Source organism: Rhinopithecus roxellana, chromosome 4 (genome assembly GCF_007565055.1).
Source record: "Rhinopithecus roxellana isolate Shanxi Qingling chromosome 4, ASM756505v1, whole genome shotgun sequence".
NCBI lineage: Eukaryota > Metazoa > Chordata > Mammalia > Primates > Cercopithecidae > Rhinopithecus > Rhinopithecus roxellana.
The window spans coordinates 5670146-5742234 of NC_044552.1; the positions used below are offsets into that span (position 1 = coordinate 5670146).

Here is a 72089-nt window from a genome sequence, read left to right on the forward strand (position 1 = left end):
AGCCATAAAGGAGGCTTTTCTGGAGAAAATCTGCCTTTTAAAATCTCAATGCCCATTTTTTTCTAGTAACCATCTTCAGGCTCTCTATACAAAGTCCACGAAAGCATCACCTTTATCAGTTTCATTTATTGTTATATGTCCAACAGCCAGACTGGAGTAGGTACCCAAATATTTGACAATAGGTGGACGGATGGATGAATGAATGAATGAACTTTAAAATAAAATGTTTCCATTTTTTCTAACTTACCCATACTTTTGGTCACGATTCCCTTTTCCAAATTTGAGCAGCCATTTAATGGATTTGTTTGCTACCCTGTGGGTTAGTTTGTTTTCTTTTTCTCACCTGAATGCTGTACATCATCATGCTTTGATCACAGCGACTCAGGGTTCCAACAAAGGCAGATGCTTTCAGCACCTGTTCTTTAAGAAACAAGTTTAAATTGTTTCCTTCTTTGTCGATCTAAAACTATTCTACTCTAGGAAACAGAAAAGAGCACATCTTGAATCATATGGTAGTTTTTACAGGATGAGTCTTAGAATAGTGTGACCCGCAGGCCAAGACTGAATGCTACTCACAGTGTGGTCCATGGACCTGGCCTGGCCCATGAGTTAACTGCATCACTTCTCTGAATAAGTACAGAATGTTAGAACAAGCACTTACAAACTTGTATGTGCTACTGACACTGCCAGAGCATCCAAGCACTTTATTTTGTATTTTATAAAAGTATGTTCCATAACAGATATATCAGAAATAAAAATCACTGATTCTTCATCTACAAATAGTGTGGGGGTTGGGTCTCAGCTGGGTCAGATGTAGAGAAGGCTCAGCCAGTCTATAGAACAGACTCTGTGCCATGTGACTTGCAGAAAAACTGCCAACCTGGGGTAATGATTCTTGATGCCTGTGAGTCATAAGCCCTTTGCATATGCTTCAGGAGGAAAAAATATTCTGTTGATGGAATAATGGACATTTCCCTGAAGTTATGCAGTATGGTGCAGTTTCAAAACCAATTTATCATCTATCTTCGCAGCACACAAATGTAGTTGCTCTGTGAGGAAAACCTCATTCACTGATATAAAAAGCCAGCTGTGCCAGAGGAGGGAGTAACCAGGGGAGCCTATAAGGAGTCAGAATACACCTTGTTGACACTAAAGCTGATTGATGAGCAAGGAGCCTTCTGAGCCCAGAGGACAACAAAGTGGAAACGAGATAGACAAATGGTTCTGTGATGTATGAGAAACCGTAGGTGTGACACAGATGTGTGTTCTCTGTGCAAGAGAAGATTAGGGTCTTTCAAGGCTGACAGTTGTTGTCAGTGCAGTTGACATAAGTTTTGCTAATGTTAATGGAAATGTACTAGCACGATTTACCAAAGCCATTTACAGCTGTTGAGTTACAGTGAAATAGAAAGCAATTGTAAGAAGAAGAACCCAAGAGATTTCATACTTGTGTGTGCGAACAAATGCATATTTTAAAACTGCTATATACATAGAATTTCTTCCCTAATGTGGCAATTTTTATTTTTCTTTAAAGCTGTTCTTTCAGATGTTAAGAAACTATAGCAAATTCTGTGGTTCCAGAAAGTCTTCTCAAATTCTCCACCATCTCCATTTTGTTTGTTTGTTTGTTTGTTTTTGAGACGGAGTCTCACTGTGTTGCCCAGACTGGAGTGCAGTGGTGCGATCTTGGCTCACTGCAAACTAAGCCTCCTGGGCTCATGCCATTCTCCGGCCTCAGCCTCCCGAGTAGCTGGGACTACAGGTGCCCACCACCACACCTGGCTAATTTTTTTGTATTTTTAGTAGAGACAGGGTTTCACCGTGTTAGCCAGGATGGTCTCAATCTCCTGACCTCATGATCCGCCTGTCTTGGCCTCCCAAAGTGCTGGGATTACAAGCGTGAGCCACCGCGCCCGGCCCATCTCCATTTTAACACAAGACTGTGCTTCTTGTGTTAACGGGCTTTTCTTTCTAACAAACCCATTTCTTATTAAATTACATTCTTTCATCCTTCCTTATGATGCTAGAATTAGACAATCTTATCTGTGTTTAGTCACAGGAGACACAAAGTATTCTGGAATACCACGACACTGTTTTCAGCCACAGCGCAGCAATACCAAGGGCATATGAAGCTTCTACAGATAAGGCATCAAATGCAGAAAGCATCAGAAGCCAGCTTTGAAGGACACAAGGTATGGCTCATGACATTTCAATGCCACGAAATAGGGCAGCCAGTGTTTGCAAGGCAAGCCAAGTGAGTTAGTGGCATAAGGAAAATGACTTCAGAGCTGGAACCTCTCCTGGTGTGGAGAAAACAGCTGGCTGACCTTCCACCCAGAAACTCCTCCAAGTAGCAACACAGGCTGCCCATGAAGGCTGCATTTGGCAATAGGGGCAGTCAGCAGTTATGGTTGGGGCAACCAGAAGGATTCCAAAAAGGAGCAAATAGAGAATTTGAGCAAAGATGGAAAGTGGAAGGACAGCAAAGTGGTGTGGATAACTCCTTAAAGAATGAAGCTACGTTGATTTTATCTGAAAGATGAAGTGTGAAATCCTGGGCAGGCATCTTCCATGGAATGACTTAGGGTAAGCCAGAGAACAGATGAGGGAAGAAGACAGCTCTGATGACAACTAAAGTCTCTCTCTACCTTGGTTGCTAATGGTTTACCCTGAGGTCAGGAACAGGGTGGTTATGATGGCATAGAATACGGTCCTTTTTCCAGCGTTTGGGCCCCTCTGGCCCCCTTGCTGTCCATCATCACTACGCCCAGAGATGGGCATGGGAAAAATGGGAAGCTACATGGAGGGTTGTCTGAGTGGCTTTTACTAAGCAGGGCCTTGTACAGAGAAAATTGAAGCTTCTGTGCTGGAGGAGGTGAGTGTAACACTTGCTCCCTCCTTTGAGTGAGCCACACTCAAGTCATCCCATGCCAAGCCTGCGGTTTCACAGTAACAATGATTTTAGACTCCAGGGTCCCTGTGTAGACCAGCCACCAGGATTCCTTGTCCCCAAGCTCCACTGCCTTTTCTTTCTGGGCACTAGCAAGCTCACCCATTCACGGCAAAAACCTCCAAAGTTTTCCACCCACTTTTGTCATGACCTCTGAGACACCTCTGCTCTCCCTTACTGCCTCACCTCTCTTACTCCCCATCCTTCCTTGAAGTTTTGCTTTACTCTTTGGATCGAGACATGAGGTTGCTTCTTCAGAAGCTCCAGAGGCCCCTTTATGAAGTCCTCCCCACTAGTTACTTCTCTGTGTAGTCTATAAGCATATATGGAGCACCTAGTGCGTGTTAGGTCTTTAGCCAGGGGTCAGGCCCTGGTTTCTCCCTTGTGTCATGAATCTCAGTTCATTCATATGCCGAAAATCTAATGCCAACAGCCTAAAGTGTAGGTCAAGCCCCTGTAACGCCAACAGAGGTAAGAAAGTCACGAAGGTAGGGTTACCAGTGGTATCACTTGGCTACAGCTGCCGTAAAAAAAACACCATATACTGAATGGCTTAAAACAGTGACGCTCATTTCTTCACAGTTCTGGAGGCTGGAAATCCAAGATTAAAGTGTCAGTAGGTTTGGTTTCTCCTGATGCCTCTCTGCTTGGCTTGCAAATGATCCCCTTCTCCCTGTCCTCACATGACCTTTTTAATGTGTGTACACATCCTTGGGTCTCTTCCTCTTCTTATAAGGACACCAGTGCTATTGGATTAGGACCCAGCCTTGTGACCTCATTTAATTTTAATTACCTCTTTAAAGGCTTTATCTGCAAATACAGCCACACTGGGAATTAGGACTTCAACTTATGAATTTTGGGGAGAATAATTCAGTCCATCACACCAGTGAAGAAGCTTTTGTCTGCAAGTAGCAGAAATCTGACTCTCGTGTTGAGGTGTCCAGAGGAAGAGAGTATCCACTGTTAGTTCAGGGACCCAACAAGTTTATCAAGAACCAGACTCAAAAGAGACCACTGAAATTATGTTTGGCTATGTGTACAGATCCAAAGACAATGATTCTCCAGTCGAGAAATGGTTTTAAGATTTTGTCCATCTATTCTGCCCATGTCACTTATTATTTGTGAGAACCACCAGCAAAAAACATTAAACCAGGCCACATGATTGCAGGGTACGTAAGGGTGTTTTCACTTTATCATCACTGGAAATGACATTGACATCACTTTCTTAGTTCATTTATTCAGAACACAGTTAATAAACGGGTGCCCTGCATTTTCAAGGCCTTGAGTTACAGGCTTTCAAGGCCATCAGTATGAATCAGAAATTAGAGTGCCTCCACCTTGTTTTGTGAATTTCAGAGCAAGGTTTAGCCACGTATGTCCACAGTGAGAAGAGAATTCTGAAAATTCAGATGTTCAAGAAAATATATGGAAGCAATAAATAAATAAACTGTGACACTCCTTAGAGTCAGGCAGTAATCAACTGCACAATTACTTATAGTGAAGACTCACACTTCAGGGGACACCAGAAAAAGTAGCTTCTGGCCGGGCGTGATGGCTCACTCCTGTAATCCCAGCACTTTGGGAGGCCGAGGAGGGCGAATCATGAGGTCAGGAGATCGAGACCATCCTGCCAACATGGTGAAACCCCGTCTCTACTAAAAATACAAAAATTAGCTGGGCGTGGTGGCACACGCCTGTAGTCCCAACTACTCAGGAGGCTGAGGCAGGAGAATCGCTTGAACCCGGGAGGTAAAGGTTGCAGTGAGCCAAGATTGTGGCACTGCACTCCAGTCTGGTGACAGAGTGAGACTCTGTCTCAAAAGAAAAAAAAAAAAGTAGTTTCTACTCCTTTTTACTGTTATTGCTTTCTCTTTTTTTAAATTTTTTTATTTTTACTTTTATTTTTTGCCTCCCTATCTTGTTGATTTGTGCAGCTTCCAGCAGTTCTCTCTCCACCTCTCTCTAAGATTTTCCATCTTGCTTTTTATGAAGCTTGATGTCTCTCTCTCTTTCCCCTTTTTCCCCATTAGTCTTTGCTTTTAGTTCCTGGCCCCTGCATGTAATTCTCCCTCGTCCCCACCATGTCTCCACCTTTTCCCACTAAGGCCTTGAGAGACATAGATTTCTTCCAGAGACACTGGGTGGATGTTTTAAACTCGCTTTAGGAAGTTACTTCTTTCACATATAGCTGCTTCAAGTGAGAACCAAAAGCACTCTTTATAGCCTGGATCTGGGAGGCTGCAGAGCAGAAGGCTGCTCCTGAAAGTGGAGCAGGAGCGCTGGGCATTCTCTTTGAAGAAAGCAGAATTCTTTTATCTCAGAGCAGAGTCCCAATTTTATGAGCACATGGAAAGTTAGATTGAAGCAGGTCAAACCTCAGCCAATGCCTTTAATGACTGCATCTTCCCTCACAAGGGCCATATGCTTGGGATGGATCTGATTGTGTATATAATATACAACACAGACAAGGGTACACTCTTATACTCTCGCTGGCCAATTTCATGTTTTTGAACCATGAGATTCCTTGCTGTTGAAGTTGGGTCCCTGTGGACCCTGTAACACCTTCTACCCATAGAGGTAGAATTTGTGGAGTTCCATTGCAGAATTAAATTAACTCTGCCATCCATAAAAGCTGACAATCCAATGCATCCTCAAACCTCTGCAGTTTTTGAAGAGTATAAAATGTGAACACATGGAGGAGGATTTGAGACCAAATAGACAAAGAGATAAGTGGCTGGATAAGTTAAAGTTTTTCCCCAACAATGATTGTTGTGCTATTTTGACAAGGAGGTTTTTAATACATTCTGGCAATTAAATAAATTTAGTAGTCTTGGAACCAGAAGCCTTTGAGAATGAACATAGTCTTTACATAAGAAGCTCAGTGAACTAAGGGAAATACTTGGCAATATTGCTATCAGCAGAGTGAGGGATTTTTTTAATAGTAAATAACAATGGTTTATAAAATTTGCATATCAAGCAAACACACAATCACCTAGCCAAAAAGCTGTGCTTAAGTATGAGGCAGATACAGAGCTGCCCATAGCTGACAAGCAGTTTCCAGGAATTCTTTAAGAACAAATGCGACCTGGTAAACAAGTGTGGCTAATAGTCCCCATATCACAACAGTTTATAGGGCCTGGGTCCAGAACAAATCCATGAAGAGCTATAGTTCAGCCCAACCCAAAACCCAAGGAGTAGGATGTTGGGGACATTAAGCTGTTTTAGGGACATGCAGGGCACACACGTGTTTGCCTTCCTGTGGATTGGTTATGCTATAAATGCAAGCTATTTTGCTAGAGAGAAAAGCATGTTGGGGACAGTCTCCTAAATTCTGGTTGGCTAGAAAGGACAGAGTTCCTAGATGTAATGGCCAAGATGATTGCAGAAAGCAGCAGAAGGAAAAATAACTCTAAGAAGCTAGAATCACAAAGAATGTCAAGAAACCAGTGAATGGAAAATACAAGGCACAAGGAAGGAATGCACCCAAGGCCTAGCATCGTGTCTGGTACATAACACTTACTCGGCCAGGCGCAGTGGCTCATGCCTGTAATCCAAGCACTTTGGGAGGCCAAGGTGGGCAGATCACGAAGTCAGGCGTTCAAGACCAGTCTGGCCAACAGAGTGAAACCCTGTCTACTAAAAATACAAAAAATTACCCAGGCGTGGTGGTGTGCACCTGTAATCCCAGCTACTTGGGCGGCTGAGGCAGGAGAATTGCGTGAACCCGGGAGGCAGAGGTTGCAGTGAGCCAAGATAGCAAGATCATGCCATTGCACTCCACCCCAGGCGACAGTGTGAGACTCTGTCTCAAAAAAACAAACAAACAAACAAAAAGCCATTTACTCCATGCATGTTATTGAATAAATGAAAGAATAAAACACTAAATGAATAAATGGGAAAGGTTTAATCCACTGTATGTATTAGGAATAGCCTTTTTCCATAGATGGTGGATCTGGAGCTTTGAAAATAGACGGAAGCAAACATTTCATACTCCGTGGGCAACTAAAGCTTCATGCTGTCCCTAGAGGGAAGATTCTCATTATGGTGACTGATGTCTCCCCTCTCCAGGGGTAGAGGTGACTGTGAGTACACTTGGCATGGATAATTGGGAGGTAAAGGAAACAAGATGGACACATTTTCAGGTTTTTCCAGACTTACTGACAGCCACTTGGCTTATGTGATTCAAGTGTAAATAGATGCCATCCACATGAGAAGCAAACTTGAGTTGTGGGCAGAAGTAGTGTTTTCAGCTCTTCTTCCATTGAAACTCATGACTTTGAAAGTCAAGACACCTTTACAAAGTAGACAGGGAGTGAATTTTCTAGCACATACCCAGAGTTTTTCAGTCAAGGGTGGGCACTGCCTTTATTTTGGGAGGGACAATATTTTATTTTGTAGGCCAATAGTACAGCCCTGCCTGTTGCCCACCAAATGCCAGTTAACACACCCCAGTCATTGTGACAACCAAAAAATGCCCCAACACAGTTCCAGTTGCCCTCTTGGGGAATGTTTTCCAGGTGAGCAACATTGGATGCTTTCAAAGAACTGGATTTAGTCTTCTGAACCATAGCACACTATGCAAAAATAAATGGCTTAGGAAAGGATAAAGTTTGTCTTGTAAATATCTAACAGGCTTGGCAGAATGATGATGTGCCCAGGACAACGTTGAATGATATTCAAGTGTGGAACAGAGACAAACTCAAATATGCACTATACCCTTGCCTACCTCAGTAGGCCCCCTTCAAGTGTCTACTCTAGTATAGAACACATACTGGGTGTTCAGAGTTAAGCAATCTTAACTCCTGCTTGCTTATGCCCTGCTCCAGGCCTCATAGGCCTTGTTTTCAACCTTGCCTGCTCATCATTTCACCCTCTGGCTTGCTTTTCTACTTTCATCCAGTGATCAGCTACCTTCCAGCTTCTGGCCATGGCTCAGTTTCCTGGATGCTGCTTTTGTGGTGTTCCTACATCACGGCAATCCAGATACATGACTTTGTGATGACCATGTTGCCCAATCCAGCCCAGGGAGCACCCACCCTTGGGCAGAGTGCCTCCATGCAGCCCTCACCCAATCTTAGTTCATCTTCAGTGGCAGGGCCAAAACAAACACCACATAACATAAACAAACAACAGTAAGGGAGGTTTCCAGTCCCTCTCAGGAAAGAGTAATAGGGAAGAGGGTTAAAAACAATGCTGACATATTCACAATTTCACATGCAAATTCCCAGAGTATAAGTAACAAACCAAGTGAACTTGAAATTCTAAGAATAGAAAATAAATTGGCCTCATGGGTCCAAATGAGAGTTAGGAGCTCATGGAACTAAAAAGTCCAGAGGTAGAGCTAATTATAAACATAGGTAGTGTATTAGTACATCCACCCACTGTTATAAAGAAATACTCGGCACTGGGTAATTTATCAAGAAAAGAAGTTTCATTGCCTCCTGGTTCTGCAGGCTGTGCGGGAAGCATGGAAGTATCTACCTTTAGGAAGGTCTCGGTAAACAGGAAACAGTCATGGCGGAAGGTAAAGGAGGAGCAGGCACATCACATGGCCAGAGCAGGAGCAAGAGGGGCAGTGGGGGTGGGAGGTGGCACACATTTTTAGACAACCGGATGTCATGAGAACTCTATCACCAGAACAGCGTCAAAAGGGGAAATCTGCTCCCATGAGCCAGTCACCTCCCACCAGGCCCCACCTCAACACTGGGGATCACAATTTGACACGAGCCTTGGGCGAGGACACAAATCCAAACCGTATCAGGTAGATTGAGGAGCTCAAATTATGTCAACAAAATAGAAGTAAAATCTCTTGGTCTTGCTTTCTCTTGTGTTGACTTTATTCTCAATAAACTTTTTAAACTTGAACTATGTCTGAGATGGTCACTAGAGAGTATAGTTTACCTTCTATCAATCAGCTTAGTAAACCCAGTGTAAAAAACTCCTTTTCCTAAATTATTCCAGAAAAAGTCCTGGGGTCTTCTTCTGGTTTAATGAAGCACACAATTATTTTCCAATCACAAAGAGCAAGGGTGTGAAGTGCTATCACTGAGCTTCCTCATCCCCAGAGGTTGGAAAGATGGTTCCCCAAAGGAAAGTCAGAGGAAGAGGAAAGAATGTTGAGCAGCCAAGAAGGACAGATAACTACGATGCTGGCCTGGAGCTCTTGACTTGGCTTTGGCAAAGGAAGAGTGCAGCTTTATTTTTAAATACATATATACAAAATATATACACATAAAAATAATATAAATATATATATAACATATATCTGTGCATGCAAATGTGATATATATATATATTTTTTTTATAGCAAACTCTATCAGCTACCTAAAAAGTGAGTTCCACAAAGGCAGGGAATATTTTTTATCTGTTTTGTTTGCTATTGCATCACCATTATTTATAACAGTGCCTGGCACATAGTGGGTCCCCCCAAAGTAGCTGATGAATAAATGAGTATGGAAATCCATACATATGAAGAGGAAAGCCCGGGGGAGAGTGTGTGAGTGGAGACTGAGTATATACCATAGGCTGCCCCACCAGACGGAGGGTATTACTGATGCTCTCCTAACATCTGCCCATTACTAATGATGGATTTAAAGTCTCCAGACAGTGATAAAGACTGTGTACCCCAAATACATGGCTTCTTTGACTTATCATGCTAATAATTTCACCTTCAGGGAGTAACAGAAGTTGTATCCCTTAGAATTGTCTCTCAGCAACCAGTGAGAACCATTTAGGATTGAAGGTAAAAGAGATAAAAAACCTTTGGAAGAAAGTGGCCAGACCAGTCATGGTGGTTCGCACCTTGTAAATCCCAGCACTTTGGGAGGCTGAGTTGGGAGGATTGCTTGAGCCTAGGAGTTGTAGACAAGCCTGGACAACATCATGAGACCCTATTTCTACAAAAAATTAGCCAGGGATGGTGACATGCACCTGCGGTTCCGATTACTTGAGAGGCTGAAGTGGGAGGGTCACTTGAGCCCAGGTGACTGAGGCTGCAATGAGCCAAGGTTGCACCACTGCACTCCAGCTTGGGGGACAGAGTAAGATCCTTTCAGAAAGAAGAAAGAAGGAGAGAGAGAGAAGGAAGGAAGGAAGGAAGGAAGGGAGGGAGGGAGGGAGGGAGGGAGGGAAGGAAGAAAGGGAAAAGGGGCCATAGGATCCAAGCTTTAAAGGTATTGGTAAACATGCACCTCAGATGTGCATTTCTGAAAATGCAGACGTAGTGATTCAAAATTTCATATGGGCTAATAAACAAGATTTTTTTCAGCAAATGTGAATACGAAGAACAATGAATGGGGAATATATATACAAGATATTAAAATACAGCAGTCCCTCAGTGTCCATAGAGTATTGGTTCCAGGACTCCCATGGATATTAAAATGCTCAGGTCCTGATATAAAATGGTGCCATATTTACATATAATCTATGCACATCCTCCCATATACTTTAAATCATCTCTAGTTTACTTATAATACTAACACAATGTAAATGTTATGTAATTAGTTGTTAAAATTTGTACATTTTTCATCATCGTATTGTTATATTTATTGTTTTTTTTTTTTTTTCCTGAATGTTTTCAATTTGAGGTTGGCTTAATCTGCAGGTGCAGAATCTGTGGATACAGAGGGCCCACTGTACGTACTCTTTTTGAGGAGTAAGGATGGTATCCAGTGAAAACTGGAAACCCTGTTAGATAAATTCTAAAAGAATTGTCACACTCAACTCTGTATTCTACAATGGCAGTAACTAAACAGTATGGTACTGCCTCAGAACAGACAGACACATCTATGGAACAAAATAAAGAATCCAGAAATAAACTGAAACATATCTGGGAATGTAATACATTATATAGATGTCATCCCAAATGAGTAAAGAGAAAGTGGATTATTTGATCAGTGCTGTTGGATCAACGCAGAAAAAGCCATCTTGAAAAAATAAAGTTGGATCCATGCCTCACACCTTACACCTGGATAAATTCCAAATGTAAGAAATCAAAACCCCAAAGCAGTAGAAGAAAGCATGAGAGGATATGTAATAAGTTGAGATGGGAACAACTTATCCAACATAAGATTCAGATGTTATAAAAGAAAAGGTTAACAAAATTCTATCATGAAAACATGAAATGAAAATTCTCTATGCAATAAACATTACAAGCAAAGTAAAAAAGACAAATGACAAATCAGGGAAAATTCTACTTCCTTCATCACAGACAAAGACCTAAGTTCCCCACCATGCATGAACCATACAAATTAATTTTTTAAGATGGTCAATCCATTTAAAAATGAGTAAAGGATATAAACAGCTCATAGAAAAGTAAATATAATAAAGCTCTTTAAAACATGAAAAATGTTCACAGCACTCATAAAAAAACACAAGTTAAAACTACCCTGAAATACTATTTTTTTGCTGCTAAAATTGGCAAAGATCCAAAACTCCGATAACATACTCAGTTGGTGAGGCTTAGAGTAAAGGGAATTCATTTATCACTGGAGGGGAAATAAATTGGACGGCCGCAAAGGTCAATATGGCAATATCTATTAAAATTACAAATGTGCCTGCCCTTTGACCCGGCAATTCATTTCACAGCTGTTATCCTACAGTTGTACCCACACATATGCAAAATGATGTATGTACAAGATTATTTGTTGCAACAACATAAGAGGGAAAATTGGAAACTACTTAAATGTCCATTAAAAAGGGATCCGGACAAGGAAATATTATTAAGGTGTAAAAAAGAACAAAAGATCTCCAATATATGCTGCTAGCTGAAAAAACAAACAAAGAAAAAACAAGATATGAAACAATGAGTGGAAAGGAGAGAAAAGAATATGTATCTTTTTCAAGTGCATGAAACTCTCTGGAGGGATACTCAAAAAACTGGGTCCTGAGAGCAAGCCACATTCAGGGGGAGAGAAATTAGACTCCATCTTTGATGGGAAGAGTGTCAAAGAATTTGCAGACATATGTAAAACCAGTTTTTATACTCCTAAAATTCTGAACCCCATGAATATACCACCTATTCAATATTTAATCCATCATTTTTTTAAAAACAAGGGAATGAGTAGCACTGGGTTTCCAAGTTGTGGCGGTTTACTTCTATTAAAAGAAAAGAAAACACTCAACTTTCATCAGAACTTTTTGCAATTTAGACTTGATTTCAGCATTCCAGGAGGTCCTAGGAGAGATTCCTCCTGGTTTCTTGTGGGGATTCTAACCAAACCACAAAGAGAGGGATAGAGGCAGAGAGGGAGGAAGGAAGAGAGAGAGAGAGAGAGAGAGAGAGAGAGAGAAATATGTTGTATGTTACACCAGTGGTAGTTAGCAATATGGTAATTGTTATAACCCCCTTTATATTTTTGTGTGATTTCTAACATTTTTTCATTGAGCAGAAATTATTTTTGTAACCAAAAAAACTGTTATTTAAAAATTTATATGTTCTTTAAACTTCACTTATTCGTTAAAATTCACGTGTTATTTCAGATTCACCTTGCCTTCCAACAAAGACGCATCCCTAGAGAAATGTTGCTTCTGCTAATAGAGTGCTAAGCTGAAGGAAGCTGGTGGAAAAATTCAAAAGAAAACTGTATTTTTAAAAAGAAAAACTAGGGTGGACGAAGAGAAATACAAGAGAAGGGAAAGGCTGGACAGCATTGCTGACGAGGTTGCAGGGTACAGGTCACTGGAGCATAAAGGAGCCATGCAGAGACCATCAGACGAATGCTGGGGACCTTAGACAGTAAACACTAGATAAATTCCATAAATTGGTATCTTCAAAGGGGGTATGCTTGGCCATATGGTGTGTGTGTACAATTCTTCCTCATTTCTTTATGAAAGCATCAGTAACTTTGTATATATATATATAGTTTTCCAAAACACCCTCCCTCCAAAGAAATTTAGCTGAACAGGAACCTGTGAAAACTTCCACCTGGAGAAGGATGTCCCCAGCAGAGTCTTGGGACAGGAAATAGGATGGTCTGCACCGGAAGTGTGAGAAGGTCCGTTGGCTGGAGCCATAAAGCATCAGGCAGGGAGGGACAGGAGATGGGACCTGATGGACAATCAGCAGGAGACAGCTTGGAGGTCCCTATGTCTTGTAGGACTTGTGGACTTTATCTCATAGATTACTTGGAACTACCGAAGAACCTTAAATGGGAGGGTCTTCGATTTGTAACTTAAACTGAGCATGTGGCTGCAGCTGGAAGACAGATTGGAGTGGTCAAGACTGGAGACAGGGAGACAAATTAGGGTTTTATTTTGCAACAAACCTCATCCAGGTGATGGATGAGGATGGTGGAATAAGGATCGTGGGGTAGTGGAGAGAAAAGAAATACACAGGTATAAGAACTCTCCAAAGGACAGAATGGGCAAAATGGAGTGATTGATTGGACTGAGGTTAGGTGAGGGAAGGCTTTCTGTGATGTTTCTTAGGTTTCTTGGAATGGATACTATTGACAAAAAAAAAAAACATTAAACATATGTAGAGAAGACCCATTGTGTGAGCCTTTTTAAATTGCTGCTGTCTATTTCTTTTGTTGTCCATAAGGAAGCTACGAGTTCAGTTTCAAACATGTTGCATTTACATTATTTCTTGGACAACCAAGTAGAAATATTCAGCTGGTGGCTGGATACTTGAGTCTAAGGTTTGGGACGCATTCTGGGCTAGAGGCATAGAAATCATTAGGATATAGGCAAATAAATGATACAGAGGGATGGGTTCACCCCAGAATATCAGCACAGTAAGAAGGGTCATGCATCAAGCACAGAGCTTTGGAAAGTGAGGGCTAGAGTTAGAGATAGGACTCTAGGGTTTAGGACTCCAGTGACTGAGTAGATGTTGACCTGATTATTTCAGGCAGGCACCTTTAGTTGCAGGAACTGGGACCCATTCAATTTATCTCAAGAGAAGAGAGGTTTTGTGGAAGGGTCTGGACCAGACCTGGAGACTTCAGCAAATGAGGCAGGTCTGGGGGTGTCTACCTCCCTCCAACCCTATTTATTTCTGTATATCCTCTTCATTTTCACAGCATTGGCTTTCTTATCTCTTCTCTAGGGCCAATTTCTCCAAAATTTGGAAGGTCTATAAACATCTTAAAACTGTAAGCAAATTATTCATTTATGCATTTCTCTGCAAGGGGAGTCTGTAGCTTTTGTAGGCTTCTCAGGGTAATCTAAGATATAAAAGAAGCATAAAACCTCCTTATCCCCTCTCTCTCCAGAAAGAAGGAATCCTTGGCTTGCCTCAGCCCCACCTCAACCACACAATATCCATTCACTTCCTGATCAATTGCAAATTACAAAATTCTTTTTATTTTCCTAGTTCAGATTTTAAAATTAGAGGATACGATTGATCCAGTTTTTTTTTACATTAGGCCAAAGGTAATAGGATTATTGCTGCGGAGTCAGGGTGAGCTAGCAAGGGGGCATGATGACAGAATGTAAAGCCAGGCTGCCTGAGAAGGAGATTAGGTAAAGAAGCTTCCCTTGGAAGGGATGTGGTGCAGACACAATGGAAGGTAAAGGCTTGGCCTCCACAGCATGCCCATTACCATTAAAGAGGAGTAGATTGTACATCCCACATACTGCGTTAGATGATCAATAGCTGGTTGGTTGCAATTACCCAAAGAGACTGGATTACAAGATTGATATTAAACTGGAAGATATCTAATGGACTGCTACAGATTTTCTAGAAGATCCTAACCTTATCTTTTCAACATTTATGTCAATTAAAGTTCTTCAAACATGAATATCAAATTTGAGTTATTAGAAAGCTGGGGGTGACATAATATATTGGAAGACAGACTGAGTCTCAAAAAGATCTTGGCAAGTTGGAACAAGAGGCCAAAACAAACAAGATTAAATTTAGTGGGACTGAATATAAAACATTGTATTTAGAATTATTAAACTCAAACACACAACTAGCACATCAGGAAGAAGTGGCCAATTATATGCTCATATATAGCTTTAAATAATCTCTAATCAATTTGAGCCCTAAGGATAAGGCAATTGCTGAAGAAGAAGAAGAAACAGAAGAAAGAAGACCGAGAGAAGAAGCAGAAGCAGGAGGAAAAGGAGCAGGAAGAGGAAAAAGGAAGAGGAAGAAGGAAGGAGGAGGAGAAAGAAGAAGAAGGAGGAGGAGGAGAAGGAGGGGGAGGGGAGAAGGAGGGGAAGGGGGTATGTCCTGCATTAATAAATGTTTAAACGCCCAGATCCAAGTGTGGTGCTCCATTCTTCATTGCTCAGAGGGCATCTGCATCCAGTGTCTACCTGCTGGGGCCCTATTTGGAAAGATCCAGTAAACGCAATATACTCTGCTCCTTAAGAGAGCCTGTCTGGGCTGGGCACAGTGGCTCATGCCTGTAATCCCAGCACTTTGGGAGGCCGAGGTGGGTAGATCACCTGAGGTCAGGAGTTCAAGACCAGCCTGACCAATAGGGAGAAACCCCATCTCTACTAAAAATACAAAATTAGCCAGGCATGGTGGCACATGCCTATAACCCAGCTACTTCTAAGGCTCAGGCAGGAGAATCGCTTGAACCTGGGAGGTGAAGGTTGCGGTGAACCAAGATCATGCTGTTGCACTCCAGCCTGGGCAACAAGAGCAAAACTCCGTTTCACAAAAGAAAGAAAGAAAAAGAAGGAAGGAAGGAAGGAAGGAAGGAAGGAAGGAAGGAAGGAAGGAAGGAAGGAAGGAAGGAGGGAGGGAGGGAGGGAGGGAGGGAGGGAGGGAGGGAGGGAGGGAGGGAAGGAGGGAAGGAGGGAGGGAGGGAAGGAAGGAAGGAAGGAAAAGAAAGAAAAGAAAGAAAAAGATAGCTTGCCTGGCTTCGACTTGGATTTCCTCCTAGGTTATTTTCTCTCAAATTACTTGCTCATGTTCTATTCATTACAGTCCACAGGCACATGATGCCCTTCTGTGCCTCCTAAAGTCCTAGCATCTCACCTCCAGGGATGCCAGTGAGCTCAGACAACCCTGGACTCAAACTCTCGTCATCAGGATCTTGCAATTATTTCCACTCCACACCTTGAAACAGACTCCTAGAATCGCCAGTGAGCAAACGTGAGGATGGGTTGTTCAGTCTTCATGGTGGCAACAACAGAAGAAACCAGGTACAGAGTCATATCTCAAAATAAGTGACCAGCACAGTTAGGATTCAGACTCCACATATTTGACCCCAAAGGCACATCCACCCCTCATCCACTTTTTTCAGTTCCCCTTTGAGCTATGGCAACACAAAATCCAAGAAATCGATTTTTGAATAGTCTGTTTTGACTCTTTGGAATTCTCCCTTCTCCTTTCTTATCCCTCAGGCTGTCAGTCCCCATCTGCTCTGCCTCCAAGACCCTAGCATCTCCCCCTACTTCCCCCCTTCCCTCATACAGAGTCAACATTGTGACTGACATTTTTGTTTGCATGAACCCTCACTTGAGTCGATAACCTCTGCTCAAAGAACACCTCGAGATGCAGATAAGTTTTGGTCACAGTTTGGAAAGAGCAGGCGGTTGTGCCCCCAGTGGTTTGACTTACCAAGCAAACTTGCCACATAAATCTGAGTAACCCACACATCATCAGTGATATCAACATGCTCCCAAACCTAGCTATGGAGGTCCAAAAATCGGCACGTTTCTTTCCACGTGGGATGAAATTGAGCCACGTTGGAAATTAGGTTAACTGCATGCATGAGAGCTATGCAACAAATCAGATAAAATCCTCCAGGGTCCCAGGCTTGTGAAGGAGGGACTCACACAGAAAAAGAAACCACAGCTGTGTCCATGTTCAATGTCCTGGTGTTGATCGTGTAGGGGTAGTAAGAGTCAGAAGGGAGATCAAGGTCATGGGCAATGGGGCAGTCAGGTGGAGCTGGCACAGCCATGGGGGGAGCATGAACTGAATAGACTAAGTGTACCATCCAACAGAACATAATGCTCATGCTGGGCAAATAAAATACCACCAAGGAGGACCAGCCCTTCCCCTGACAACAAAACAATGGGGCAGGAACACCTGGTCCCAAGCAGAGATTCGGCCAGGCCTGGGCTCTACGGGACCCATGGGCCAGGAGGCTGGCCTCGTTGGGCGGAGCGTGCAAACCCTGCATAGTCTTGTTTCCTTTCCTACAACCTACCAGCCAGGCCAAGTGTACATTTTCAGGCTAAATGATCTATGAGGTTGCCAAACTAAACTTCATTTTCTGTTTGAAAGACTTTTCTAGTTTGGGACCAAGCACAAGGCTTGGCAATTTTACCCAGAGTTCTTCTTACACGTGCAGTAATAACAATTAACCAAAAGCAACCGTGTGCCTTAGGGTATCCAAGCCCCTAGAATGTGCAAACGAGTCCCAAGGCAGGCGGGGAGTCAGGCGGGGGCACATCTGCTCATTTTCCTTTCCAAAATCATTGCAGTGCTAAGATCCCTCCTATGCTTGCCAGGAAAGCGCTGCCGGGTAACTGGTTGCTGCCAGCAGTGGCCGCACATGGCTCCCTAAGTAGCAATTCAGGGTGATGTCCCATTTGCCAAAGAACAGTTACATACATTGACTAGTAGTACACTTCAGACTTCTGCGGTTTGTGTGTACTTAAATAAAAATTACAGCCCACTCTTGGAAAGCATAATGAAAACTTGGTCTTTTTTAAGGGTTCTAAGCTATTTAATTGGTCCAAATAACATCTGTCCCTGAACCTTATACCATTACCCACCGAGTCACGGAGGAGATGCAGGTAATGCGGTTACTGCCTCCACCAGAGGGTGACATCACTCACACCTTGCTAAGTGGGTCCTTCTGTTCTTCTCCAGTGTCAATCCCTAGTTGCTTCCTTTCACAAAGCTTCTTATCCAACACACTATCGTTGTCATTAGTCAACTAATTAAAATGCCTATTAACATGGAGAATCGTAAAAAAGATTAATACGTACAACCAACATTTGTCTTTAACCTAAAAACAAATGTACATTAATTTGCCAGGTTTTCCTTGTGCCAACAATCCCCAATCCTTCTCTGACCAAAGTCAACTAGAAAAGAGAGAGAAACTTAAAACACTTCCCCAAACCTAAGTTCCTTGACTGATTATAAAATAATCCTGGGCTTAAAAGTCAACTGAGAGATTAGCTCATTCCACTCCTTTAATAGAACTGAAAATAATGTAAAATTGTTATCATTTTACAGAAGAGAAAAATGAAGTCAGACCAAGTATGTTAGCAAACCTGAGAGAGCTGTGAGTGCTTGCAACAAAGGGGTTGCCGATGTTAAATAAGCTCATCTGCTCTCTGGAACTCCAGACAGATTCAGGAATTAGACGCCCCGCCGCTGGAGAGTCATTGAAGGTGGGAGGCAGGGAACTGAATCAATCAGGAAGATTGATTAGATGTCATAAAAGAGGCGGTCAGACTTCCCAACTTGTCCAGCGGGGTAAGTGGTCCCCATGCCCACTCCCACCAGGATATGCAGGGGTCTTATTTGGCAGATGACATGGACAAGAATGGCTCCAGGCTCAAGGCTACCAGGGAGGTTGGAGGGCAGGGGCTGATGCCCTGCTGACATCAGGGCAAGGAGTAAAAAGCCCAGATGCGGGACCCAAAGACCCCACCACCATGCTTGGGCAGAGCTCAGGCAGTCACCCCCAGGCAGGAGACTGGAGCGAGACCGGAGGTATAATGTGTGCAAAGCCGCAGAGGCTGAGACCGACCGAACTGCAAACAACCAGGCAGGGAGAGCATGAGCCCTGAGCAGGGTGGTGGGCAGAGTCCCAGTGGCGGTGGGAGACCAGAAAGCTCTAAAAAATGTAAATGGCATGCCATACCAGCACTGGAACAGGGTCGCTCTGGCAGCAGAGGAGCTCTCAATAATGAAGGAGGTAACACTGGGAATGAATGGTTGGGTCCAGGTGAGGGTGACAGCTCCTGAAGAAAGGCATATGCAGGAGGGAGAATAGGTTTGAGATGGAGAGGATGCACAGGAAAAGTTAAAATTAACAGAGTCAGACTGTCTCTCCCTGACCTCTTGGTTCAAAAGGTAGGAGCCCAAGTTCCCAATGTTACCGCTTTAACCTCGCCAATTAATAGACCCAGAAAGACCTGGCTAAGTGAATGGAAAGAAATATTGCAAGTTGAGCCATGTGGTTGCTGTGAGATTTTAAACCAGTTGCCCATTTCTTGCCAGGAAATGTAATCTCATTTTGGGTTAGATGGATCTGCCAGGAAATACTCCAGTGTGCAGTGAAGCTGTGGAGTAGAGGTCAATTTTACAATTATGAAATAGTTAGTTTTCCAGAAACACCAGCAGTCACCCGTCTACATCCTCAAAGGGCAGCTATGAATATCACACCTGTGCAGCCTGTCGCTGGGGGACACACTGGGGATGATAATTCACGAATGTTGGGAATGCGGGGGTACGTCGGGTACACAGCCAAGTGTGTGCTGTGAGCTGGACAAGATGGGAGACGAAGTTGAGGCTCCTCTACAAGCCTCGTCAGCTAGGGCTGGGCATCAAAATTACATTTGTGCCTCTACCACAGCCCTCATTGGATTTTCTCATGGCCTGGGCAGTTCTTGGACCATCATGGTCTACAAAACTGGCACTCTCCCCAAAAGAACTAAGTCTCCTTTACTTCTTCTACTTGGCACTGACGATGACTTTAGCTGTGACAGAGCAAATGCCAAAATATGAATGCCATCTGGGCTTTAACAGTTACTAACTAGAGCAATAGTTCAACAACGCCTTTCGACTAGGGGGAAATAATGGAGCTAGTGTCTTTAGCCAGTCTCAAATCAGTCCTACCCCTGACTCAGGCAAGGCTTAAAGGGGGCTGGGACTAGGAAGAGGCAATTCACCTGGGATGCAAACCATGAGGGGATCCCAGAAAACTCAGTGATCAAGATATAGAATATTTCCAATATTTCTAAATATTTAGAATATTTCCAATCTTGCAAAAATTAAAATGAACATAGAAAAATCCATGATGAATAAAATATCAAAATTGTATACACAAAGATGCCCTGCCAAGCCATTCTGGAGCCTGAAGCAAAGGAAAAAAATCAGTAATGCTGGTTGTTTACTTACTTAAAATTTGCAGATTTTGCTCATCATTGCATTCATTTGGATTTTTTAAAAATATAACATTAAAACATTTTAATTTTGAATACTGACTCTTTGGACACCTTCTTAAATCTCGTGCCAGAGACAAACAACCCACTCTTGGCCCAGCTTCGCGGGAAGGAATTTGGATAGTTTTACACGTGTTCACTTACAGCTTCGGACACCCCACCTCACCCCAACACACACACACACATACGTGCGCACACACACACACGCACGTATGGACATATACACGAAGGGGTTCGGAGAAATTAAAAGCCAGTCTTTTGGAAATTGAAGCAGACATCCCGTCCATGCAAACAACTTTTCTCACTTCTTTTTTCAAGAGTGTTGCTGTTCACCTTTAAATACACACCTGAGATCAGCATTCGTAACAGAGCTGTGCACTCGGGTTGTGCTCACACACAGAAAGGAGGAAAATCAATTTCAATCCCCGAAGGACAGAATTACTGGTGCAGAAGGTCACTAAATGCTAGCACTTGCTCAGTGGGCTTGGAACAAGATCCTTGTTCTCATTGCTTCGCTGCACTTCTAGCAGAGTGGGGGAGGGAGGCCTGGAGACTGGCTCTCACCAGGGAAGAGAGCGATGTCGCTTGTACAAGCCACAGGATAAACACTTAAAACAGCGAAGGGGACACGGCAAACACATGCATGAGCAATGTGGAGTCCCAGACTGACGCTCGCGCTCGCACCTAACACTCTGGAGAAATTGGCCAAGATTGGCCCAACCAACTGAAAATATTATTGCTGTAATTCTTTCGAGGTCACTTGTCAGACTGGGTTGTCTACTCCCGAAGGGCTTGCTGCACAAATCGGCCTTCCCACAGAGACAGAACTCAGGGCTGTGTCTCGGGGGAACCTCTCAGGCCCGGTTGCCATTTTGCTCACGCTCTTCCCTGCCAAGAGCATCTGATTCAGGCCATGTGAGGTCTGCAGTGGACATGGGCCGAGCCCGGATCCTGTGCCAGTGGTCACGTAGCCTGAGTCCTTCCAGATGTCGGCACACTGGTGCCATCTCTGCCACCTCAGAGATGACTGCAAATATTTGATTGGAAAGCACAACAACGGTAACATGATCAGAGGCACGGAGGGGCAGTAGTCAGGAGAAGGTGGCCAGGCTTCTTCTGCACACATGTTCCCAGGAGCACACGCATTCTTCGCCCGGTACGAGGAGGAGGGTTCAGCGGTAAAAGCCAGAGCATGGAAATCAAACAGATCTGCAGATGTGAGTCCGGATCCTGGCTCCACACATTCGCCATGGGGCCTTGGGACATTATCTGACCTCTCTGAGGTTCAGTTACCTAATCTATAAAGTGAGGAAAAGCTAACGGATGCAAAGTGCCTGGTGCGAAGCCCACGCTCCCCAAGTGTGTACTGCGCCCTTTCCCCAGCAAAGACCTGCCACATAGGACCTCTTCTCCCCTTCTCTGCACCAATCCCTTTTCTGTGCCCAGAACCGCCAGGCTGCTCTTTCTTCCTGTTCATTATGGTTGAGGCTTGACCTAGCCTTCTCTTTACTAAGCATCTGGCATGGGGGACAACGGGATTTTTATGAGAATAAAGGAGCCAGGTGAGAGCATCCCATTCCCAGCTTGCATGATTTAGGCAAGGAGGCAGGGAGAAGAAGAGGAAACTAAGGCACATCTCTTCCTCTCCTCTCTCCTCTGCTCCTACCCAGTCCTGAGGACCAGAGCAACCAGCCCTACTGGGCTGCATCCCAGTCGACCTGATGCTATTCTGAACTAGCTCTCAGGAGGGCCATGAAGGACACGCAGAGACTGAAGCTGAAGGAGGTGGCTGGACACTTTCTCCCACATCCTTGTGGGGAAGGGAGGTTATAGGAGCCCGAAGGAATGAAAACACTGCCCCAAGCGACAGGCTCATCAGGAACTCTAGTGCACATGAGCAGAACATAGGCTGACCTTGTTATATGAACAAAAAGATTCATGCGGTGGGAAAAGAAATTTGAAATTACAGACGCCCCCCGCCACCCCAAATCTAAGCTATAGGGCCACCAACCTCCACAGGCTTCCTAGGGAAGATTACCGGGAGACTGAACCCGATGGGTCAGGCCCATCCTGGGATTAAGAGTCACAAAGACGACAGAGAAAGGCTGTACAACCTGCGAAGTCTCATATGGGCAGGGCATCTTCCTGTAGTGACAACAGTTGTGTCTGGCCCCTGCTGTGGTTTTTGGCTAATGTTGGGGGCAAGATGTTTTTGAATAGGGCACTGGGGTGGTGGAAAATGCCCCAATTCCAGGAACTGAAAGCAACAACAAGAAGTTATTATGTAGGGAGGTTTTATTGGCAAGAGGGGCCTTTATGACTCCCAGGGGCCCAGCGGCTGCAGTCTTGGGAGCAGCAAGTCAGCTTCTTGCGGCCTGAGCAGGAGGGATGGGGGAAGCAGTTGCTTACCCAGTCCACCAGGTGGCAGCACAGAGAGCAGCAGTGGCCGGACCAAGAAGACAACATTGAGGGCGGCCAAGGGCCAAGGAGAGCCTCGGAGGCCCACAGGAACCGGGCCCGTGCGCGGGATACCAGCCCTACTTGGTGGGGAAATGCAGTGTCAAGGATAATTTTATTTTTAACAGGGTTGTTACTCATTCCTTGGTCATGAAGAGCCTGGAGAAATAAAATTATACTCAAAACTTGTTAGGATTTGTTCAAAAAAAATGAAAACATAATGAGTTATTTGGCAAAGATCATTTCTGTCTGGGTAAATTCGGGTTAAAAAATATAATGGGGGTTCAGAGGTCACTTTTTTCTTGAGACAGGGGTCTCACTCTGCCACCCAGGCTGGAGTGCAGTGGTATGATCATAGTTCATTACGACTGTTACTTACAGCTCACTGCAGCCCCAACCTCCCGGGCTCAAGGGATCCTCCTGCCTCAGCCTCTCAAGTAGCTGGGACAACAGGCACATGCCACCCTGCCTGGCTAATTTATTATTGTTATTATTTGTAGAGACGGGATCTTGCCATGGTGCCAGGCTGGTCTTGAACTCCTGGCCCCAAGTGATCCTCCCACTTCAACCTCCCAAAGTGCTGGGATTACAGGCATGAGCCACCATGCCCAGCCCAGAAATCACTTTCAAAGAAAGTAAGGTTGCTGATTTCACCTCCTTTGGGTTCAGCTGAGGCTGATGTTTGGCCTTGTCTGAGAGGAGTGACTTCTTGCTTTCTTTATATTGCTTTGCTCTTAGCCTGTGAAGAGGATCCATCCACAGCTCGAGCTGCCTCCCTGTTGCTCCCCATTTCTGGTTCCCCAGGAGATGAACCCTACCTTGGAGAGAAGAGGCAGAGAAGGAAGAAGCCCCACTGCATACGGTGGGCCCACTGTGGCCAGGCTGCTGCTGCTGCCAGGAGCTCTCGGGGGTGACCCTAGACAAGGAAAATCTTCCCAGGGAAATCCTGGGAGGGGCTAACTAAAGCCATGTAGAGTAGGAAGCAACTTCTCTCCAAGCCACAGTCCAATGGCAGGCTCAATTATGCAGCCTCCTTCAATGGAGCCATCTCCCCCAGCCTCGCCTTCTGCCCCTACTCCAGCTTGCCGGGCCTATGTTATTCGCTTCCATGCTCCAAAAGAACAAAACTACTTATTGAGCAGAAGCAAATGCTACTGATAATTTAACACGTACTGCACACCACACCTCTACACAAATATCAACGCATTTAGTTCTCACAACAAATCTATGAGAATATCGTACCCACTTACCAGATGAGTAAATTGAGTCACCTGGATTCTAATTCACATTGAGTGACTCCAAAGACTATTTTTTTCACACCAGTGTGTAAGCCATCATCTTTCTATCGTTTTATGTGTTACCCCCTCTGGGGACCATTTGCATTTTTTTTAAAAGGAGCCTGAAAGGGGTAAGACTAAAGATGAATAACACATATAATCTCCTGCCACGAATGTCTGCAACCTCACCCATGCCAGATGAATGGTATTTCCAGACTTTGGGTCTTAATGTCTATAGATTTTTTTCCTTTTGCTACACTTGATCTAGCACCATTGGCTTCTGGGTGCATTCTTTGATTTTCTGATTTATTGCAGGGATCAAGAAATGGAATGTGTTAAATACATTTGCACAAGTGCAATTCAACATGTTAAGACAGGATTGACCTGCCAAAACATCTAAGTGTCTGAGAACCATCAACACCTGCAATGCCAGAGGACCGCTGTGATGTCCCTGTCACCACCATTGCACTCTGACCTCATCTCCAGCTGGAGCACACCACAGCCACAGCCCAATCCCTCCAGGAAATCTTCCTTCAGTTATCAAGATGGTAGTATGTGTTTTTAAATGAATGATCATTTTAACAATCCTGCATTTGAAAGCTTTCCAATATTCAGACCATTATATTAGTTTCTAGGGCTGCCATGACAAAGTACCTGAAACTGGATGGCTTAGAACAACAGGAATATATTCTCCCTTAGTGCTAGAGGCCAGAAGTCTGAAATCAAGGAGTCAGCAAAGGCCATGCTCCCTCTGAATCTGTTCCAGGCCCCTCTCTTAGCTTCTCGTGGTTGCCAACAATCCTCGACATTTCTTGGCTTGCAGATGTATCATTCCAATCTCTGCCTCTGTCTTCACCAGGCCTCCTCTTCTCTGTGTGTCTGTCTCCACATTTCACTCTTGTTATAAAGACACCCATCCCAATCCAGAATGATCTCATCCTAACTTGACTACATTTGCAAAGACGCTGTTTCTAAATAAGGTCACATTCACAGGTACCAGGGATTAGGACTTCCTCACATCTTTTCTGGAGACACAATTTAATCTACAACAACTACCTTTTCCAGGCATCAATAATCAATCACGACCTATTCTGGTGGGCACACTAGAAACAGCGATCCTCCAGGCAGCCGGCCTGGCTCTACCTACCAGCAATCAGAGCTGACGCCTGCGGTGAAGCCGATTTGCCATCACAATTCTCACTAAAAGAATGAGTGTGAAACGACAGGAATCTAACATGTGACGAGCCTGTTGGGGAGATTGTGCCAGCATCCTTCAAGCCTGGGTGCGGGTGGCCAGTCCATTGTATGCATAAGGTGAGTCCTGCTGGGGAGGGAGTCATCACACCGTCTCTTTGGTCTGGCAGGGGCTATGTAGGCCTGACCACAGCCCTGGGTTCACAAGGGAGACATTCCTGCTGCCTTTTCTGAGTTCTCAATCCACATGCATTGTAGTATGGCCTGGTTCCAACTTCACTCCATGCATACATTTCTCCTTCCTATACTCCCTGCAAATTGGAAATAGTGATACACAGCCATCTCACAAGGCTGTTGGGCAATTTAATTAATGTTTATAAAGCACTCTGAGGTCTTCAGATAAAAACTGCTGTGTAAGTGCAAAATTGTTATTAGTTCTCAGCCTCCTGTCCCTTGACTTCTGACATGGGCTTTTGTTGTTCCTGAATGGGAGCCGTTTATGGGCTGTCCAGCTGGCTCTTTTGGGTACATAGGCAAGTACATACACATTTGCAGATTTTTTTTCCCCTTTGAAAAAAGCATTCCAACTCTGTGGAACGTCTCAAAGCTTTTCAATGTCTGAATTTATCTCTACTTGTCTCTACTAAGTACTGTAATCTGCAAGAGTAGATTGTAAACAGGCTACTTTTGCAGAGTGGGGGAGGTGGGGGGAAATGGTCAATTTGAAGAAATAGCTCCTCTTATAATGAAGAATAAAACAATATCTCCTTCTCATGCAGAATCTAAATGAACCACTAAGTGGGGTCTCCCTCCCTTGCCCAGAGGGATACTGTACGTGTTTATGCATTGAAAAGAAGAAAAGAATAGAAGATGTGCTTCCAGTGCCCACGTTTTGCCTCTTTCCTTCACCCTAACTTCTCAGGAACCATGGAAACAAATACACCCCACCTAGATGATGTTTTCCTGATAGTCCTTTGTTACCTCACTGTGCGCTGCCTGGGATCCCATGGGGAGAATGAAATAAAAAAGTGGAAAAGAAGAAAGATATGCCTGCAAGTGAAATGTCTTGTCTCTGAAGGACAGAGTGGGGCTCGTGTGTGATTTATCAAGCTCCGGGTCAATAAACAATGTTATATTCCTTTTCCTTTTCCCTAAGACATATTCATACCCATCCCACGTCACTCAGGCACAACCCGTCACGTTCCCTTGAAGGTATCTTTTGGTTGATCATTATGCTGTTAGCAGTGTTTGTTAGCCAATTGCTGGAAGATTTTATTTTATTTTATTTTATTTTATTTTATTTTATTTATTTATTTATTTATTTATTTATTTATTTATTTATTTGAGATGGAGTCTTGCTCTGTTGCCCAGGCTGGAGTGCAGTGGCAATCTCACTGCAAGCTCCGCCTCCTGGGTTCACGCCATTCTCCTGCCTCAGCCTCCCAAGTAGCTGGGACTACAGGCGCCGCCACCTCGCCCGGCTAATTTTTTTGTATTTTTAGTAGAGACAGGGTTTCACCGGTTAGCCAGGATGGTCTCGATCTCCTGACTTCGTGATCCGCCTGCCTCAGCCTCCCAAAGTGCTGAGTTTTAAAAAATAATAACAAAAACATATAAGCAGCAGCTAGCATCATAAGAAAACCCAAGGCTGGCAATTGAAAAGACAGGTGCAGGAGTCAGCTGGGGCCCAGCCCTCCTCTTCTCTTCCATTGATGCGGTGCTTCTTCAGGCTTCCCCTCAGTCTCCTACGTGGTCCTCCTGCCTCCCATCTCTTCCAGCTCTTTCATCCTTTACTTTGTTTTCCTGGTTATTATCCTAAAATTGGATCTGACAATGTGGCTCCCAAACTCAGAATCCTTTGACACTACCAGTGTACAAACTCTACAATATCCATCTTCCCTTACTGCCCTCTCCCTCCTCCACCTGAGCGGAAGCCACTCCATGCCCACCTAAACTCCCATACGACCCTTTGTTCAGCCTGCTCTCTCTTTTCTTGCCTTAGAGACTATGCCCTCACCATTCTCACTGCTCTTTCCATTGCTACCATTCAAAATTAAGTCCAAGCTCACATGGAATCAGCTCTGCAAGGCCTCCTAAGGTGCTCCCCAAAGAATCCGGACATTGCCACCGCTCTTTTTCTGTGTTCCCAGTAATCTTCATATTTCATATATCACTCTCATATTTAGTAAAACAAGTAACCATGCACATGGCTCTGAGCTCACTTCTCTTTCCAGTTGGTTGTAAGCTCCTTGAAAGAAAGTGTCCCACTAGGTTAAGTATTGCACAGTGTCTACAACAGTATTGTATCTGAAGTACATACTCAGCCAACATAACTTGTGTTTAATTTTACCCATTCAACACACACACACCACAGAATGCCAGGTGGTAGAATCTTAATTTCGTACATACTTTAAATGTACTTTAAAGGTGAACATTAAAAACTGCACACATCTAGTCTTGAGAAGACAATAAATAACAATAGTAGACCGCGACCAAATAACCGACTGCATTTAACCAACCAATTGATCCCATCTGCCTCTGCAGACAATCAGTTACAAAATTATGGGGGGCAATAGCTGGTGAATTAAGCACATAGCTCGTATCCTAAGATTTTTAGGCCTTTGGCTATTTTGACATAGGAAAGATGAGGTATTAAACAATGATCCAGTTAATGCCACCAAATAAAGTTGCCAGTGAGGAAAGAGCTGGGAACCAGATTGAATTATTCCAGACTCTCGACTCTCACTGTGCTGTGAGGTTGAATACATGGCCCTTGCTTTGCTGTCTCTACATCCAGAAGTCGCTGTTATATCTCTTCCCTTGCAACCCCAGCAAATAATCGGGCTCTGCTGGATTCCATGAGTGTGGCTCAGTATTTTCTATGAGGAAATCTCCTAAGTATTATTATAAATATGAAAAAAAAACACAGGCTTTGTTTTTGGAAGAATGTGGAGCTGATAGCCACATCTGTATCTGTGTCCTGGGACATCCCAAGGCAGAATTACTATAACTGTAGAACTCATTTCATAGACAAGGGATAACCTTGAATACAAAGCTTTCCCTGGCAGTGGAGATGAAGAATAAATAGAGTCCATGATCATCTGCCTTCCTCCAAAACATCTTCATAGGCCTCAATCGAGGCAGTTGAGACCAGTTCACTCTCCTTGACAAATTCTGCCCTCCATTTTCTTCTATACCCCCTTCTTTCTCCATGTCTCTCTCTCTCTCTCTCTCTCTCTCTCTCTCTCTCTCTCTCTCTCTCTCTCACACACACACACACACACACACTTTTTTTTTTTTTTAGATGAAGTCTCTGTCACCCAGGCTGGAGTGGAGTGGCACGATCTCGGCTCGCTGCAACCTCCGCCTCCCAAGTTCAAGCGATTCTTCTGCCTCAGTCTCCTGAGTAGCTGGGACTACAGGCGCGCACCACCACGCCCGGCCAATTTTTGTATTTTTAGTAGAGACAGGTTTCATTATACTGGCCATGCTAGCCTCAAACTCCTGACCTCATGATCCACCCGCCTTGGCCTCCCAAAGTGCTGGAATTACAGGTGTGAGCCACCACGCCCGGCCACACACAAACTTTTTCTTGTACCAAAGACAAGGTCTGAAACGTTGAGACTACCTGCTCTCAAATTTCCATCATGTTTCCAGCTTAATTCAGTCCAAATTGACAAAGGGCAACCCTCCTTCCTGGTGTGTCGTGTACTGTAATTCTAATGGCCATGAAGAATTTAGTACACCCAGTATTAATCCTCCAAAAGCAACATGATTCCTTCACCAAGCCAATTCATTCCTTTTAACAAAACCACTTTGTCGAAGATTTACAGTTACTGATACTTTCTCTGCTACCCTTCTCTTTCTTGTTCTAATATCAATCAAAGGCTTACCTTTTGCTAGATACTAGGCTTAGTGCGTCTATATATTATCTTATTTAATCCTCACAATAAACCTATTAGGCAGATACTATTCTTATTTTAAAGATCGGCCAGCTAAGGCTTAGAGGGGTAAGTCCTCTGCCCAAGGAAATATAACTTCCAAATCTTGAAGCTGCGCTACAAACTCAGGTGACTAGGAGCTCTGTGAACTCTCAATTACCATGCCCTGGCACTTTTGGTAAAGCATTTGAGAACAGACTTGATTCCACTGAAAGCGAATCCACAGCTTTTAGAGACATTTTATGTGTATTCATCTTTGTAAAGAGCCATCCACCTATGATGCTTTTCTAACTATTACAACTACATTGTAATAGTTACATTACATTAACTACATTAGACCACATTGCTCTTAACATTTGAGGGGAAGGGACCTATTTGAGAATCTCGAGTGAAACCCATGAATCCCAGGCACAAAGCCCCTACGTTACACATCTTTCTGAAGCAGAAACCCTCCCACCATCCGTCCCACCTATGACCATGCATGTTAGTATGAGCTGCTCATGTACTGGGTAGCAACGTGGCCCCAGGATGGAAGCGGAAGCAGAAGCATCTCTGGGAAGGAGGGTGCTGCTTACAAAGCTCTGTGTGCCAGCACGCCCTCCCTCCGAGAGAGACTCAGCCAGTCTTTCAGCTCTCATTTTGGATTCTGATTCTCAAACTGGTTTACAGACATCCTAGCACTCATCCCAAAGTCGGGATTTTTTTATTTGTATTTGTATTTTTTTTTTAATTTTTATTTTAAGTTCATGGGAACAAGTGCAGGTTTGTTACATAGGTAAACTTATGGGGGTTCGTTGTACAGATTATGTCATCACCCAGGTATTAAGCCTAGTAGCCATTACTCATTTTTCCTATCCCAAAGTCTTATGAGTTGAATATAAAACAGAAAAACACCCTTTCTTCACATGCATACATTTAATAACATGAAAGCCACGACAGAGGCAAAAACACTAAATCAACTTGGTATCCATTTTACTCCCTAATATTAGGGGGACAGTGAACATATAACCCAAGCAATAAAATGCCTTTGGAAACCAAGAAGGGAAGGGCCCAAGTTTGATAAGAGAAACCCAACAATAGTTAAAACATCCATGCAAACATTTCGTGAGGTCCCTTCTGCCAGTGGCTCCCGTGTGTCCGTATCTTGGAGTGTGTTAGGCTACTGTTTCAAGAACAGACCATGGACCTGGTTTCCTCACTTCCCCAAAAGAATTCCTCCAGAAGGCTACAGGAAAGGTTTCTTGGTAACCTTCTTTGTTTCACACGATGGAAAACATGAGAAATGGACAGCACCCCCTCATCCCCAAAATGCCACCATCATAGCAAGGATAATGGCTCAGTGGAGTCTCGAATTTGTATAGTGCTTTATATGATTTCAAAGAATTTTCACGTAGGTGATCTTCATTGGCCCATGCAACAGCCTTGTGGTTTACCATGGAGAAAGCAGACACCAGAAGGAACTTGTTCAAGATCATGCAGCCAGATAGTGGGACAATGGGGCGAGCACCCAGACTGCACCGTCAGCCCAGCATTTCCAGCCGGCCACTAAATAGCTCTCTATCCTGTCACCCTCTCCGACTTCTCCCTCTCTATGTCCAGGCTGCCTGTCGGTTCACAATGCTATCTCACTACAGATACAGATTTCGAAAGCAGAAAAACACAAACCCTTCTCTGACAAGTACATATAGATATAAAAATAAATGTGGCACTCTTCTTTATTGCTTCTTTATGGATGTCTTTCCCAGATGAAAAGACCCTGCTGGGGAATAGTTCATCGACCTGTTATTTCTTTGTACACAGATTACTCCTTAGTAATAGCAGGACCTTCACACCAGGAAATTATTTGCTAAATATTTCCCACTGTCTCACAGCTTGATCTGTCAATTTCTCCCAGACGTAAAACATCTGGGCTGGTACAGCAAAACAGCAAATTCAAAGAGATGTCCCCAAGATGCAGAAGTGGAGAGCTGTCCTCAGAAGTCTGTCACGGGTCAGCTGGGGGCATTTATATTTCCCAAGACCCTTTTCCAGCTGCATCTCACCATAGCTTTTATATGACTGAAAAAGTGTCCAGGAGGTTGACCAGATAGCTGCATACATCGCTGAAAAGGTGGCCATGGAGAAGCAGCAGTGGCCCCATGCTATGTGGTCATGTGATGGTTTTCGAGGTCTGCTCACAGCAAATGGGGTGGGATCCACTTCCAGATGTTCTCAGTGAGGTGAAGGACTTCACAGGAGGATGCCATCTTCAGCGTAGGCTCATTCTTCTCTCCTCCAGTGTGACAGACAGGCACACCCCTGAGCCTCAGCTTCGGGAGGAAGAATCCACAGAAATCCTGCTCATACCAGTTCTGTCTTGTGAAGAGTCACTGGCCCCAAATGCTTATTTGGGGAGGTAACTGGGAGAAAAGCTCGTTCCATGCCAGCTTTAGAGAAATCTGGGAAGATACTCTGTAGTCGTGCAAACTTCTAAAAAGAAATGAAATAAAGGTGAAGTGAATAATTGGAAAAATTCAGCAGTTGCCACCTCCTTTTAAACTCTGTTCACTAAGAGCTGGCTACACAACCCATAATGGAAGCTCCCATACTCACTGCCTCACTCACTCCACAAGGGATTTGTACCAACCATGTCACTGGCGTCTCCAAACTTGGACCAGGAGATTCACTAATTGTGGTCATTTCAACCCCCTACTGTTAGGTCTCTGTATGGAAAGTCAATGCCCACAGAAGAAGGCATTTGCAAACAAGAAACTAAAGTCATTCATGTTTAAAATATACTGCCTGGTAACTCTAATTATCTTCTTATATGCAAATAACCCTAACATCCTAACTGTAAGCTCCTTGAGGGCAGGAACAATGACTTACACCTTTTTATGCCCTGTACCGTGCCTAGCATAATGCCTTGAACATAGTAGGTGCTCACTGGAGTCTTTGATTGACTGGTATCTCAAACAGAAAGCAGAGAGATGAGTGCACAGCCAGAGAGGCAAGTAAGTGAATACAGAGACACAGTGAGCAGCAAGAACCTGTCCTGGGGTAGCTCCTGGGTGAGGTCTGTCCTGGCCCCTAGGTAGCCAGCCCTGCCTGGTGGATGGAGACAAAGGGGGCAGATCACTTTCTAGAGGGGCCAGACACACATGTGGCCCTACTCTCCCACAACCGTGGTCAACGCAGGTGAGCAGCCATGCAGAAAGAATCTCTGAGGGCTTTTAGCTGGAGCCTGCAACCAACAGCTCATGGGCATGTCTAGGTGCCCAAGCACCGGCCAAGCCATCCTCCACCCCGGAAGCCTCCTGCTATGCCCCACTGCTCTGGCTTCTTGGGCTTAATTCTTAAGGCATGGGCAGAAATACCAAAAATAAAAGGGGAGAACCCCCATGAGAAAATAACTTGAAGGCAGCCAAAGGAGGCTGATCTATCCCCTGGCATCCCTGGGGCAGTGGGGCCCACTCCCTCCCCCGCAGGAAGAGCGAGACCTCTGCTCTGGGATGGGGGGCCCTCAGCGCTGCAACTTCTAGCACTGTGCCTACAGGGCCTCTGCTCTTTCACAGAACCCCTTGCCATTTCCCAAACGTCCTTCCTATATCTTACTTTGTTTTTTTTCTTTTTTCCACAATGCTCTACATGTAGCCACTAGACAAACGGTGGAAATATTTCAGGTAGCTTCCTGTAATGATTCTCCCAGTCTAGGGGCCTCAAAAAGTCCAGGGTTCAAAGAATAATCTCTCTCACCATTATTAAATGATTCACACTGTCTGCAAAAGATATTTGGATGGTGCCCTGGGTAATCTTTTAATAACAGAAGATGTTTTAAAAAGATACTTACGCAAGTGAAAATGATGAGTGTTAAGTAGAAAATAACCAGAGCCAGCAGCAGGACAATCTCCGCTCTGTATTTCTTAAAAGTCTCTTCTTTATGCTGTGCAGGGCATCCTTTAAAAAAGTAAGTGACATGGGAAGCCATTTTAACAGGATTTTTCTACCATGAAAAAAAGCTAAGAATGCTTTGTTCCTCAGTCCTGGAGTCCTGCTTGTCTCCTCTTCCCACCACCAGGATGAATGACAGTAACAGTGGCAGGGATGGTGACAGCAGCAGCAGCAGCAGCAGCAGCAGCCAGTGTGCACTGTTGCTCTGTGTCCGGCTGCATGCAACAGGACTTGCACACAGCATCTCCCCAAATCTTCAGAGCAGGCCTGGGTTTCCCGTTTTACAGATGAAAGAGCTGAGGCTCAGAGAGGGTCAAGAACCAAGGACCAAGGACCAAGGCGGCTGAGCCAGGCATCTGGTCCAGGCTTATCCTGCGGCCTGTCTGCCTCCACTTCGGATGTCAAGCCTTTCCTGGCTTATTTTGTCCTCCTACCAGATGAACCACCACTTGTTAATCCATAAATTATCTTAACCTCATTAGCGTTGGGTAGACTGTGGAGTGTGCTCACCTCATGAGGATTCAGGGACTATGAAAGGAAGAAGGTGAGCTGCCCTGCTATTGCTAAAAACGTCAACAGATTTTTGTAGAATCGGTCAAGCTCTTTCTGCGAGGCTGCCAGCATGGGTGGTTGGAAGAATAGCTCCCTCAGGGTTGTTAAAGGGTGTGGTGCAGCACTAAGCGGGGGTAAGAGTAGTGAGGCCTTTAGCCCAGGAACAGACATGAAGGGAGGTGCCTCTCCCCACTCAGGTGCAACACCCAATGTGCTGTTTGGGGAAGCAAGTTGAGCTCTGGCTATAGTGTGCTTGCAAGCAGAATCTGCTCGATGCCCCAGGCAGGAACAGGTGGAGTGCAAGTGAGTGGAGGGGGTTCTGCCATTGGAGCCTATGGCTGGATCTCCAGAGAGCTGTCAACCCCTGAAAATGGATTCAACATTTCGTGCAGCAGTCTATGGATGGATTCTCACAGCCGTGGGTAATAAGAGCCATCGTCCTCCTGGTCCCTAACGTATTGATCATGCAGTTTATCCCAGGCACCACATTCAGCATTTTAATGCAACTTCTCATTTAACCTTCACAACAAGCCTATGTTGTAGATATTGGTTCCATTTTAGAGATTAGAGAACTGAGGTTTAGAGTCAACCAGTGATTTGCTCAAGGTCACACGCTAACAAAAGGCAGAGTTAATATTTGAGCCAGATCTAAGTGACTGCAGACTCTGACCCCTTAAGTTATAGGCAATATTGTCTTGGAAGAGGAAAAGGAGAGAAAATCAGCTATTCTCTTCATTTTCTATCCACTCCCCACAAAACATGCCTCCCCTCTCCACTCTCCTCTGCAAGGTTCCTCTCATTCATGCGAATATTCATTGAGGGCCTACTATGTGCCCAGATACATCAGAGAAGAAAATAAAGAGGTTCTTGTTCTCTTGCGAAGACAGACAGTAAATCAATCCATAACATGCCAGTTGTACTAAGTACGAGGAAACAAGGAAACCAGGATGAAGGGCTGGAGATCCAGGAGGGCCTAAGAGAAGTGTGTGCATACAACACTAAACAAAAAGCACTCACTGCCCCCTTAAACAGGAATTGTACTCTTGCAGGGTAATAATATTACCCTAAGTCCGATTCCTTTCAGATCCTGGACAGAAGGAGAAATCAGCTGTTGTACGGAATCAGGGGCTCTGTGACCACATTTTTATCATTTCCAGCCTCAGCCCCTAACAAGTGTTGGGCAAAAGTCAAACAAAAGGCATCATTTAAGCCACAGAAAGAGAAAATGGAGACATGCTTGCAGCGGATTTTCACTTTCAGCCACAGATGTGATCCAAAGCTCTAGAGCTACACTCCAAAAGAGAGGATCGATTTGAGGACCTGAAGGAAGTACACATGCGTTGTGCAAGAAGAAAACAAGTGCAGCAGGTCACCTCACCTGTCACTCTCAAGATCACCTTGCCGCTTAGGTTTCTCTGCCCATCCGGGTCCTGCAGAGTGCATCTGTATGCCCCCGAGTTGCAGCTGGTAGTGTTTCGGATCTTCAGGGAATAGGGCCTTTCACTGGGGGCATCGAAAGAACCATTTTGCCCCTTCTGATGATAGTGCTGACCCCTGAGGTGGTCTTCCTGGGGTGTCTCCATCCTCTCTTCACCGCCCTCCAGTAGCTGTGAAGAAGGAATCATAGCGCATCACGGTCCACTGCAAGCACTCCAACTCGACATCAGTGTTTCCATTTTGTTTTCAGAAGATCCAGCCTCAACTTATGTTTGTAAAACAAGACATGATGCTCTGTGTGTGTGACCTCTGCGGGAGGAAAGATCTATGAAAATTCCTAAGGCTACATCTTCGGAATATATCAGTACTGTATCTCATGATTCTATCATGAGTATTCCAATTTCCACCCTATGTAAGAGAGAGTCACTGTTGATGACAGTGATATGCTGTGTGTGAATCTTGCTGGATTATATTTTGTGTCTATGTATGCATGTATAGATAGGATTGTTCTGTATTAAATGTTCTCTTGTTTTCTTCAGATACCAACTTAGCCACTGAATGATTCCTATTTCTGTACCCCAGCCTTTTATTTGGAAAAATTCCTACACCTGTTATGATCCTTGCCAGACAATTCAACTAAAATCAGATAGGCAGATAGGCAGATGAGCAACGCCTCCTGCAAAGAGTCACCTTGTTCCTTAAGGGCTGTGTCTCTGTGTGGTCATGCCTGACGTTGCCAAATGTGCCACACCTTTTCTCTGTACTAGGGCAGCGAGACAGCTGAGAAGCATGCTTTATAGTGAGTGTATGTGTCAGATCATTTGTTGGTCATATCAAACTCCACGTGGAAGGGCAGTAATAACTGACTTCACTGTACTCAGGACAGACCAGCCAGACTTGGGTAGATGCCCAATTTAGCCAGACGTTTCATCTGTCTGGCTTTCTGTCTTTTTTTTCTTTTTTGAGACAGGGTCTCGCTCTATCAACCAGGCTGGAGTGCAGTGGCTTGATCAGGGCTCACTGCACCTTTGGCCTACTGAGTCAACCTTCTGGTACTCCCACCTCAGCCTCTCCAGTAGCTAGGACTATAGGCCTGTGCCACCATACCTGGCTAGTTTTTATTTTTTTGTTGTTGTTTTTAGAGGCAGTGTCTTGCTCTGTTGCCCAAGCTAGTCTTGAACTCCCAGACTCAAGCGATCTGCCTGCCTCGGTCTCCCAAAGTTCTGGGATTACAGGCGTGAGCCACTGCGCCCGGCTCACTTTCTGTGAATTCTTTGTGATCAAACTGGTGGAGTGTCTTCAGCATCTCCCACTGCAGAGATTAGGTTCATACCACATTCACCATTAATTCTCTTTCCTAGACATATTTTTAATCTGCCTAATTAACTTGCTAAGTTGCTCCTCCATTGAAATACTTTAAAGCTTCTAAAATGAACTTACACATGCAGCAAAGCAAATCCTTGTTTTCAGCCCACCTGGGCGGCCCTTCAACATTGACATCCCCTAGCAGTACCTGAGTTTCCCTTTGTGGTTGGCTGGGGACCAGCAGGGAGCCCAGGATTAAGTGACATTCCTTACCTGTCCCTAGCATGATAACTGCACCCAAGAGCCACCTTAGGGAAGGAGACAGAGATTATCAGGCCCCACTGCCACTGTCTTTGCTTGCACCTATCAATGAGGAATCTCCTGTTCTGGGAGCACCCTACAACTCTTCTCTGACTTTTAGGAAGGGACTCAGTGCAGGGAAAGAGATAACCAAGGAGTTAGGGAAATACTCTGAGAAGCAACTCAGGAAAGAAAATACATACACACGGGCACGTGTGCACTCGTACACACACACACACACACACACACACACACACACACAGTCATTTTTGTGTCTTTTATTAATTCAGGGCATACACCACAATGTCACCAGAAAGCTCAGGCTCCAGCCCTGGTGTCTGTTAGCGTTCCTGTAGAGTGGGCTACAGAGACATCTGGTGGCAGATTGATCGCTCCTGCAAGAAAACCTGCTCAGCTCCCTCCTAGCCCTGAGCTGAGACAAATGGCTCTTCTCAGGCCAACTCTGTGGACATAAATCCCATTTCTTGGTGGTCCTTTTTGTGTGGAAAGATTCCTTCCTAAATAATCAAGAATCTATGGGAGGAAGCTAAAAGACTGGGGCCCTTGGTATGCAAAAATAAAGCACAAAAAGGAGGTGGGGCCAAGGAAACTAACGGTGTCCAACTGATTCCAGAACACATCTAATTTAGCACCATTTTTCCCTTTTCAAGCCTAAGTAAACCATAAACTGCAGCCTCGTTATGGGCTCACACCACTCCCCTCTCCCTTCCGCTGCCCTGGCAGAACTGCTTCTTCCTACCAGGCAGGGCTTTCACAGATCAGAGGCCGAGGCCCATCCAGGGCCAATCTGTGCCTAGGATGGCCTGAAAGGTCAGTTTGAAATTATTAGCTCAGCCCAGTCCCTGCAGTCCCCATTCCAATGTCCAGTCTTGCTTTTCTTTTTTTAAATTAACCTCCAAATGTGAGCATAGCTGCAACAACCATTCTGAGATTATTCACCCACAGTTTTCTCCTGGGGAGCTCCTCTCCCATCCAGCAACCCCTCCCTCAGCTCAGAGAGGCCCATCTGAAAGTCAAGACCAAAACTGTGAACCCCTCTGGACCTGGGAGAAACCTAAATGATTGTGTCTATTTACATAAAGATGGCCCCATTATTGTGTTAGCTGCTGGGAATTGTTGAGGCAAAAAGGTGCTGGTGATCAAAACCGGCTGGCAGTGGCTTCCGCCTATTTGCAGAGAATTCATTTTAAAAATCAGCAGCAACACCAATAAAATGTAGTTTATTTGATGGTTAGATTTGTACTGGCCTCTGGCAGAACCGTCAGTGGGCCGCTAGTTATTTTTAAATGACAAAACAAAGGCAGGGTGAGCCATAAGAACAGAAAGAAGAACCAAGGGACAAGGCAAGACAAAGAACCCTCAAAGCAACCTGCAGAATTCTGATGAGCTGAAACATCACTGCCATCAGTAGGATCGTGGCAAAATATCTCAACTCTCACAGGGTCATCTTCCAAACACCCCTTTTCCTAAATGACCCAGAGAACTATCGGTAAAACCTGGGAACTCCTGCCAAACTAATGAACAGCACCGTTTGCCTAATAACCAACTACAGCAAAAAGAATTCCCTATAAATTCACACACTGCAGCTGGAAATCTTTCAGAACCCTCCCTCTAACCTCCAGTTTTAGGGATATACATTTTCAGCTAAACTTTCTCTTGTGACCCCCAGCTGTAGAATGTGGGGTTTGTCCACAGCTGCAAAAGTCGTAGTCATTTTTCTGTTAATGTTGCATACTCAGAATGGGGGTGGGGCCCTAGCAGGACCAAGGGACCATACGCAGAAGCTCAAATCATTATCATCAGATACATGGCCAGGCAGCTATCACCCTGCTTTATCGGATGAGCTAACTGTGGCGGAGGCACCACCAAAAACTGAAGGAGAAATTTCAGTGGGAGGCAAGTGGAGTAACAGCAAATGGGCCATCCTCACTTTGCTTTGTTTTATGAGTTCTCATAAACATTGGAGCTGGCTCAAAATCAACCACTGGCAAGAACAGCTCTTTAAACATTCCAAATCTAAAAGTGTTCCATCGCTTCTCTGCAAAAGCATTTTAGGAAATAGTAATTTATAACAAAAGGAACCCTCAGATTCATTCACAGCCAACCATAATTGACAGGAACTATTTAATGCACCCTTCACAACGCTAATATTGTAGTACAGTGCGCTAAAGCACAACACAATTTCAGCAAATTAATTACTCAAAACACTCATCCCAATCATGTTTTAAAAATCCACATGTTGTGCATTAACTTTTATGCTGACAACTCTATCATTTTTGGTTGAGCTGGAAAAGTGCAAACGTAAGACATCTCATTTTCAGAAAGCCTGGGGACTGTGACTTGTCTCAAGGCCTCCAATTTGACTAAATCATTTAAATACCATATTCTTTCTCTCAAATGGAGATTTGACCTTAAGGAAACCACAAGCCCTAAATTAAAATAAACTCTCTTTCATCTGCAGAACGCTAAATCAAGCAAACACAAGTACTAATTTTATGGGCACGTGAATGGAGTCATTTTTGTTTTTTTTTTTAATAATGAATGAATTTGAACTAAAACAAAAGACATAAAATAAATCATCAATTATGGCTGAAACTGAACCAATATTAAAACATCCAATTGTGGAAAGCGTTTTTTTTTTTTAAGTTTACATAATTTTATCCAAATATATGCCAACCTCTTACATTACCATATTTGAATCTAAGAGGGTGATAGTTTCATTTTATAGCAAAAAAAGAGTTTTGATCACAAAATTGAAATCTAAATTTATCATACATCAGATTTGTTAAGAATGCAGGGCCAGGCACGGTGGCTCACGCCTGTAATCCCAGCACTTTGGGAGGCCGAGGCAGGTGGATCATACGAGGTCAGGAGTTCAAGACCAGCCTGGCCAACATAGTGAAACCCCGTCCCCACCACAAATACAAAATATTAGCTGGGCATGGTAGTGGGCATCTGCTAATTCCAACTACTTGGCAGGCTGAGGCAGGAGAACCCAGGAGATGGAGGTTGCAGTGAGCCGAGATCGTGCCATTGTACTCCAGCCTGGGTGACAGAGTAAGACTCTGTCTCAAAAAAAAAAAAAGGGGGGGGGAGAGTGGGGGGGAATGCAATAGCTGCCTACCTAATAGAAAAAAAAAGTATAAAAGCTTCATCTAGTGATTTGATAAAACATATTTAAGGGTATAGATTGTAAGGATTTAAAGTTAGTATTGAATTAAACTGATGTATTCCAACCACATTGAGCAGCTTTTTTTTTTTTTTTTTTTTTTGAGACGGAGTCTCGCTCTGTCGCCCGGGCTGGAGTGCAGTGGCCGGATCTCAGCTCACTGCAAGCTCCGCCTCCCGGGTTTACGCCATTCTCCTGCCTCAGCCTCCCCAGTAGCTGGGACTATAGGCGCCCGCCACCTCGCCCGGCTAGTTTTTTGTATTTTTTAGTAGAGACGGGGTTTCACCGTGTTAGCCAGGATGGTCTCGATCTCCTGACCTCATGATCCGCCCGTCTCGGCCTCCCAAAGTGCTGGGATTACAGGCTTGAGCCACCGCGCCCGGCCTGAGCAGCTTTTTTTTATTGCATTTCTTGTGCACTAACATTCACGTACCTTCGTTTCTAACTCAATTAAAGTGCCAATATAATTCCCATTCATCATAAAAACAGCTCTCTATAATGTGCAAAATAGTTTGGCTCGGAGGTTGATGTCATAATGAGGGTAGAATGTATGAGCATTAATATCTTTTTTTCTATGCGTAGTTTTATTAGAGAAATGATTTTCCACTTTGAAATTTACTGGGTCTGACAGAGCTGGATTTATGGCTGTTAACAGAGTTATGAGTATAGCAGAGGCAACATAATTAAGAGCACAGGCATTGGCATTGGACTGAGCTGGAACCAAACCCCAGCCCTCCCACGGCTACCTCTGCTCTTGGCCAACTGACTGAACCACTCTCAGGCTTGGATAGCTCCACTGGAGTCTGGGGGTGATCACATCTCACTGAGCTGGCGTCAAGATACTTATGATGATGTATACAGACCCTAAGCACCGTATTGATCACACAGAAAGCCCTAAAGATGTTACTACTCTCTCTCTCTCTTTTTTATAGCCAAGGTTTCACTCTGCATACTAAATAGTTCCCTGAATATAAGAAGTATGGAAAAAGTATTTACTGAATGAATGCATGAATTTTAGAAAACAATGAGAAAGTTACAAGAGCACTAGCTTTGGAATCAAAGGACTGAAGTCAATCCCAGCTTCTCCATGCATTAGCTGGGTCATCTTACATATGTCACTTCACCTCTGAGCCATTTCGTCATCTGGAGCTCCCTTACTTGCTCATGGGGTTATTATAAGAATCAAGTGAGAAAACACAGAAAAGTGCTATATAATTGGTAATGCTGGTAATAGAAATTATTCTTATATGTGATAGCTTTCCACACCATCCACCCTTCTGTCATTTCCTTACCAATGACACTTCCCATCTCCTCTAGGAAAGCTGTCCTAGAAGTCCCAATCTCTGCTCTAGGGAGAAACTGTTTTTTCCACATACAGTATCTTCAAAATATCCACAACATTCTGAATTTTTTAAAGCACCATCATAATAATGTAGCAAAGCCCCTTTGGAATTGAGATTTGAAGGCAATGTTGGACCCTTCATTGTTCATGCCAATCATCTCTCTTCCATTAGCGTCCCGTGGGGCCTGCTGGACCTGGAAGAGGTACCATTACAAGCTCTGAGTTCATGTCCTCTGAAGAATTCCACACCTAGGTTCTAGAGGAGGCAACTTAACTCAGGCCTGGTACCCCATGATCATGGAGACTGGCTCTGATAGGCACGTGACCCAGTCAAAGTCCCTTGAGAATACTCAGACATATGGTGAGATATTTGAAGAGAAACACAATCTTCTCCTTTGCACTTGCTTCTGGAAGGTTATACAGGTTGAGCATCCCTAATCCAAAAATCTGAAACACTTCTGCTCCCAAGCATTTCAGGTAAGGGATGTGCAACCTATCCAACTCTGTACTTATTGGCTATGATCTGGCTGCTATGTGGAGGCTGGATACAGAACCAATGTAAAGGAAGGCAGAGTTGAGAGATGGAGAGTCACCAAGTCCTGGGGACATTCATGAACCTCTACGCCTAGCTATGTGCATTTGCCAGGGCTGCAGAGCACCACAAACTGGGTGGCTGAAACAACAGAAATGTATTCTCTCACAGTTCAGGAAGCCAGAAGTCCAAAATCAAGGCGTTGCCAGGGCCAAGCTCTGTGAAGGCCTTAGGGGAGTATCTGTTCTGTGCCTTTCTCTTAGCTTCTAGTGGTTGCCAGCAGTCCTCGGCACTGTTTGGCTTGTAGACACATCACTCCAATCCCTGTGTCTGTCTTCACGTAGCGTTCTCCCTGTTGTCTGTGTCAGTGTGTGTTTTCTCTTATTAGGACATCATTCACACTGAAGTAGGGCCCACCCTAGTCAGGTCGGACCTCATCTCAATTTGATTACATTTGCAAAGACTCTATTTCCAAATAAAGTCACAATCACAAGCATCAGAAATAGGAACTTCTGATCTTTTGGGGGGGGGTATAATTCAAGCCACAATGCCAGCTGTATCTGAAATGTGAACTGCATTTTGATTTTTCAATTTTTTCCCATTCCAATTATATATAAGCCAATATATTTCCTTTTCCTTAGGCTAGTTTTGATTGGATTTACAATCCCTCACAACTGAAAGACTCCTAATGATAAGGCACCCTGCACCACCATGTAAATAAGGGTGGTACATAGGGGGCTATCGGCACACGGCTCCAGACTCGAGGTCAGTCCTGCTTTGTCCCTTGGGCTCACATGCCTCCCACTCCTTGGGGAATGAGATCTCAAGGCCTGATTTGAATCAGAACCTCTGTTCTCCAGAACTGCTAGTCCAAGGCGATTATGAACTGTTTATGGAAACCAGCATCCTTCTTTTCCTAAACATTTTCCCTATGTGGAACCATAATCCTAGGCAGCTACCAGCTCTTCTAGAATCGGTAACCTCGATTCTATCAGTAATACTGATCCTAATCATAACCCTGAGGACTGCTGGCAAGCACTAGAAGCTAAGAACTGGAACAATTCTCCAAATTGTCCCAATTTGGGACATACAGTAGACTGGTCCTCCAAGAAAGCATCAAGTGATATTAACAAGCCTTGGGCTCCCAAGTCTTTACTAGTTCCACATGACACACAGGGAATTTTTACCCAAATATACCTCAGTGCAAAACAAAACAAAATGAAAAACAAAAACATGCTTATGAGTATAAAGGAATCTTAGGGAAGTATTTTCTGTCCAGCTCTATTTTGAGCTAATGATTGTTGATAACAAAATTTAGGGTTCTTCCAGGAGCAGCCAGGAAGGGATTATGGAAACAGCTTTAGATGAAGGAAACATTTTTTAGGTAATCAATCTGCTTTTAGTCTTGCCCTACATAAAACTTTCCCTTATGTCACTGAGACCTTCTCCAAACTTCCTCTTCTTTGTGTAGTGACATTGCCAAGAACTTAGCTAATACAATTCAGTCCTCATGTGACTCAGGTTCCCCCTTTTATTAATGGAAAACAAGTTGGGTTTTTTCTTTAGTTTAGTTTGTTGTTGTTTTTTTTTTCCAATTGAACTTTCAGCTGCTTTCTTCCTCCCTCCCCACTGTCAAGCTAAAAGATTTTGGCAACTTGTGCTCTGTTCCACTACAGTCCAAAACTCTCAGTGATCCACCATTCTCATCTAGATGGACTTCTTCTATAGCCCCTCGGAGGCAGCCTCATTCTTCCTTGCCCACTCTTCCTCAGAACCACATGGACAGGACTGGTGACCAAGAGAAAAGAAGGAAAAGACTTCTAAGAAGAATCATATTCTATCCATCACCAGGAGACATATGTTTTGCTTTAGGCATATTTTGCATTATGCCATTCTCTGTGCTTAAAATCCTTTAATGGGGTCAGGTGCAGTGGCTTACGCCTGTAATCCCAGCACTTTGGGAGGCTTAGGCAGATGGATCACCTGAGGTCAGGAGTTCAAGACCAGCCTGGCCAACATGGTGAAACCCCATCTCTACTAAAAATATAAAAAATTAGCTGGGCATGGTGACAGGTGCCTGTAATCCCAGCTACTCGGGAGGCTGAGGCAGGGGAATCGCTTGAACCTGGGAAGTGGAGGTTGCAGTGAGCCGAGATCACACCATTATACTCCAGCCTGGGCAACAAGAGCAAAACTCCATCTCAAAAAAAAAAAAAAAAAAAAAAAAAAAAAAAAAATCCTTCAGTAGCTCCTTCCTACCAAAAGGATAAAGTTCAAGTCATTATCGTTGGGCACTGGAGGCCCCTCACAATCTGTCTCTAGCCTACTTTCTAATGTTATTTCTCAGCCATCTGCTATTTAAGTCTCCCTTCTACATCACTGGTTACCTCAATGGTTCCCAGAAGGTCTTAGTGGATTCCCATGCCTTTGCTCAAGATGGTCCTCTGGCAAAAGTTCTACATCGATCCTGAGATGGCCAATGCCAGGCCCAGGACGGGCACGCATTTGGGACTTAGAAATATTTACTAAACAGTGAAAGTGTAAATATGAGAGACATCTGAAAAGCAACTTTACATCTTTCATGGTTTGACCTAGGGAGGAGCCCATAAAAGTGATTCAACCAGGTCAAGTACTAGAGGTGCCAATGGGGACAGTAAGATTTTTTTTTTTAATTCTAGCATACATTGTTTTCACAATTCAGTGGCTCTACATTTAATGTAGAAGTGTTTCCTTTTTGTCCTATAACATGTTCTTAAATCCATCTTACAACAGAATCATTCTAGAATCAAGGAAGCACAGTGTTCAGCACTGGCTCCTCCATGGGCCATGAGGGTCTGTGGCTGTATAAATTACATCTGCCCCAACTGCGTATCAACTCTAGGCCTTCCTAAGGCACTCTGCTCTCCTCAGTATCCCTGGTTCTGTAGCTCATTATCACACAAAATGGTAGAGACAGAAAACATAACTCCACCAAAAAGAAGTTTAGCGACATGCGTGGAAGACAGCCTTGAACTTTGGAAGTGTCTCATGCAAGCCATTAACCTGCTCTCCAACAGCTTCCTTAGTGTTAATGTCAGAAGCAGAACACTCCATGGATGGCCCATGGTCTGCCCCAGCTGGGGCTCTTCTCAATATTATAAAGTCTATTTAAAGTAGACTATTATCTGAAGTCACACTCTTACTTCCCTTTTCTCCCTTCCTTTGGAAATCATCTGAAAAGGGCACTTGTCTTGTGATGCTTCACTGTCCTCACCCCCACAGCATCACCCAGAGACGACACCATATATCCTCTTTCGTTTTGCGTCACCCGTAGGCTGTCAGGGCTCCTAGCATGATACAAGAAGGTATTGCATCTCTGGGATAAATGACCACTCATTATTACCCTTAGTGAATATCAACCAAGCCCAAAGTACTCCATTCAAAGTCGTCCTCTCTCTCCAAACCTACATTAATGAGTGTAGACACAGCAATGCTTTTCATGAAGTACAGATGCAGCCCTTTAATGCACGGCTTTACTCCTCAGAGACATGATATTGTGCTATGCCCTCTTATGCCAGAATTTAACCACAGGTCATGGCCAGCGGAAGAAAAGTCATGGATAAAAATCTATTTGCATATTTTCTCAAAATACCTCCTCAAAGAACCACATCTATTACAACTTTCCTTTTCTTTCTTTTCTTTTCTTTCTTTTTTTTTTTTTTTTTTTTTGTAGAGACAGGTCTCACTACATTGCCCAGGCTGGCCTCAAACTCCTGGGTTCAAGCAATCCTCCCATCTTGGCCTCCTACAATGCTGGGATTACAGGCATGAGCCTGAGCCATCACACTCAGCTTATTACAACTTTAAAAGATAAATTGATTGGCTCATGCCTGTAATCCTAGCACTTTGGGAGGCCGAAGTGGGAGGATGGCTTGAGCTCAGGAGGTGGAGAACAGCCTGGGCAATGTATTGAGATCTTGTCTCTACAAAAAATTAAAAACATAAAAATCAGCCAGGTGTGGTGGTATGCCCTTGTAGTCTCAGCTACGCTACTTGGGAGGCTGAGGTGGGAGGATTACTCGAACCCAGGATGTCGAGGCTGCAGTGAGCCGTCTGCATGTCACTGTACTCCAGCTTGGGAAACAGAGTGAGACTCTGTCTCAAAAAATAAAAATAAAGCTAAATTGAGCTACTATCCTAATGAATATAATTTATTAACTTTTCTATTTCTTCTCAATCACCCATTCTGCCTTAAAAAGTATAAGGGAGGAAGGGATGAGAGGAGGACCTTTTGTTGGATCCCAGTTAAGAGGACATGGTCCATAGAAGAGATGAGCTGGGCCAACAGGAATTGGGATATCTCTGTCCACTTTGGGCTTCACCTTTACCCTCCTGCACATGTCTCCATTAAGTCCCCTCTGGCCCATCTCATTGCATCTTTGAAACAGAGAGAATAAAATGAACACTCTTCCTTCCCAACCCTAATGTTGCAAACAGATTGGATGCTGTCTGTTTTGAGTTTTCTGGTCAAAGGCATATGATAAAAAACACATGGTTTACATGGGTCCTTTTGTTAATTACAAGTAATCAGTGCCAAATGGACAAAGGCAAGATGCTACATGGTGCTGGAGGATTGAGTGGTGAATGGAATTTTAAATTATGAGTCATTATAACCATACTTATGATACGCAGACAGCCTGTAGAATGTACTTAAATCTGGGGGATGGTGAAAACCCACTGCAAGGGACTCTGCTTTCCTTGCCCAGCACGAAGCCCCCTCCTGTGCTGGCAAAACAGGTTTTACAAAGCCAGGGTAGTGATGATGAAGTGAGGCGGGATGGGATAAGCTGGCTCTGGTCACCAAAATGAAATTCCTCCCTTTACGGCTACCCCTCCACTTTGATGAAACATTTTACAAGAAACTTGTAGAAAAATGACCAGATGCTTAATCTTCTGTAAAATGAAATATTTCGGCATTTCAACACTGGCCTTATCTCCAGAACACTCTATCCATTTTTGTTATATAAGCACAATCAATGCAAAAGTATAATTATTGGGCTGGAAAATAATAAATACTTACAGAATATGCTGAGACCTGTTTAAAAAAAATGCTTAAAGGAACATTACATGTCACTCTCGAGGCACCTGATTCATTTATTGGTATAGCATAACTCTCCTATCCACGAATCTCAATCACCATTTATTTCTCAAAAAGTAACTACAGTATGACTTTTCATTGGCACTATTCCATGGATCAGCAGGAAAAAAAGAATGCTAGAGACTGCCGTCCCTTTTTTTCTTGACAGAGTTTTGAAAGACCTTCAGGGTCAATCTTGCAAGAATTGTGTCCAATAAACAAGCTCATGCGTTACAGAGTTACATCACCAGCTGACATCCAAGTTGAAGTCCAAGGTTAATTGCTATGGTTTAGTGGACCATTCCGAATGACCCTGCGCAAGAAGCTTTCACCCCAGAACTGTCTGAACTCTACAGTCAGAAATTCCATCTACTTGTTCCATGAGTACTTTTTAATTACTCCCTGGGGGTATTAATAACGTTTTCTTTCTTTATTAAATAATTACTCTCTGGAAGGGATAGTGGTTTCATGTTTTCCCCCTTCTTTGAGATAACTAAGTCCCTGCCTGGTTAGCCCAGGGGCACTTTGATTTTCTTTACTTTAAGTTATTAAGGTTGAAAACAGAGATATCAAGATAGACCTCTAATAACTCAGGATTTGGAATCAGACTGTTTGGTTCAAATCCCAAGTCCAATATTTAGCCAGTGCAACAGTGGACAGGTTATTTCCCTCCCTAAGGCTCAGTTTCCTCACCCGTAAGGTAGGAACAGTAACAGTACTGATCCCTAAGTCCATTCTTCCGATGGATGGAAATGGATAATGTATGTAAATATTTACCTTGGAGCTTGGCATGTGGTGAGCATTCAAAAATTGTTTTTACAATATTTTTGGAATTGTTGTGTTTGCTGATCCTACAGTAAGGTACAAATGAAGTAAGAATACTTAACACCTTACTTTTTTTTTTTTTTTTTTGAGACGGAGTCTCGCTCTGTCGCCCAGGCTGGAGTACAGTGACCGGATCTCAGCTCACTGCAAGCTCCGCCTCCGGGTTCACGCCATTCTCCTGCCTCAGCCTCCCGAGTAGCTGGGACTATAGGCGCCCGCCACCTCGCCCGGCTAGTTTTTTGTATTTTTTTTTTTTAGTACAGACGGGGTTTCACCGGGTTAGCCAGGATGTTCTCGATCTCCTGACCTCGTGATCCGCCCGTCTCGGCCTCCCAAAGTGCTGGGATTACAGGCTTGAGCCACCGCGCCCGGCCAACACCTTACTTTCATATACAATACAATGCTCTGAGGCAGCAGCATCATCGCTGTTATGCATAACTCATGAGGTGCTGGGCTGAATTCACAGAGCACCTTTGCAATTTATAGGGCAAAAATTAGGTGCCGTGATGAATACACAAAAGTATTGGTACAACCACTGCCCCCCAGGGAACTGACAATCCAGTTAGGAGACACACACACAAAGAGATCACCGCAATGATGCCTTGTACTGCTAACTGGCCAGAGACACGTACAGGTTCTTATAGTATCTTTTATGGTGGACAGAAGAAAGCCCTGCATTTTGGGGAAAGCTACAAGTGCACAGATTTGCCCCCACCGTAAGACAGCAAATCAGTAAGGGCTACAGAGTGAGGTTGGAATATTATATTCATTTGGGTTAAAATGGAGGTGCAGTGGTAGCAGTGGCCTGACTTAAAGAAGGACCAGTGATATCGAACAGTAGCTGCTTGACTTTAGAATGACACCATCATTGCCATCTTAGAATCTGAGAATGTTTCAGTCAAGAGGAAACCTTGAAAAAGCCTCCGTGCCACTCAGTCCTCTTACAGCAGGAGCAGCAAGGCCTGTTCTTACACATACGGTCTCCGATTCATGCATCCACCTGATGCCCTCACGGCTGCCTCTCTCACGGCCGCCAGAGGAAGGAGGAGGAGGGCTAGGGGAGGAAGCCAAGGGTATCCCACAAAGGGGACGACCACTGATAACTACCACGGATGAAATGGCCTAAGTCACTTCGGTGTCTTAGCCCTTCATTTCCAATTGCCCCCTCCCCCTCCCCCTCCCATGTATCATGGGCATCACAGTCACAAAACACAAGAAATCAGAAGTCTGGAGACATTCCCCTTGTCCAGTGCCCAAATCTAGGTCCCTGTTGCTTTCTTCCTGACCTGCAGACCCACAACCACAGGTGGCCTCCAGAATTAATCCAAACGAGAGAGTCTCTGCCCTTCCAAAACGTCTTAAGTGGATCATTCATCTCAGGCCACCTTCAGGGGCAGGAAGGGGATTGAGGTCTGTGGAGAGCAAAACCTAAGTCGGCCCTGTACCTGGATGCGGACAGGGTGGGGAAGGCGCGACGGGAGACTGGGTACTCCAAGATCAGCTGTGGGAGACGCCCCCCGCCCCCACCCGGCAGCCACAGAGGGTCGCCAGCCTCGGGGAGATGGTTCCCGCTGCCTTCAAATGAGTCCACCAAACCCCAGCCCGCGGGCATCGTAGCACTTACCTTGACCCAGGAGACGGTGTAGGGAACCTGCGGATCCCAGGGGGCGGTGCAGGGCAAGTCCACATCTTCGGAGCAAGCCACCTTCACCTCCGGCGTTGCGGGAGCCAGGCTGCAGGCTACAAGAAAGAGAGAGTCCGTCGTGAGCAAGCGACCGACGGGAGGGGGTGTCGTGGCGGGGCGGGGGGCAACAGGCGCTCGCGGGCCCTACCGCAGCTCAGGAGTAGAAGCTGGAGGCCGCGCGACATGGCTGGAGCGCTGCGCCACTGCCACGAGCTGCAAGGCTGTGGCGCGCTGACGCCGGCTGCCCTTTTATGCCCGCGCGTTGGGGAACTTCCCTGCGCGCCAGCCCCGGGGATTCCCCGGCAGGCAGCGGAAGCGGGTGGCTAGCCCTCCTAGTACCACTTAGGCCGGGGCGCCCCCGTCCCCGCCCCCTTCGCCTCCGTCCCCGCCCCCGTCTCCCCCGCCGCCCTTGCCGCGTGCGCGTCCCCGCCCCCGCGCGCCCGGGTCGGGCGCCCCAAGTTCGCGTCGCTGCCGCGGCTGGCAGCGGCGACAGCAATCCCCGCGTGACGCCCAGCGCTGGGGGCTTCGCAGACCGCGCTCGCGCGCGTGACGCTGCCGTTGACCCGCAAAAGGAAGCCGGGAACTTGGCCATTGGAGCGGGATCTCCCCATTTTACAGAGGCCAAACCAGATTCCGAGAGGGTGGGCAACTTCCTCAAAAGCCCCAGCCTGTCCTTGGGAACGTCACTGGTGAACCCAAGTCCTCACTCTTCTCCAGAATCTGTGATAATCAAAGGCACGTTAGATTTCCATAGGAACATACAAGTCTGTAGTACGTGGCTCCCTGCCTTCCCTGGGAGGTTGTCGGTCAGTACCGTCCTACCTGTTTGTATCACCAAAAGAGAGTGTCTCCTGTTAAAGTAATAATTACACACACACGTACACAACATTTTTGGAAAAGAAAATTCTAGAAGACAATGAAATTACCTGTAATCCATCCAGGAAGTAACTTCAGTTAACATTTTTTTATGTTATGAAATGTTTATAACATAACATAAAAATATTTATAACATTTAAGTCAGTGCACAGATTGGTATTTTTAATGGTTTATTCTTCCTGCTATCTTGTAAACTACTTTCTTTTAGCTTAATAATTTGCAAGGAGTTCCACATCATTAAAAACTTCCAACAGCATCATTTGGGTCCATCGTTCAGTTGCACCATAAATTAGAATCGATTAGTGTTAGACATACAGGTTGTTTCTTTTTGTATTACTAATATTAGAAACAATGCTGTGATTGCTATGGGAAACTTCAGTGTAGATAAATCTTTGCTCTAAAATTGCTTATTTTCTTAGAATAAATACCTCAAGGAAATTGTGCTAGGTGAAGGGGAGTTTCCAATTTTGTTAAATATTGCCAAAAAATTACCTGCAAGGAGGTGTCTTCAATCTATATTCCCATCTGCAATGAGAGTGCCTGTTTCCCAGCACTCTTGCCAACACACACTGTTGTCCAACGTTTCTATCTTTGTCCATCCAAGAGGTTAAAAAGAGTGGCATCACTATGCCACCAGTTTTAATCTGCTCTTGGAAGTGGTTGTACAAATGTACAGTCCTACCAGCTTGTGTACCTTTTCCCCAGCAGCCTCACCAAACTAATTTTTTAATTATGAAAATGTTAAGCATACAAAATAAGTGTAGAAAATATAGAATTGAACACGTCTGTATACAATTTATACTTGAGAAATAAAACAGTACTAACATTTTCGAGACCCTCTTTTTTTTTTTTTTTTTATTTGAGACGGAGTCTTGCTCTGTTGCCCAGGCTGGAGTGCAGTGGCCAGATCTCAGCTCACTTCAAGTTCCGCCTCCCGGGTTCATGCCATTCTCCTGCCTCAGTCTCCCGAGTAGCTGGGACTACAGGCGCCCACCACCACGCCCGGCTAATTTTTTGTGTGTGTATTTTTAGTAGAGACGGGGTTTCACCGTGTTAGCCAGGATAGTCTTTTGAGACCCTCTATGTGTCCTCTGCCAGATCTCATACCTAGGCATTTATGCTTCTTTCCAGTTTTTCTTGATTACAATGTTGCAGGGGAGCTGAAAGTCTTTCAACACTCTAGCTCAGTAATTACACTGCACTGTTAAATATTGCCATCTTATTATCCAAAATGCACATGCCCATTTACACTCCCCTCAGCGGGTTTTATCATGATCAGATTTTTTTTTTAAAGGTCTCACTATGTTGCCCAGGTTGGTCTCAAATTCCTGGGCTCAAACAATCCTCCCACTTTGGCCTCCCAAGGTACTGGGATAATAGGTGTGAGCCAACATGTCCAGCCAGATTTTTTAAATTTCTGCCTATCTAATGAGTGTGAAATATTAGATCCTTTTTGCTTAATTTATGTTACAATGATAACATATGTTTCAAGAACATTGGATAACCTTTTCTGAGGATTGTCATTCATATCCTTTGGCCTTTTCCATGAGCGCTGTTTATAAAATCTGGGCCAAATCCTTTCTTGGTTATATCCATGCCAAATCTCTTCTCCAAGTTTAAGATTTGTATTTTCCATTTTGTTTATGATATCTTTAATCTACCAAAGGGTTTTTAAAAAATATTTTAATGTGGTTAAATTTATTGATCTTTTTGTTTACGATTTGTGCTTCTGGCATTGTGTTTAAGAAATCTTTTCCTGACCTGAGATCATAAAAATATTATCCTTCATTTTCTTCCAAAATTTTTAAAGTCATGCTTTTTCATATGTTGGTCTATAATCCATTTAAATATGGTTTAATGTAGTGATCTTATTTTTTCCATATAGATAACCATTTTTTCCAATGTTGCTTGCTAAAAGTCCTTCTTTCCCTACTGATTTAAAATGACACCTGTGCTTTATACAAATTTCTATGTACGAGTGGGCCTGTTTCTAGACTCTATTCTGCCTCTCTTTGTGCTAATATCACACTTTCTTATTACTACAATTTAAGTCTTGCTGTGGTGGGAGTGAGTGAGTCCTCACATGTTGAACTTCATCTTCAGAATTGTTCTCGTGGCCAGGTGCAGTGGCTCACGCCCGTAATCTCAGCACTTTGGGAGGCCCAGGTGGGTGGATCACTTGAGATTAGGAGTTCAAGACTGGCCTGGGCAACATGGTGAAACCCGGTCTTTACTAAAAATTCAAAAAAATAACAAATACAAAACATAGCCAGGCATGGTGGCTTGGGCCTGTGGTCCCAGCTATTCGGGAGGCTGAGGCAGGAGGATCACTTGAGCCCAGGAGGTCCATGCTGCAGTAAGCCGAGATTGTGCCACTGCATTCCAGACTGGGTGACAGAGCAAGACCGTGTATCAAAAAAAAAAAAAAAAAAAAAAACTGTTCTGGCATTCTTGATTCTTTGTTCTACCTTATATAAATTACATCAATTTATGAACCTCAAAAAAAACTCATTTGAATTTTAGTAGGAATATATTCAGTTTATAAATTGCCTAAAATCAACATCTTTAGAAGTCAGTTCTACAAATTCATCTCATATTGTGTATCTTTCCATTTATTTAGGTCTTCAAGGATTTTTAAAATTTTATATATATATTATATATATATATATAGGTTTTTCACATCTTTTGATTTCTTCCTGATACCTTCACATTTTGGGTTGCTACTTTCATATATATATCTTTTTAAACTATATTTTTCTAGGGGTCCATAGCCAGTGAGTAGAAACTTCATTTCTTATTAATGTTAACAATGTGTTCTTAGACTTTCCATCAAGTCACTTGTTGAATTATGAATTACTTAGAGGGTTTTTTTAAAAAATTTCCTGATATATGGTTTGGTTTTTATTTTGCTACTGGTGTCTAACAGTTGACGTTGCTCAAGAACAGTCTGTATGATTCTTTGTTGCATATCAAGGATTGCTTTGTAGCCTCACAAGTGATCTTTTGGTAAGAGTAGCAGGTACTTGGAAAGAAAGGTCTTTTTGATCAAGTTTGTTATGGTGTTGCTCAGATCTTCTATATCCTTTCTGTAATCATCAACTACCAATTACTGAAAGAGATGTGTTAAATTATCTCCTGTGACTACAGAATTGTCCGTTTATTTCTGAAATTTTACCATTTTTTTGGCTTGGTATAATTTGATGCTATGTTTTAGTGTCTGCAAGTTATGTTTTTCCAGTGAATTGTTCCTTTTTCTCTTCATTTATTTGACTTTTTTTTTTCTAATATTCCTTTTTGCTTGAAATACAACTTTGTCTACCTTTTTTTTTTTTTTTTTTTTTTTTGAGACGGAGTCTCGCTCTGTCACCCAAGCAGGAGTGCAGTGGCACAATCTCGGCTTACTGCAACCTCCACCTCTCAGGTTCAAGCAATTATCGGCCTCAGCCTCCCAAGTAACTGGGATTACAGGCACCCATCACCATGCCTGGCTAATTTTTGTATTTTTAGTAGAGATTCACCATGTTGGTCAGGTTGCTCTCAAACTCCTAACCTTGTGATCTGCTCACCTCAGCCTCCCAAAGTGCTGAGATTACAGGCGTGAACCACCATGCCCGGCCTGTTTACTCTCAATATTACCATCCTCTGCCGCTTCCTTTCTCTGGATTAATTTTTTGCTGGCATTTTCCATACTTTTACATTCAACATTTCTTTGTCTTTACATTCTAGTGTGTCCTTTTTAAAGTATATTGTTAGATTTTCTTCTATCCAGTATGACTGACAATCTATCTTGCTAATTGAGGGTTGAATTTTACTTACTTTGTGAATTCTGCTGTATTAGGATTTATTTTGGTCATTTTGCTTTACACTTTATGCTTAACCTGATTTTTCTCTGCCTCTTCCTTTCTTGCATCTTTTTATTGACCATTAAAAAAAATCTTTTACGGCGGGGCGCAGTGGCTCACACCTGTAATCCCAGCACTTTGGGAGACTGAGGCAGGCGGATCACAAGGTCAGGAGATTGAGACCATCCTGGCTAACTTGGTGAAACCCCGTCTCTACTAAAAATACAAAAAATTAGCTGAGCATGGTGGCGGGTGCCTGTAGTCCCAGCTACTCAGGAGGCTGAGACAGGAGAATGGCGTGAACCCAGGAGGCGGAGCTTGCAGTGAGCCAAAATCATGCCACTGCACTCCAGCCTGGGCGACAGAGTGAGACTCCATCTTAAAAAAATAAAAAAATTAAAAAATATATATTTTAGCCCAGGCATGTTGGCTCATGCCTGTAATCCCAGCACTTTGGGAGACCGAGGCAGGCGGGTCACATGAGGTCAGGAGTTTGAGACCAAACTGAACAACATAGTAAAACACCATCTCTACTATAAATAAATAAATAAATAAATAAATAAATAAATAAATAAATAAAATTAGCTGGGTGTGGCGGCACGTGGCTGTAATCCCAGCTACTCAGGAGGCTGAGGCACAAGAATCACTTGAACCCAGGAGGGTGAAGTCAGCCAAGACTGTGCCACTGCACTCCAGCCTGGGCGACAGAGCCAGACTCGGTCTCAAAAAATAAAATAAAAATAAAAATATGTATTCTATTGTGTTCTCTCTACGGGTTTGGAAGTCACGAATACTATTTCTCTTCTTATGTGATTACCTTTTTATAATTTTTAAGAAGCATACTCGATTTAATAAATGCTAGAGTTAATTAACATTGCCACCCTTTACCCTAAAATGCCCAAATGCCCACACTCTGCCCATCTCATCTACTATTATGACCAGTACCCTCATTCCACTTTGTTTTTATACTCCCTAAGCAGTCTTTTTTTTACCTTAGATATTTGTTGAAATTTATCTCATATTGTACATCTCACTGCTTCTTTCTTGGGTCCATTCCTTCGGAAGTGTATTCTTCATTCTTTTAGCTAAGGTCTTCAAGTGGAAAATGCTCTCTGTTTTTGTCTGAAAATGTTTATTTTGCCATATCCTTGAATCATAGTGTAGTTGTAAGTTGACAGTTATTTCTTCTCAGCACTCGAATATATTATTCCATTGGTCTTCTGGCTTCTATTGTTGCTATTGCAAAGTTCCAGACAACCTGATAACTCATTCCTTTGTAGGCAATGCTTTTGTCTTTGAGAGCTTCTAAGATCTTGGTGTTTCTACTTGGTCTTTTTTTTTTTTTTTTTTTTTTTTGAGATGGAGTCTTGCTCTGTTGCCCAGGCTGGAGTGCAGTGGTGTGATCTCGGCTCACTACAACCTCTGCCTCCCAGGTTCAAGCAATTCTGGTGCCTCAGCCTCCTGAGTAGCTGGGACTACAAGCACGTACCACCACGCCCGGCTAATTTTTGTGTGTGTTTTTAGTAGAGATGGGGTTTCGCCATGTTGGCCAGGCTGTTCTCGAACTCCTGACCTCAGGCGATCCACCCACCTCGGCCTCCCAAAGTGCTAGGATTACAGGGGTGAGCCACCACACCTGGCTGGTCTTCTTTTAGTTATACTGTGTTGTGTCCGGTAGAGGATTTCATGTTATTTAACTTGCTGTGGTTCATAACTTTCACTAGTCCTCATTTATCATGTCTTGAACATCTAATAGGTGTGGTTGGTCCTTCACAGTCCACACTCGTTGTCAGTAAGCCCTTCCTCTGCATGTTCTGTCTCTTCATCTCTCTGCACTGGCTTCTGAAGATTCCTCAGATCTTTCTTTCCATTCATTAGTTATTTATTTGGTAATATATAATCTTTGACTTAACATAGTAAGCTTTAAATGATTTTTAAATTTCTGAGTTATATTTGATTTCTTATTTAGCTCAGTCTAATCTTTTTGGTGATGTCTTATTCTGTTATGTTCTTTATTATTATTCTGCTTCTTTTATGACTTCTCATTTTAAACATGCTTATTTTTAATCTACCTGATAATCATATTTTATCTGAAGTTGTTGGCGGTTTCATATTGCTTTTTGTTTTGTTCACTAACTATTGGTTTTGGGGGATTTTTTTTTCATGTGTATGGTAGTTGGGGTTTTTTTGTTTTTTTTTTTGTTTTGTTTTGTTTTGTTTTGGTTTTGTCCCAAAGACTGGAGTGTGGCAGCACAATCTTGGCTCACTGCAACCTCTGCCTCCCGGATTCAAGTGATTCTCCTGTCTCAGCCTCCCAAGTAGCTGGGAGCCACCACGCCCGGCTAAGTTTTGTATTTTTAATAGAGATGGGATTTTACCATGTTGGCCAGGCTGGTCTCGAACTCCTGACCTCAGGTGATTCGCCCACCTCAGCCTCCCAAACTGCTGGGATTACAGGTATGAGCCACCATGCCAGGACTGTATGGTAGTTTTTAATTATAAGTTAATCTTTAATTGGGACTTCATGTGAGGGTAAGCTAGGAGGCCTAGGATGGGTGTATGGCCTCCCAGAAAGGTTTTATTTTTGCTTCAACCAGGTTCCCAAAGATATTATCAGCATGTGGCAGCACTTCGTATTAATTTCTTGGTGGGACATGTCTTAGACCACTCTAGTAATATAAATTTTAATATCATATCCATGTGAGGGCACATTAATTATTATACATTAATTTTAAGGGGAGCTTTTTTTCTTTTTCTCAAGCAAGCTTCCCTGTCATCTCCCTGTGTAAGCAGGCAATGGTTTTCAGTTCATCCTTACACCAGGGTCTCAGTTCCAACTCCCTACTCTTCTGGGATCCAAGCCCCTTCTTGTGTGCCTGCTGGTCATGAAAGCCTAAGCTCCTTGATTTAATAAATTCTAAAGTGAATTCATATTCCAAAACCAGATTCCCAGCCTGGCCAACTGTCCTCCCCAACCTTACCCCCAGCAGCCCCAGGGGCAGCTCAGGTTGGTCATAGTTCTTCCTCCATTTTTGACCCTTCAGTGTTCCCTTACTTTTTTGCAGGTGCAGCTAGGCATTTAGTAGACTGGATTCAGCATTTCTAGAAATTTGCAACAGCTGTTTTTCATATTACATGGACACCTATGTTGTTGAAAAATAGAAGTATCCAATCTGCTGCTCAATAACCTAAAAGCTTGCCGTCACAGGAACCCCTTCTTAACCCGCAGAGCTGAAACACCAAGGTATATTTTCACACATAGCATATACTTCGTCATGTCCTCATACTGAGTATGAAGAGATTTCTGATGAAGGCCATTCCTGAGGAAGCATTTTCAGGCTACCTTACCATAAAAAAAAAAAGACAGTATTTCGCAGCATGTGTCTGGCATGGGAGTGGGAGTGGAAACTCAGTGGCTCTGAGTCCTGACTTGGGTTCTTCCTTGAAAGTATGAAATGAGCTTACCCGTATGTTGATCTTCGCTTTCAGTGAAAAGGGTTAAAAGAAAGGTGAATGCAGAGGAAGAACTTCTTGCCTTTCTGAAACCACTAGTTGTCACCTTCACGTTTTCTCTGCTGAGACTATAAAAAGAGAAAAACCCAAAATCATTAGAAAACATTGTGGTTACGCATTCTCACTGCCAAGGCAAGCATTTGGTAACCTTGCACAAAGACAAAGCTAGCCAGGGCCCCCTGCCTTTCTTCTGACCCTCAAACCTTCCTGTCTGATTGCAATTTGCATCACCGCCAGGGCTTCGTCGTTTAATTTCTCTCAGAGAGTGTCCCGACGGAGCGTGGCAGAACATTGTGAACCTAGACATTTGAGAAGCTGGTCAGAGTTTGGGGGCCAGGGGTGAAAGCTCTAGAATGTTTTATTAGTTCTCTCACCTGCCCATCCCAAGGCAGGGACTCATGGGGAACAGGTGTGGAGAGAGGGAAGTTTTAATTCACTATTAAACATTTACTAAGCAGCTGGTAAGTGGTGCATAAAAAAAGACCATTCTCAAGAAGTTTACACAGTAGAATACGGTTTCGTTTTTTTTCTGGAGTTGCAGAGGGGGAGCATCTCACTATGTTGCCCAGGCTGGTTTCTAACTCCTGAGTTCAACTGATCCTCCCACCTCAGCCTCCCAAAGTGCTGGGATTTCAGGCATGAGCCGCAGTGCCTGGCCACTGAATACCATTTCTCACAGTGGGCCTTGCTTGCCTCTCTGGAGTTCTACACAGTTTCTCTCTGAGGGTCTGTGGGGAGTGGGATGCGGGGGCAGAAGGTGGTTCTACAAGGAGGGAGAGAATTAGTGATGGGAGAATTCGGGGAAGGAGAGAGGATTAGTAGAAAAAGGAAATGAGAGTAAGGCATGCCCTTTAAGAAAAAGTCCCGAGGGAGGGGGGCCAGTAAACACGTTTCTGCTGTCTGCCTTAGACAACTGTCAGATGCTGAATGGATCATAAATAGGCAGAAAGAAGTTTGTGATGGGCTGAAAATACCTCACCTGATGACTGCTGCCAGCGATGGGGACAAAACCCATGGTACTCCCCAGACACCCAGCTCTCTCCACCCAGCCTCTGACTTCCTGGCTGGACTGATCTGCAGGATGAGGAAGTTCTGTAAAAGGGGAAGGCGGGGGTTCCCCTCTGCCCCAAGTGTGCCTTCTGAGCCTTCTTTCCAGAGAAGGGCTTTTGAGTAAAAGGAATGCACTTAACCTAGGCCCGCCCACGGACTACCGCAGCAGCTGCCCCTTGTTGAGCTCTGGCGGAGAGTCGAGCCTTGTGTGCTCAGTCCCTTCTGATTCTCCTCTCCCCAGCAACCCCAGTGGAGAGCTCTTATATGCTGGCCTCCAGGTCTCGGGTCCCCATTCCCACAACCCTTCCCTCAAGCCGGTAGAACCTTCGCGAACACCCTCCACTGCTCGCGGCGCTCCCCAGCTTTAAGACCTGAACACCCATGGGCCATTGGGAACCACAGAAGGACTGGAAGGAAAGCCCAAAGTGTGGCTATGTAAATTGTGTTTTTAAATAAAATTTCCCATCAGGTTTTTCCCTAAGGGCTACTTCTTAGTCACCCTGTACTTTCCAGCTATGGGCTTGTTTGTTCACTGAATGAACCAAATAAATAGAAATAACTCTTATTTCTCATACTTTTATCTTTGCTTTCTTTTTTTCTCTTAGAAACTGAAAGCCTGTAGAGAGAGTGCCCATCCTCTGCCAAGGAGGAAAGAGGGAGGTGAAACAATTCCTTTGCTGAACATGAGGAAGAAACCGCATAATCCAGCAAGTGGCACAAAAACAAAACACAGAGATATTGGTCTCAGGCTTGATTTGAGGCACTTTAGTGGAAAGTCTTTCCACAGGCACAACACAGTCCTTCAAGGACCATGTAAAGAGAGCATTTACTTTTTTTTTTTTTTTTTTTTTTTTCTGAGACGAAGTCTCACTCTGTTGCCCAGGCTGGAGTGCAATGGTGTGATCTTGGCTCACTGCAACCTCCACCTCCCAGGTTCAAGCAATTCTCCTGCCTCAGCCTCCCAAGTAGCTAGGATTACAGGCACCCACCATCATGCCCGGCTAATTTTTGTAGAGACAGGGTTTCACCATGTTGACCAGGCTGAGCTTGAACTCCTGACCTGAGGTGATCCACCCACCTTGGCCTCCCAGAGTGCTGGGATTACAGGCCTGAGCCACCACACCAGGCTGCTTTTTTTTTTTTTTTTTTTTTTTTTTTTTTAATGGCAGGAATTTCTATGCTGAAATCTCCTACTTGTATGCTTCTTGCTGTACCTTTGAGCTTGCTTGTCCCTCTCTCTAGAAACTTCCTGCCCAGAATCACAGCCCAACTTCCTCATTCATTTCACCCAAGTGTGTTCAAATGTCACTCTTCCAAAAGAGTCCCTCTTGACCATCTATCTAAAAGATCTAAGCCCTGCACCCTCGCTGTACCTTGCCTTAATTTTCTCCCACAGCACTTTTCTCAATCTGACATTATCACACATATTTGTATGCCTATTTATATTTTGTCTCCTCCACTAGAATGGGGACGCCATGTCTTATTCACTTCCTTTAGTCTCAGGTCCAAGAATAGCACTGGGCATGTAGTAGGTGCTCAATAAATGTTTGCTGAATGGATGTATCAATGAAGACAGATGTACTTGAGATAAATATTGTGGCAATTTGCATTATCAGCTTTCATTTTCACGCCTCCTTGTTTTCATGCTGTGAAAGTTGAGGCCAAATGTTAAGTCAGGGGACCCGCACTTCCAACGTCAAGTTTGAGGGGTTCCCAAAGCCACCCTTGAGTGTGATAATACACTGAAGGGACTCACGAAGTGGCTGAAAGCTGTTATACTCATGGTTACTGTTTGTTACAGAGAAAGAATACAAATTAAAACCACCCGAGAAAGAGAAACCTAGGGCAGAGTCCAAGAGAGGTCCAATGTGGAGGTTCCAGGCATCCTCTTTTCATGGAGTCATGGACAGTGGTACCTCCTCCCAGCTGTGATGTGACAATATGCATGGAATACTGCCAAGCAGGGATGCTCACCTGAGCCTCGGTGGTCAGAGTTTTTATTGCAGCTCAATCACTACTGCCCACATGGCTGACGTGATTCTCTAGTTCCTCCAAAGGCAAAGCAGACATCACTACCTCCACCAAATGCCTCCATTGCATATCATATTTTTAGACTGTCAAGTGGTCAATGCCCCTAGACAAAGACATTTCTATCAGTCTTGATATTCCAGGAGCCTAGGGGTTACCTCCCAGTAGTGAAGGGCAAAGGTCAGACCTCTCTTCGGGTGAAGTTAATTCTTGACTCACACATGCCTTATAAATTTGCTGTGCCCTTAAGCTGTGGGTGGGAATAACTCCCCCAGCTCTTGACTTTGGGTTTGTCTCATGAGCAGTGCAAGATCAGAGGTAACCAAGTCCGTGCACATTTGTGTCTTTTCATAATGTCGGACTTTTATTGATGCTATTTCAATCACAAAAGCCACTAGCTACATCAAATCCCCAAGGAGGCAATTCTCATTAGTACTTCCTGTTCACTGGGCAGTCAGAGTCACAGGCATACAGGCTGAAGCCACTCCACAAGTCAGTCTATATTGCAAATTATACATAATAGTACACCTAATCAATATATAAATGTTACGGGTTAAACATCTAAAACAAACAAAATAACATTTACCATCAAGAGAAAATAAATGGGAAAAAAGGATTAAGAACCAGCCCATGAAGAGCAACAGAGACAAAAAGAATCTCCTGGTCTGGGCCAGGCAGTCCAGTGGTCTTGCGAGGAACACCTTTGATGTGGGTAGAGCCTTTTATGGAAGATGCCAGAGCCTTTCATGGCAGATGCCAAGGAGCTTACCTCGAGTGACAGCAAGACAGTGTTGATTAAGACAGCTGTTTCAGCCAGGTGTGGTGGCTCATGCCTGTAATCCCAGCACTTTGGGAGGCTGAGGCGGGTGGATTACTGGAAATCAGGAGTTCGGGACTAGCCTGGCCAACATGGTGAAATCCCATCTCTACTAAAAATACAAAAATTAGCTGGATATGGTGGCACATGCTTGTAATCCCAGCTACTCAGGAGGCTGAGGCAGGAGAATTGCTTGAACCTGGGAGGCAGAAGTTGCAGTGAGCCGAGTCTGCGCCACTATACTGCAGCCTGGGCAACAAGAGTGAAACTCCTCTCAAAACAAAACAAGACAAACAAACAAAAAACCACTGTTTCAAGTGCTGAAGTCCTGCTCCTGCCCTTTTTATGGCTGCAGTGTCCTCTAGTGAAGAATGATAGTGGAAGATTGTGCTTATTTTTGTCCTTATCTGTTTGGATGCAGTCTTTATTGAATAATTTATTTATTACGCAAAATATCTTGTCCCTGTTGGCAAGTGCCCTATGAAACGTAAGATGGAGTTTTTTTCTAAGATTGAGTCACTTATGTCAAGGGTGCTTTATACAGTTTGTAGTGTGACTTCTTGCTCATGGAATGAAGCACAAATCAAGGTGTATTAATTCCACTTTCTCTCCTTCATCTCTACCATCATCATGAGAAGAACAGGTCCAGCCTAGCCCATTAGTGCCAGGAAGAAGATGAGAAACATGTGGTGCAAAGCCACCCCACCCCCAGTCTGAACCCAGCCTAGAGTCAGCCTTCATCTCATGGGCCAACTATCTGAACTCCACAAATGCCTTCTGCTATATGCTGCTGAGATTTTGTGATTGGTTTTTAAGCAGCATTATCATGGGTATAATTAACTAATAAAGGCATCAAACCCTTAAGGACCACTTATATTTTTCTATAAGTTTGCTGATCCTATTAGAACTCCTTTGGCTTTCATAGAAACAGGGTAGCTTGAGAAAATGCGCACAAGTTGACGAAGTTTGGATGAAAGCAGGTGATGAGGGAAGAAGCTTGCAAGGTCTAAAGCAGTGATTGCAAACACAGTTACCTACAGGGGCAGGAGGGTTATGTGAGGGAACAAAGAAAGCCTGACAATAAATGTGATCCATGTGAGAAGAAAAGCAATAGAGAAGTGAGGACTATGGCAAACTGAACAGTAATCGCCCATCTAAGAGAAGCCACCACTTAGCTCCCACCAATTGTTGCTAATAGGAAAATGTTAACCAGTGTCAAATCTTTCAAGCTTTTATTTTCAGAGAAGTGGATATAGATATTACATGAAATCTCTTAAATGCTGCAAATGGTTGATTTTTGTTCAAAACACTGTTGCAAGACAAACCAAACACACCTATGGCTGTCTGTATGCAACTTCTCATTTGTGTCATGATGTACAACATCTGGTGGCAGCAGGCTTGTCTGGGACCTTAAGGAGAGGACCCTTGACGGCCAGGGTCAGCATGAGATGACCAGTTGCCTTGTGTGCAGCTGGGTGATGGGTTTTAGTTCGGAGAGGAAAAATCATGCAAAGCGGAGAGCAGGCATAACAAGTGGATACCAAAGACAAATTTCTCCACCATTATTTGTCCCGTGGCTGTTCCTATCACATCTTAATGGAGCCACTTGAGGGTTCTGAAATTATTGGTTAACAGTTTTCGATGGTGGGGGTGTAACACCCATAATAATCAGGCAAGAAGCAAAGTAATTTACATGCATCACTCTCCGTAGGGTGCTGCAGAATGTTTCAGGAATTCAAGCGACATCAGCGGCAGCACAACATAAGTAACCTCTGCCTAGGGCTCAGGGGCAAGGTGGAAGGTGCTAACATAGCCCCTCCATATGCTCGCCCCTCACTAGGTATTGCCCCAAACACTGACCTTCCACCGTGTTTGCAGAATTTTGCTCTTCGAAACAGAAAAGAAAGAGGTGGGCTTCTTTTCCGTTGGTGACTAACAGCTATGGACATCAGCACCTACTCTTTTTTCTAAGGTGGAATGCAGCTGTAGACACAGTAGAGCTGTCAGTAAGTCCTACAACTGCCTTTCGAGGTGTTTATTCTCCAGTCACTGGTCCTGATGTGAGCTTCTGTCTACTCTGCAGGTGCAAGAATTATTCCTGAGACAAGTCACTTGTAACCTGATATTTGTTTAGCACCAGGTTGTTGCTTGCTCTTCATTTCCTTACTGTCTTGTAGCCCCGGGGACGCTGCAGACATGATGGCTCTGAGGAAGGCCAGGGAAGGTCTCCCCCACATGCGCAGACCTGAAAGCAGCTGCCGGCAGGAACAGCAGAAATGACAGAACATTTATCTCTTCCTGCAATGGGAACAAGGCCACTTCATATGCAAAAGCACCTAAGCTTGCCTAAGGGTTTTATTTTTAAGAATGTATATCAGCAACGCCACTGAAAGCACATTCTACTGGTACCAGTAAGACAAAAGAAACAAACATCCACTGAGTGATACTCACCAGACATACACATCACACCATTTAATCCTGATGATGATTCTGATGGGTGATATTAAAATGTCCACTAGTACACATGAGGAAATTGATGCCCAGATATCCCTGACCCAAGAGACCACTGTTAGATATGGTAGGCATACATCTTGAACGTTCCAGATTTTGAGTACTGTGTTCCACAATACACCTTCTCCCCTCGTGGGATGTCACTGTGTCATGAGGCCAGTGAGGAGCCCCCTATCCCCATGCTCTTTTAATATCCTACAGAATTTTTATAAGGTATTCTATAAATGCCCTCTAGGTACCACAGGTGAGCATCAAGCCAAAAGGGAAGAGTTGAGTTCAACATTGTCTCCGGTCACTTCCATGATAGGGAAGCAAACAATTGAAAGCTCCTTGACAACGGTATTGTCAGTAGCTTACATGAGAAGATGATGATGTCGCAAAGGTAAAGGCAGCCTTTCTCATGTCTTATGTCTAACCGAATAGACCTTCCCTGAAGATTCAAACATGATATCACAGTCAACTCTCTACCATTCCAAAGATAGGTTTGTGTGGGGACACAAATCCAGAAAGTAGATCTGTACAAGGAGGCCAGCCTGCAAGGAAAGAGAGAGGTCAGGTGTCTGGTAGCAGAAGCCAAGATCTCATCAGGCTCTGAGTGTGGTCATTTGGTCCAAGAAGGAGTGGGGCAGGCAGTGAGGGTGTGAGGAGGGCCCAGGAAGGCAGGAGACCAGCATCAGGGATGTGAGAGTGTGTGCCAGGGGCTAAGACTGGGGACAGGAAAGTCAGGCAGGGGAGCGAGGTCAGACCCCTGACCCTAAGGACTCGTAGCAACTAAGCCAGAGTCAGGCAGGACCAAGACCACCCAGCTGAGCCAGAGGACTTCCCACGGGGTCCCTGCCTGGGTCAGACTCAGTCCCCAAGACCCCAAGCTGATTTTGATAGCCTTTATTTATCAAAGGACTGGAATTTAAATAAAATACTTTATTTATCCATTGGCTGGCATTTTTTTTAAAACGGTGTTTGGGTTCAAAACATGTTCTCTAAGTGATGAGACTCCTTTATCCCACCCACGACCTCAGGTTACTGAGCAATAGGAAGGTCCTGGGCTGCTGCCTGTGTCTGGATGAGAAGAGCTGCAACTCCAGGTCTGTGCATTTGAGGACATGCCTCTATGAGGGTGGGTATATGTGTGGTTGTGGACATATGGATATGTGTGTGTGTCTCTCTGTGCATGTTTGTGTATGCATGTTTCCTCAAGATCTGAGGCATCTCTTGCAGATGGGGGTTCAGGACTGGTAATCCCCAAGCATCACTTCTCTCTCTGTGAGCAGAGGAACTTGGAGGAATGGGTGAATGTCTCCAACCTCACCTCTGTCACCACTACCCTCTTCCCCAATGATCAGACCCTGTCCATCAACCTTGGAACCCAGTCCTGAGACTAAGAGCTGGTGGTGGGACCTTGCCTCTCCTTCACACAAAGACCTCCTGAGACATGGCATGGAAACAGAGGTGGCTTTTCTCCCCTGTTCTCCTCTCCTGCCTGTGTGAGCATAGGTCAGGGGATCCCAATTTCAGGGCACACTTTTTTTCTACCCCAAAAAGATGGATGTCAATTTCCAAATTATTATTATACAACTATGACTTAAAAAATGAATCTAGCCAAGTGCAGTGGCTCACGCCTATAATCCCAGCACTTTGGGAGGCCGAGGCAGGAGGATCATCTGAGGTCAGGAGTTCAAGATCAGCCTAGTCAACATGGCGAAACCCCGTGTCCACTAAAAATACAAAAAAAAAAAAAAGAAAGAAAATTAGCCAGACGTGGTGGCATCTGACTGTAATCCCAGCTACTTGTGAGGCTGAGGCAGGAGAATTGCTTGAACCCAGAAGTCGGAGGTTGCAGTGAGCCAAGATTGTGCCACTGCACTTCAGACTGGGCAACAGGAGCAAAACTGTCTCAAAAAAAAAAAAAAAAAAAAAATCTGGCCTTTATTTCTAACATCTTAACTGGTCATAGATTATCATCTTTAATTCTTAGTAAATATCCGGCTCTTACATCCCATACACACCATTTGTCACCTCATACATGGACCCCATCCTAAGTCCATTAATTATTTCTGCTCCCTGAAAGACTGATTTCCTTGATACTATCTATTTTCCCTTCAGAACGACCAGGGACCCTTCCTTCCTAGGGACCCCAGGTAAGATCACCCTAAGCGGCACAGCCAAAGGAACACTGGAGTCACCGGTTAAATAGGGCTCGTTAGGAATGTGTTACCTTCCGAAGGTGCTCAGGTTAAGTTCACCTGGCAGGGATACCTACAGTCTTCAGAATCTGGCTTCAAATGTTTTGGGATTCTCAGGAAGTCTGGATGGAAAAGGAAGCTCAAAGTAGGAGGATGTTTCTCAACCCTTGCTCGCTCTTGGAGAAAGAGCTGAGGCTTTGATTTGGGACCTAGGGCAGGTTGCTCAGGTAGGCAGGGATCCCTGTGGTTTGATCCAGGTTTTTGCCTATTTGACTCTTTCAGGGTCGAGGCTCTGAGTTCCATTATGACACTGAATATACTCTTCATTCATCTGGTCTACACTGCAGAGGAATCCCAGGCTCTTTTCACAATGAAATTCATGCCAGTCTTTCATAAAGGGCTTTCTATGATCGCCCTCAAGGTTCTCTGCCTCTGGGTTTTAAGAAATGATAAGCTCTATAGACAAACCTCTTAGACTTAGACTTCACAACTAAATCCAATCCTGGAAGGTTACCGGGGAAATAGACTGAAAAGGGGTGTGGGGAGATTTCTGGGAGTGTTAGGACTAGGACTTCCTGGTGCTGCAATTCTGCGGGTCCTTGAAGAAAGATTGATTCAGATGCCGCTGTCTACCTGCTCTCATCTACATGATGATGATGCTACCGCAGTCATCTCTAGCCTTCCAGCCACTGCCCCTATTCATCACGAGTTCAGGATCTGGCTCACTGTCTCTCTGCCACCACCACTATCATCATAACTACAAAGATGACCCACCCTACATTCTGGCCCTTCTGTTTCTTGTCTCCTTGTTGACATCTTTTCTTCTATCCCACTTTATCTACCCACTCCCAGAGTGAAACCCTGTCTCAAAAAAAAAAAAAAAAAAAAAAAAAAAAAAAAAAAAAAAAAAATTCTATCTGAACAAGGAGTGGTTCTACACTGAATTAGTATGCACTGTGAAGCCCCTATAATGAAAACAGTGTGGTACTAACTGATAAAAATACAGAAAGATCAATTAAATAAAATAAAAAGTCAAGAAATAGATCCAAATGCTTATAAAAATCCAGGTTATGTAAAGGTGCTATCTCCAAATATCCCCAAATCACTGAGGCAAAGATAGTCTTCTTAATACAGGGCACTCAAACAACTGGATAGTCATTTTAAAAAAATAAAATAAATTAATATCTATTTCTCACACTATCACAAGAATAATTGCCAAATGAATCAGAGACCTAGATGCAAAATGAAACTATACAAGTACTAGAATAGAACATGGGTGAACTCCTGTATAATCTGGATAGGAAAAGATTTTTTAATATGACCAAAATCCAGAGGCTACAAAGGAAAGACTGGTAAATATCACTACAAAAAAAAAAAAAACCTTTTTTTAAAAAAGGCATAAACATAGTCAAAACATGATGACTGTGTTTTGACTGACAGAAAATTATTTGCAGATGCTGATCATAAGGTTTTAAAATTTTAAAACTTCTAAAAATTGAGAAAAAGATCAAAAATCCTAAAGAAAAATAGACAAAATACATGAACAGATAATTCATTAAAAGAGAAATAACACTGGTCCTTAAACATACGAAAATGTGTTCAAATTTACTTATAGTAGGACTGGGCACAGTGACTCACGCCTGTAATCCCAGCACTCTGGGAAACTGAGGGATGCAGATCACCTGAGGTCAGCAGTTGAAGACCAGTCTGGTCAACATGATGAAACCCCGTCTCTACTAAAAATACAAAAAGTAGCCAGGCGTGGTGGTGGCAGGCACCTGTAATCTTAGCAATTAGAGAGGCTGAGGCAGGAGAATCGCTTGAACCCGGGAGGCGGAGGTTGGTTGCAGTGAGCTGAGATTGCACCACTGCACTCCAGCCTGGGTGGCAGAGTGAGACTGCCTCAAAAAAAAAAAAAAAAAAAAAAAAAAAATTACTTATAGTAAAATGTAAATTAAATGCACATTTTTAACTCATCAATTGGCCAAAAAAAAAGTTCAAAAGCTTAACAATACGCACTGTTGGTCAGGCTAAGGAAAAAGACTCTCTGGTACATTGCAGGTGGGACTGTGACATGGTACAACTCCTGTGGAGATGAACTCAGTTACATCTAACAAAACCATGTATGCATGTACCCTTCCACCCAGCAATTCCACTTCTGTAAATTTGCCCCAAATATATCCCTTTCACTATGTAAAAATACAAATGCCCAAGGTTATTCATTGCAGCAATTTTTTATAATTGCGAAATATTGGAAGCTACCTAAATGCCTAAGTATAGAGTACTGAATAAAATATTGTACACACACGCAATGAGGTACTAAGCAGATATAAAAGTATGTGGAAGATCTCTGTGAAATGATATGGAATGATTTCCAGTTGTGTGAAAAGGAAAGGTACAAAAGAGTATGTAGAGTGTGATATCTTTTGTGATGAAAGAAGGGAAATAATAAGACTTGAGTGTTCTTTTTTTTTTTTGAAACAGAGTCTCGCTTTGTCGCCCAGGCTGGAGTGAAGTGGCACAATCTCTGCTCACTGCAAGCTCCACCTCCTGGGTTCACGCCATTTTCCTGCCTCAGCCTCCCAAGTAGCTAGGACTACAGGCACCCGCCGCCATGCCCAGCTAATTTTTTGTTTTTATATTTTTAGTAGAGATGGGGTTTCACCGTGTTAGCCAGGATGGTCTCAATCTCCTCACCTCTCTGGTCCGCCCACCTTGCCCCTACAAAGACAAGCTTCTTGAGCTTCTCTCTACCAAAAGAAACACGGGAAGAAAAATCCAAAAAGTCTTGTAGTTGTTTTCCTCTAAGGAGTGTGAGGGAATAGGATGGAAAAAACATAGGATGGACTGATGCTTCTCTAAGCATGTTTTTCTTTTTTCTTCTTTCTTTCTTTCTTTTTTTTTTTTTTTTTTTTTGTCGGAGTTTCGCTTTTATTGCCCAGGCTGGAATGCAATGGTGTGATGTTGGCTTGCTGCAACTGCTGCCTCACAGGTTCAAGCAATTCTCCTGCCTCAGCCTCCCAAGTAGCTGGGATTACAGGCGCCCACGACCACACCTGGTTAATTTTTGTACTTTTAGGAGAGGTGAGATTTCACCATGTTGACCAGGCTGGTCTTGAACCCCTGACCTCAGGTGATCTGCCTGCCTCGGCCTCCCAAAGTGCTGGGATTACAGGCATGAGCCTCCACACCCAGCCTGAGCATGCTTTTCTATATTGTTCTGACTTTCGAAAGCATCGTCACATTCTACCTGGCAAACAATAAAATTAAATCAATAATGAAGATTAACACCCAGTACTATTTGCCGTTCTTTGGGCAACCATGCCCTGCTTTTTTGGCCGGAAAGCACTCATCCACATCCTCTTCCCATGTGTGTTTCATGGGCCTCACCCATATGTGGGGTGGGCATGTGACAGTCCTGGCCATTCGGAGTACCACATTTCTCTGGCCGTGGGGCCTGGCCTAGGAGTGGGCGCATAACACAACTGAGTCAGTGATTTGCCATAGTCTTTGGCTGCCACTGTTCAAAGAGAGACCACCTTCCTCTTTTTCCCTGAGCTAGCATCTGGGAGGTAGCAGATCTGGAGTAACCAGCAGCCTTCTTGGCATCATGTGGAGCCTTGAAATGAAGCCGAAATGGAAGGAAGAGAGCAGTGCTAAGAGGGGTACAGACCAGTTCCTGCAAATATTGTTCAAGCCCCTGGATCAAGCCCCTGCCCGTTTTAATGAATTGCATAAACTAATCATTTCAAGTTCTTGCCTATGCCTGCTTGAGTTAGGTTTTCTGTAACATGCATTCAAACCATCTCAGTGGATACATTAGTTCAAACCTCTCCCGTTATTGGTGTGGAATCCGAGTCTCGGTAGAGTGAAAGCACAAGCCCAAAATCATGCTGGAGGATAATAGCAAGGGTGGCGCTAAGACTCAGAACCTCTGGCTCCAAGTTCAGATGACACAGTCAGTGTGGCAGACGGCCTTCACTCAGGGGACAGCTTATGTCCCAGGTGGAAGAGAAAGAGAGAGAAATCAAGCTAGGCCCCCTCCCGTGGCCTAATATGTCCCAGACCTCCAGACTCAGGGTTTATGAGAGTTGGATGAAGCTTCTGTTATTACAGGTGTCAGCCATCAAGATGTGCACTGAGGAAACTCAGCAACTGGGAAATCAGCCACATGGCAGCAAGATACATGGACTGGGAGTCAGAAGATGTGGGTCCAGACCCTGACATCCACCCACTTGCGCGGATGCATGGGCTTCTGCATGTGAAGGGAGGCTAATAATAGTGCTCCCGGGAGTTGAAGGACTGACGCTTTGGAGAGGCCTCTGTAAGCCAGCGTCCTCCCCCAGCAGTGCTCAGGCCTGGAGACAATCCACAGGCTGTTTTAATTGGCCATCACAGAGGTTTTTTTCAATGCAGAATTCTGCCTTCTCTTGACAACAAACAAGCAAGCCTTGAGAACACCTGTGGAGAACTGTGACCCACATGCCTCTTTGTCCAGGCAGGAGAGGCTGACGTGCCCTCAATTCTCCTTCACCCGCCCCTACCCAGTGCAGCTAGAAACCTGGGGGTATGTTCCAGTGACCATTTAGGATCCCACACTGCCATAGGCCGCACACAAGAGAACTCTTGCTCTGCAGCCAGGTGTCTTCCAAAACAGGGAAGCAAAGGATTCACCCAGAGGCCGGTGCTGTTCCTGCCCCAGCTTCCAAGCTGCTCACCCACCTCTCTCGGCACAGGACCGCCTGGCCCCGGGGGGCCTCTGAATTCACAGGCATAACTGTAAATGCAAATTGGCCCGTAAAGCTCATGGATGAAAGGAAGGAAATGAGAATTAGGACTCAAGTTCTGTTGGGTGAAATATAAAACCTGGGGTATCTACTCAGATAAGATTAAAGTGAGTTATTGGCAGGTGGACCGATGGTGACCTTCAGGAATCAACACAGGGAAGCAAGTTTAGAGGCCAAGAAGGCAGCCACTGGGTGCCAAGCAGGGGAACTAGCGATGCTGACCACCTGTGGCTGAGTGAGAGCTGAGGCCAAGCCTCCCAGTGCTAGGCACAGGTACAGCTGCTGACATTGACCACTAGGTACAGGAAACCAGGCAGACCTTTACAAGGGCTGAGTGACATCCTGGTGAGCTCCCATGTGGAACCCACAAGAAGCCACGTTTAGTCTCACAACATTTATGGGGAAGTTCCCCTGAACTGACGTTTAAGCTTTAACAGAGGAAATCAACGTTCTCAGTAAATCTGGTAAAAGGTCTATGGAAACTTAGTTAAATTTCAGCCAGAGACATCCCCAGTGGGTGGTCCAGCCAGAGCTGTCCATTACGCAGCTCATTCTACACAAAGCCCTTGTTCTCAAGCTTGGCAAAGGCCTCCTATGAGAGAACACCTACACCAGAAGCTATAATTAGATGCCCTATGGTAGTTTTTAGCCCATGTTTTGAAAATCAGCGCGGTCCCTGAGCTGAGGTGGATGGTGGATGTGCTTTGAGGAGATGGGACGACATGGGGTGTGTTCATTTGGTTATTCAACAAGCATTCATTTACTGGGTATATAGAGATTCCAAGCCATTATGCGTAACACCGTGGAGCCCACAGCAATGGACAAAATGGAGCAAGTCCATTTTGCTCCCTGTGGAGCAAGTCAGAGGCCAGTTGGGGCCACGTGTGTGTCCGGGAGCAGGAGGGCAATGGGGATCCCGATGCCTGTGAGATTCCCTGCTGTTCTTTCTTGGTGGGGCCCGACCAGAGAATGTTGCCTATTGAAAAACATTTCTTTGTAAGGACTTTGTAAGCAGACGTCTCCAGCTGGGAACAACTGAGGAATTTTTAAATCAGGGCCTTGATCTGCTCTTGCGGCACTGCCTGAGGCTAGCAGCGTCCCTATAACACCAAACTGAATTCTAAAAAGAAAAAAAATCAACTGATTGCTTCCAAATACTGGGATGCTTATGGGGTGTGTGTGTGTAAAGTTACCATTTATTACATACTTTGTGCTGGATACTGTACTGGAACTTATATGTATTTTCTCATTTAATCCTCACAACAACCCTTTGAGGTAGCTGGTATTATCCTCATTGTACATTGAGGATACTGGGACATAGTGAGGTTCTATAACGCTTTAGCTTCACCTTGATTACTTCTA

The 72089-nt window shown here is 44.2% G+C and overlaps 1 protein-coding gene and 1 non-coding gene across 4 annotated transcripts; both read right to left on the bottom strand.

Moving 5' to 3' along the window:
• Positions 1-10609: 10609 nt before the first annotated feature.
• Positions 10610-10670, bottom strand: LOC115897158. The gene has a single exon (XR_004057087.1). It is a non-coding gene; the product is annotated as a U7 small nuclear RNA (small nuclear RNA).
• Positions 10671-29608: 18938 nt separating this feature from the next.
• Positions 29609-49600, bottom strand: CD83 (CD83 molecule). Of its 3 annotated transcripts, none has more exons than XM_010376400.2 (5): positions 49269-49600; positions 49061-49176; positions 34768-34996; positions 32737-32843; positions 29609-31379 (listed from the first exon to the last, which is right to left on the bottom strand). In XM_010376400.2, exons 1-5 carry the CDS (start codon positions 49303-49305, stop codon positions 31251-31253), a joined length of 618 nt encoding a protein of 205 aa, XP_010374702.1. In that variant the 5' UTR covers positions 49306-49600; the 3' UTR covers positions 29609-31250. The 3 variants fall into 3 exon arrangements, with proteins under 3 accessions (XP_010374702.1, XP_030784930.1, XP_030784931.1); XM_030929070.1 differs by having other exon boundaries at positions 29807-31376; positions 49269-49483; XM_030929071.1 differs by having other exon boundaries at positions 29807-31379; positions 34768-35135; positions 49269-49451.
• Positions 49601-72089: the final 22489 nt, after the last annotated feature.

Excerpts from the sequence above, each read along its gene's own strand:
- CD83 (XM_010376400.2), bottom strand. The coding sequence starts at position 49,305 with ATGTCGCGCGGCCTCCAGCTTCTACTCCTGAGCTGCG. Across the intron at positions 49,177-49,268 it reads GCTTCTACTCCTGAGCTGCG|CCTGCAGCCTGGCTCCCGCA; the intron begins GTAGGGCCCGCG and ends TCTTTCTTGTAG. Across the intron at positions 32,844-34,767 it reads GGTGATCTTGAGAGTGACAG|GATGCCCTGCACAGCATAAA; the intron begins GTGAGGTGACCT and ends ACTTTTTTAAAG.